This window comes from Cupressus sempervirens, chromosome 4, assembly GCF_028749045.1.
Source record: "Cupressus sempervirens isolate cs-2001-9-10 chromosome 4, ASM2874904v1, whole genome shotgun sequence".
Classification (NCBI taxonomy): Eukaryota; Viridiplantae; Streptophyta; class Pinopsida; order Cupressales; family Cupressaceae; genus Cupressus; species Cupressus sempervirens.
The window spans coordinates 660,600,293-660,672,381 of record NC_143121.1 but is presented as its reverse complement, the minus strand read 5'-3'; the positions used below and the strand labels follow the sequence as shown (position 1 = coordinate 660,672,381).

Genomic DNA, 72,089 nt, shown 5'->3' with positions numbered 1-72,089 from the left:
TTCGACAACACACTAGATAATAATAAGAAATTTTTTGTTGGATGTCTTGCCATTTCCTTTGGAAATTTGGCTTTAATCTCCTTTAGTCTTCTGGCCTCAGTCTTCCTTTTCCCTTAGTGGAAGTTGGCATTGTTAAATGGGATCAGAATAAATAGAATGGCTTAAACAATGAAATCTCATTTCACTATTGTTCATCAAAATCATTCTCTCTCACTTTCACCCTAATCTCTACTTGTTTGATTGGATTGAATTAGAGCTTTTAATGACTAAGTTGTTCTCTTTACTTATGATGTGGTTTATATGTAGTGATGTTAATAAAAAAATGTAAAAGCTTCTCAGTTTATATATTTTAATTATTTTTCCTTGCTGTGTGGAATGAATTGGAAATGGAGAACAAGTTCTTCACAAACTATAAAGAAAAGAGAGGAGGAACTCCAAGACAAGATCTAAAGCAATTGTTCAATGATGTAACATCTACATTTAACAAACTTTCCTTCTCTCTAATATGGTTATCTATTATGAATAATTTTTACTGTTATGTAGTTCGTTATACATGTTAACTATATTTTATGGGCAATTAACAAGCAAATATTCATCCACATATGACGCAAGGAGTTTCTTATTTGCAAAATTTTGCAATATAAATAGGACAATCTCAAAGAGAGCCAAATCATTGTACAATTAATTCACTTGTATAACATTGGTGCCTGCCACTATCTCACACTCCTCCCACAAGGATAATCCCCCTGCTTTCTATTTTACCTTGTACATGTGTCATCACCATCTCCATGTTGGACAAATAGAAAGTCCTCTTATGACATTCATGCACTTTACCATATTCTGTGATGTCAATCATCAAGATGTCGTGAACTCTTCCGATGAACATTCCCTGGCATAAGATTGTTAGATTGTCCGAACAATCCAACCAATTCTTCCCAAGGAGTAGCCTATCGGTTGATTAGTTGTGAAAGTTACATTGTTGGCTAAAGTTTTAGCTATTTATTAGTTTGAAATATAATCTAGTTCATTTATTTAATTATTATTTAATTTAAAATCTAATTTATTTTAAACTGTGCTATTATAATGATTTGGTTAATTGTTGAAATAAGATTATTTTATATCAATTGTAAATGTTAAACATATAATTTAATCAAAGGCTAGATTAAATTTAAAAGTATATGATATTAATTTAGATTGAATTAATAATTTATTTTAAATTGAATTATATGTAACTTGATTAGTTTCTAATTAATTATAATTAGTGTAAATTATAAATGGGCTTATATATTGAGACATTTCTCTATTTTGAAGTTTTATGGTTTTTAATATTTCATTTTAAGAAGCATTATTTATTTCTAAAATATGTATAAAATTATGTTTAAACACATCCGTATGGTCAAACTAAACTTTTGAAAACAAACGAATTTAACCATGTGCTTGAAAACCAATGTTGTTCTTTGTAATTTTATTTGAAGTCTTATGGTGTTCTTTTCATATCAATTTTCCGTGTAAGTTGCTTAGGTGACCAACTAAGACATACACCAAAGGCTTTTGTGTTTTCTTTTATTATGTGTATATGATTGGATGTCACAATGTGCCTTGTGATTCAAATTGAAAAGTGTTTTTATGAGATTTACTTGGTTGAGCATTTATGTTTACTTGGGTTTGGAGAACCAACTTATCTTTCAGGTTGCCTGTTAAGGAACCAAATTCGATCATTATGGGTGTTGTGGTATGGGGCACAACTATTTTTTATGCTTAGGAGAGGTCAAATAGGTGCATGGCTTTGGGAGTGGCTTGCAATAGGGGTTTGGGGCCCAAAGTGGCCTGTACCAAGGTAACCTATTGTAAGTTGTGTAACAAATGATAACATAGTAATTAATATATCTTGCCTAGCCCTTTCCTTGAGATATACTAAAAAGATAAGTTAGAGATATTTTCCTCACTCATGTCTTGAGTGCTTGTATAGCCTAAGGATAGGAATGGGATGATACAAAGTAAGAGGTATGTCTGGTTTTCCTCATTTTCATGAGAGGATATTTTAATTATGCATGTGTCACGTTGAGGCTTTGGGGTCCAGAGTGACCAGTCCAAGGTAACTCATCGCTTGAGGGTCTTAGATCTAATGAGAGACCAGTCCAGGGTAACTCAAGTAGTTTGACCATGTGATAACATTCCCTAGTATGTAGCCTAAGTCTCCTCCATAAATTTTGTATTTTTCTCTGGTGGTGTAATTATTAGTGTACTTATTGTTGGTGTTTACTTTCATTGACGGTGATTGGTGATTTGTGGTTGTACTTTGGCATGTGGCTTTTGACTCGAGGTGGATATCTTTTGTTGACTTTATCTCATAATTTTTGGTATTCGATTTATACTTGGTATATGGATGTTATTTTGTTGTGTGGTGTTGGTATTGGATTGAGTGTTCATTTGATTATGATTATATTTTCATCTTGAGTAGTTTGTGTTACCCTTGAGGTAGATTTGGTTATCAAGATTCCTTTCCTAGGAATGTTTTATGGTTTGATTAGCCGTATGTGGATTGTTTATTATCTTCCTTGCATGGTGGGAGTGGAAGCCTGACTAGGTAACCACATGGTCGGGAGGTAGTGACTTCTTACAATTTGGGTCCCCCTCAGTTTGATAAATGTTGGATGTTCATTGATGCAATTGTACCATTATCATTCTTATCTTATCTTGGACACTTCTATTCAATTGATGTATATATGTTATCATGTATCTTGTATTTTTATGTACTTTTATCTATTCTCACATACCATGCGACATGTCCAGTGGATGTTATTCATTAAATGTCTTGTTTTAGTTGTATTCATGTACTTTCTTATGAAACAAGGTATCTGCCATTTTTTTATGATCAGGAACATTGTACTTGAGACTTAAACTAATTAATATAATTTCTTAATCGTGATTCAACATGAAGGAACCCTTGAGGAATGGAAACTATATTTTTAATTTCTTATGTGTACTTGATGTGTTTGTGTATATTATTTCTGCATTTATACTTTGATGTTGTTAAAATTTTAAAAAAATTATCACTAAAACATTGTAATATTGTAGGTTAATTTCTCTTGGGTTCCCAAGCAAGGCGTTATGAGATGTCATGGCTTCCCCTTACCAAGGGATTCAAAAGAAACTTAGACAACAAGTTAAGGAAGATATTTTGGCAAGGCACTTAAGAGAAGAAGAAAAAAGCATTGGTCAAATGGGAAAATATATGCATACTTAAAGAATACAAAGGTCTAGACATAAAGAATCAGAGTTGGCAAAATAAAGGTCTAGGAGCGAAACTAATTTCGAGAATGTATCAAGATCATGATAGCAAATGGGAAAAAAAATTATTTCATAAATATTTGAATAGTTCAAATACTTTATCTTTGTTTCGCCTAAAGGATCAAGAACCTATAATTTCATGTTGCATTGTCGTCCCCTTATAACTAAATTATCTTGCTTGGGACATTGGGCAAGGTGAGGATGCTCTATTTTTGGAAGATTCATGAGATGGGTTTCCTCCAACCGATATCCTTTACTTGCCTACTAATATATAAAATACTCTAAATTAAATCTATGGGGATATCATGTTAGCGACTACAAGCAAAATATCAATGATGACCAACATGGAGGTTGGATATGTGCAAGAAACAAATCTATCAACTCAGGAAAAACAAATTTATGAACAATTTCTTAAAAATAGATAATCAATCTAGGAGGGATATATTAATACGGGGTGCCTCAAAGAGAGGGAAATATAGAGTCAAAAAAGGATAAGAGACGATAACTAACTCTCATTAATGGCTAGGCAAGCAATGGTAATTTGTGAGCCTCTCATGTGGGAGGTCTTGGGTTCGAATTCACTTAACAGATAAAAATAATTAATTACAATAAATAATAATAATTAATCTAGGCTTCAGTCATTTACCAATCAAAAAAAAAAAATCTCATCAATGGGAAAAGATAGATATTCCCCTCAATCTCTATTGGGATGTAGTGTGCCTTCCCAAGGCATGAATCTTTCTTTGGGCTGATTTGCAAAAGGGAATCCTTACTGCTAATAGGTTTACTAAGATGGGCATTGAAGGGGCCTGTAATGCCCTGCCAAGGGATCCAAAAGAATTAACCTAAAGTTTTAACTAAGTTTGCCAAAAAAAAAAATTTTAAAGAAAGAATAACATAGACATCAAACATAAAGTAGCAGAAGCAATAACATACAATCTTACATAAGCAAACATAACAGATTACATTCCTAAGTATCCCAAGACGTTGAGTCACATTTAAATCTAATTATACTAAGTCTAACAATTACCACATCCATATGAAAGAATAATTAAAAGTCCAAAGTCCATTTAAATAATATATATTTGTTCTAAATGCCACTTGGCAATAAAATTTGGAATGCTCAATCATCCACTGTACATGTCACAGGTTATGAAGGCTAAAAGAATATACATTTATAAAAATAGATTACATCATCCTTTTCGGATCCATGAAACAAAGTACAATACAATAAGTGAATCCATCCATCATAAGATATAACCATCCATCATAATACACAAGAATAGAATGAAAGGGAATGCAGACAAAGAAACTCCAGCCATGACATCAACAGATGGATCTCAATGGTAAGAGTAAAAAGCACTACCACCCGACCACATGGTAACCCAAAAAGACCCACTCCCACCATGCTAAGGAGATAGTCTCAAGTCTCAAACATGATATCAATCCAAATATCAAAAGTACTCTTTAAGTCCAGGAAACCCTAAAAGTAATGTAACTCAAAGGTTCCAAAATAAATTGACATCTAGACCCAGAGGCAAACACAGACACATAAGAAACCTACTATGTAAGCAGGCAAGTGTCATCCCATGAATCAACGCTAGAGTTACCTTGGTAGTCTCTCAAGACCTTGCCCCCTAGTGACACTATGTGGCACTAGTATCCTCTCATACTGACAAGGCATGCTAACGATGCATGGTCGCAACTAAGTATTCTCTCTACTCCCATCCTAGTTTGTACTAGCACTTGAGGCATGGGCAAGAACATGCAAAGACTTTTATTAGGCTCATTTTACTCTCATTTAGTGTAGTGTTTTCACTTATTAAACAACTTACAATGGGTTACCCTAGCAATCGCTTAGGGCCCCGACCTCCATTGCAAGCCACTTCCCGACATTACATATAGACAACCTACCCTAGGCTCATAAAATCACAAATCAAAGAATCATATAAAATCACCTCAATCCTATTCAAGTGACTGGAAAGCATCAAAAGATAATTCACAATAACACATCAGTTCTCTATGAGCAATTGGAAAGCATCCCAAAAATATTGATCGAAGACTCAAAATGGTTAAGTCAATTATGTCATAACATTCACCTCAGCTTCACACAAGAACACTAGAAAGCAATAATGAATAATAAATTAAAACTCATCATAGAGCATACCAAACACATTACCATGGTTGGGTTTAAAAGATCAAGATCAATTCAACATAATACCACAATCACAAAACTCCCAAGTCTCTAGTAGATGTCCTAGAATTAGTCAACACTCTAGTCAACCCAAACGCAAAACATAGACAACATACAGATAACATAATGTAGGTTTCATAGTTCGGTATGATTTTGAAAACATATTGTTGAGTTAAATGTAAGGTTTCAGTTTTCGTTTCCATGTATGTTTCAAGTAAATGAGATTCACAGTTTACCTTACAAATTAACCCATTCATTTATATTCGAATAAAATATAGAATTACCCCCATTATATTTAAAGTCAATTTCCTAAAAATAATCTAAGAGTAATTATTTATTTATTTATTTATTTAAATTATTAAAATAATTCTCATTGATTTAAAATAAAATAATTTGCAATTTCATTAAAATCAAAATTATTAATAATTAAGTAAATGCACAACCCTATTAACTAAATTCCAATATTAAATAAATAAATTATATTATATTTAATTAAATTAATTAATAATTATACATATATAAAATAACTATATTTTAATTAATTATTAAAATTAAAACAATAAATAAAATTTATTTCATAAATAATATTTAAAATTAATAACAAATAACAATTAAAACTTTAAATGCCAATAGTGACATGTTGTGATGGTTACGTTGTTGCGTTGTTATCCTTGCCATCAAGGTTGAAATCTCATGGGGATGAGGTCCCTCGTTTGTGGCCTCACTGGTTAATAGCTCCAGGTCAAAGTGTTTACCCCTCTTTAAAATTAACAATTAAAACTTTAAATAAAATTAAAAAATTTATTAAACCCAATGTTTATTTTTATAAGGCCCATCAGCCTTCCAAAAATGGCACCCTACTGCCGCAAGGCCTACGGCAGTAGTGATACTCTATACCATTGTTGTTGCAGTACCTACGACAACAGTCTATGGGTGATGTTGGAAGACATAAAGGAGGAGGGGTGTGAGGTTTCCCCACCCCTTCCAATGTTATTTAAAATATATATATATACTTTTTAAAATTCATTTTTTTTTAATAAAAAAATTGTTTTATAAAATTTGAAGAATAAATTTTTTATAGAAAACAAATTCCTCTCTCTCTCTCTCTCTCTCTCTCTCTCTCTCTCTCTCTCTCTCTCTCTCTCTCTCTCTCTATATATATATATATATATATAATAACAATTTCAGCATTAATCTAATAGGGAAAATACGACCAACCAGTCAAATTTTCTCTTTAAATTTCAAAACCTTTCCCAATTTAATATCTAATTTACAAAATTATTGGACAAGGATTCTAAGATATTTCAATCTCTACGTACATAGAAGAATTAACATGCATACTAGAAATTTACAATATTAAAACACTCGTCACAAGGAATTATTCAAATAATCATTTCACAGACACAAAGAAGACAGGAAAAGAAATAGCGTAATTAACTGTTCAAATTAATCACAAGAATCTACTTGGATTTTGATGCTAACAACCCAACGCCCAAAAAGATTTGTGAGAGAAATTTCTCCTCTCAAAACCTTCTCTCTTCCAAAAATTCTTCTTCCAAAATTCGTTGTCCCTCGAAAATGAACCCCCAATCGTTGATAAGGAGTTCTCTCCTAAATTCGGGGCACTAATTGTGCGATCACCCGAGAAGACTCCTTGCTTACTCGTCTTTAACTCTTTATTATATTTTCTTTATCTTTTTCATGCACGTTTATTGAAATATAAAATATTTTTATTTAATTTCACTTGACTTCTCTTTTTCAATTAATTTATTAAATTTTAATCTCATGCACACTTTATGCAATCTTAAAACTTTTAATAAATTAATATATTTTTCACTTTTTAATTTATTTTTGAAATGTTAATTGATAAAATATTTATTAACTTAAATAATAATAGTATTTAGCATTTATTTAAAAATGAACTCTAAATATATTATTATTAAATTAAATAAATATTATCACGTTCTAAAATTAGACTTATAACTTTTATCTTTAAATTAATTCTTTTTATTTAGTTAATTCTCCAAATTAATTAAATATTAACATATCATAATAATTTTCCATTAAATTAAATCATTAATTGGAAAAAGGGGTAAAAAATTATTCAATCAAAGCCAAATTACAGAAGACCTCAGGGCCAGACAACCAACACACAAATCCAATAGTAATTAAATTATGTCCTTTTCCACTAATTGCTCAAAAGTCCCAATATAATTAGCAAGAAGATTATCCCTTTCTGAAATATCCCAACCAGCTCCTTTCTCTGATGCCCATTTTGCCAAGATATTAGCCACTCCATTCCATTCCCAAGGAATATGACAAAAGGAGATCCAATCCAAAAAGTTACTCAAGTGAAGAATCTCTCTAACAATAGATGCAATTTGCCAATTAGAGTCATTCACACTCTGGTTATTTATCATATCCACAACAATCTGGGAATCTGACTCACACACCATTTTCCTCCAACCTAGAGAGCATCCCCGCTTCATAGCCACCTTAATGGCCAAGGCCTTCATCACGTTATTGGACTGAACTCCTTTTGAACAGAGAACATGAAAATAACATTGCCATCTGAATCTCTCCCAATCCCCCCCACACCAGCCTGTCCAAGGTTCCGACGAGAAGAACCATCTGTGTTAACTTTAAGGATATCTGTCGGTGGAGGTCTCCATCTCCCCACCCTACAAACCTTTCTCTTAAGCGATTGACGTCTCTTACTGCTTGTGCATCCCAATCCTTTGTCCATCAATCCCAAATTCCTGACTATATTGAATTCACCAGGATCCACAGGTTCTGTCATATCACACTTAGCATAGATAGTTTCCTGAAATCTACTTAAAATCAACCACCATATTTTAGTGACTCCCAAACTGGAGTTACAAAAAATCCTATGATTACACTCTAGCCAAATATTCCAAAGAATAAAGGTAGGTCCAACAGCCCAAGCCACCTGGAGGAACATAGTTTTTGTCGGGGTCTGCCAAGGCTATCCCAAAATTCAATAAGAGATTCAACATAAATACACCCATGACACCACACCTCCCACCACTTATGCCAGATTTCTTTAGAGAGAGGACATAAGAAAAATAAGTGAGACACATTCTCTCCATTCAACATGCAGAGGGGAGAGAGAGGACCCTAAAACCCTCTTCTCTAAAGATTATCCCAAGTAAGACATTTCTTTTGAGCAACCAGCCATAGAAAAAAATTGCATTTTGGCCAAGAGAATTTATTCCAAGCCTTCTTCCACCAGGGAACTTCATGAATTCCATGGCATTGATTATCCAACCAAGCATATCCTTGGGCCACACTGAACTTGCCTTTAGGACAAGGACCCCAAGCAAGGATGTCTTTGTCCTTAGAGGAACTGCACAGCCTGGCAGAGAGAAGATTAGGCAGCTCAGCCCAAATCTCCGAGGAACCCCCCAGAGGCCATTCATGTGGATCCTTCCAACCAGCCACATCCATCAATCCACATTGCTTAATAGTCTTGAAGTGAGCTACCTTGGTCCATCCTGCAGTAGAAAAAATTTGACACAGAGACTGGAGATGGGGGTAGTTGGAGAGAATGGGAGGATGGCCATCCCAAGAGTCTTGCCAGAATAACACACTCGATCCCTCATTACATATCCAGAAAAGGCCTTCCTTGATAAGAGAAGCTCCCCTTTCAAGAGTATCCCAAATAAAAGAACTATTACCATCAAGAACAAGCCTCAGAATATCCTAATATTCTACTCTCGGAAAATACTTTTGGGCCAAAATCTTAGCCCAATCCTGATCCTGATTCTTGCACCACCTCCAGCATAACTTAGCAACTAGAGCCTTGACGCCAAGAGCCATACAATTAAGGCCTAGACTGCCAAAAAAATTAGGCAAGCAAACTGTGTCCCAGTTGACTAGGCTCCATTTAGAAGAAAGTAGATTGCCTGACCAAAGGAATTGTCATGACAAAGCATCAAATTCTTTCATAATTCCAATGGGAGGAGTTCGCACCAGACACCTATAAATGGGAAGAGCCTGAACCACAATCTTGAGGAGGATAACTCTCCCAGCTGAAGAGAGCCACCTATGAGTCCAGTGACTCACCCTGCTACAAAATTTGTCCAATATTCTTTTAGCTAGGTCCCTAGAGTTAAGGGAACTCCAAGATAGATCAAAGGAAGAGAACTAATTTGAAACCTGAGAATCCTAGCAATCCTGAGCTGGATTGACTGTGGAGTATTAAAGAAATAAATTGATGATTTACCTTCATTAATTTGTTGTCCAAAAGCTTTTAAATAAGTATCCAAAATCATTCTGAAGTTTCTTGCCTCATTAATAGTAGCCAAGCCCATCAGTCCAGTATCATCCACAAATTGGAGGTGTGTGTATGCTAGAATATTATTATGCCACTTCCACCCTTGGACAAGCCCCTGCTCTGCTTGAAATTTTATAAATCTGCTTAAGCCCTCTGCCATAATGATAAAGAGATATGGAGAGATAGGATCCCCCTGTCAAAGTCCCCGAGAAGCAGAGAATAGCTCAGAGGGTTCTCCATTAATAAGAACCGAAAACGATGGGGAAGTCACACAACTGAGAATCCAATCAACCCATTCCATATCAAATTCGAAAGCGCAGAGTATGTAATGATCCCATCTTTTAGCTTCACGTTCTCCAAAGTTTAAGTGGAGGATAAGAAGAAATTAAATTAATTTCTTATAAATTCATTCAATTAAAATTAAAAGGTGACTTTGTATCTAATTAATTTAATTATTAATTACAAGGGAGTAGCTTCTAGGGTATGTATTAATTATTGGAAGGACGGAAGCCTCCCGTGATTTAATTAATGATTGCTAGGGAGGAATTTCTAGAGAACACATTAATTATTGCAAGGAGGAAGCTTCTAGCTCTTGCAATTAATTAATATTTTAGTTCCTTCCAGAAGGATGAAGAAAAGGATAAATAGGGCTGAAAGTCTCATTGTTGATCATCGAATTATTGTATCAGATGATTATGACTTGCATTTGATAAGAGCTTAGATGTGTGAATCACACTCCCTTCTTTTGGCAATAGAGGACATTCATTCTCTGTTGTAACATTCTAGACGTCATTCCCTTAGGGTTTGGCCTTTGGAATACAACTCTTTGTAATTGATTGCAGCATTCTCAGCATTAACATAATTTCACCCTTGGTTCATCTTTTGGGCATTCTTGGGTGTCCATTACAGTGGTATTTGTAGGGTATCCATTACAGTGGTATCAGAGCTATAAGTCCTGCCATCCTGTGGAGATCTTCAACATTTATGTTTGAGCATGCGACAAGGGCTTTATAATTTTCGCAATACCAAAGCAAGACAAAGTAGGAGTTCAGACTCGCTTAATGAACGGGATAGTTCGTTTGTGCAGAGGGACATACAATCCAGTCATACAAACACAAAGGAGACATTCTTTGAACAAGATAGCAGCATGGGTGACCGAGATGATAGAAATACCAGTTTTGACCAAGAAAATACCACTATAATGAAAATACCATCCCCCGGGGGCATCTCAACTGGTATGCCTCCCTCCTATGCCAAATTATCCAGAACATTAAACCTGTTAAAGGTGTCATCACTTTGTCTATCCACCCAAGTTATCTTCTACCCCTTTCCTTTATTACGTGTCTTAACTAGGATAAAACCCTCCTTGTCCCCAGAAGAATCTTCTGGCATAGGGGCCTTACCCTTGTCATCCTTAGGGGTCGGCACAGTGGAGGTCAATGATTGAGAAAATTTATTCCGAGGGCATTTACGTTGCAAGTGCCCATACTCACGGCATATCCTGCATCTAAAGGGTAAAGTCTCATAGTCCAGCTGTTGAATCCATAAAGTAGAGCCCAAGCAAATCTCCATAGAGTTAGGCAACAGATTATTAAGATCAACCTCTACACAAATTTGTGCATATGAAATTACCTTTTGGTCTTGGGTTTGTGTGGCCGACCCAATTGGATTCCCAAGAAAAAGTGAGATTAAATGAAGAATATCCTCTCTCTCCAAAATTTCAAAGGAAATCAAGGAAGACAAACCCATACTGAGACCCGAGACAGGATCTCCTCAACAGAGTTAAACTCGATGTGCCAGGGTTTGATAAAAAGCCCTACCTAGTTAAAGAAATATGGGCCCCCTTCAAATACCTTGTTCTTGTCTATCAAATTTGAAAAAATAACCATAAAATAGTTGTTGGCCGCCAAAAGAATCTCCATATCTCCTTCTGGGTTCCAAATTCGATGCACCCATAATTCCAACATAGGAAGAGAAAGCCGAAGCCCCAAAAAATTACAAATGAGTGCATGCTTGCCCCAGTACTCCACATCCTCTAAAATCTTCTCTGGTTGAATAACCAACACTGGTCGATCATCAGATCACTCCAAACACCCATTCATCTTCTTAATACAAACAAAACCCTTTCGATGATGAAGTGTTCACCCCAGATGGGATATTGTCAGTTTGGCCCTTAGCCACTCCCCCCCCCCCTCGTGCATCAAAATAGAGGAATCAACCATTACTAAATCATCGAATAATATCTGAGATGCAGGGATCTCTGATTGCCCCATGTCCAAATCCAAAGACCCTGTCTCCAAGCCGAAACCCTTTATAAATACACACCAGCACCCTGTTATGCACCCCACACTGCCACAGGTTGAAGACCCCACTCCCTACGTCCATTCCTAGTCAGCCCCAACCCCAAACAACTGACCAAAACCCCACCTCAGCCCCACACACACTCCTACGTTGTCTACAAAACCAAGCGCTCGGCCAACCACAGGAACAGCGACCTTGAGTGCAGCAACCAACGCTTGTAACTGGCAGGCTTAGGGCACGCAGGCCCTAGCCATGCAAAATGCCATTCCACACACCAGAGCCATCGTCGTTCAGTCCATTAAATCATTAATTTAATCATTTAATTTGACTTAATAGAAAAATCACCAAAGACTAATAGGACAAAATACAAGAACCCATCATAGAAAAACACATACAAGATCAAACTAAAAGGTTATAATCATGAATTAACGTCATACGACACATTCAGAAGGTAAACAACTCATATACTTGTCCTAATTTTCTAGGACAAATGGGTTCAAAGGTTAGTATTTGGACTTTTATCTCCCCTCTCTTACCATTGAGATAATGTGATAGGGTACATTCATCCTAGCAATTTAGGGAAGTCGATACTCGATACCTACAATCCGCATAAAATCCACACATGTACAAACACATATATACTAAGCTAAACAGAAAATGGCAGGAAGTGGTGCATCGTATAGATCCTAACTAGCAGGTGACTACGACTCCCTTCCTTAACCACATTAGAAATGCCATACATAAAGAAAACATACATGCACACCATACACATGCAGTATGGGGTAAGTATCCATAAGAAAACACATATGATAATCCATCTAACTAATCATCATGAATAACTGCAATCATTGTAATAATCATCATGCATACATGAATTATAGAGTACCAAGTAATCTCATCATATAATTAACTAAATGTGAAACAATATCCAATAATCTCAACATAATGCTACTAATCATCAAGCATAAAATTGGCCTAAAAGAGTTAGGCAAATAACAAAATGTAAACTAGGGGCAGGCACCACAGGGCCTCAAGATGTTCTTTATGTAAAAATGAATATGAGACGGTTGAGCATTTATTATTATGTTTCCCTTTTGCTATAAAATGTTTGGAATGGTGATGTCAAAAGCTTAACTAGTCAACAACCTTTCCTATCAACTTTAGGAATTTTCCTAATAGTTGGCCCAAGCATGAGAATTCCAAGGTTTATGGTAATTTATGGAAAATTTCTCCATCCACACTTATATGGGAAATATGGAAGGAGAGGAATAGAAGAATTTTTGCAAACAAAAGTCTAGATTTAAGTGGATTGCAAATGGGAACCACCTTCAATAGTTTGGGCAAAAACTTAATTTTGATGAAGCTTCAAAAGGCAAAAAAGAAATACTCCTAATTGGATATCAAATTCTAATATTGAATATTCGTTAAAGATAGTCAATCAATTCAAAGAAATCAGTATTAAACATATATATTGAGAAAGAAATAAAGAAGCAAATATATTAGTCAACAAAGGAGCAAATGGTGAGGATTCTCTCCTACAAAATAACTAGCGATCGCACCATAATGTGCAGTGGGTACGCTGTAGATGTATAGAAGTTCAACTATGTATGTCATATTTTTAATTTCTCCCTCGTTTCCTCTCTATATCTCCTTGTCTCTTTACCATTCTATCTCATAATCTATATTTCTTTATATACCTTCCTCTCTATCTATCCTTACGTATCTCCCTACATCTATGTCTATATTTACCTCTTGATTTATATCTATCTATCTATCTATTTCTCTCCCATCCTCTCACTCTATATTCAACTCTATCTATATTTTCCTCCTCCCCCTCCATATCTTGGAAAAATATCTATCTCTCTTCATCACCCCCTTTCATACACTTTTTGAGTTTCAAAATATTTGTATTCCTCCCACCATATCTCTCTCTATCTAAATCTCTATTTTTATCTTTGTCTTCTACTCTTTTTCTTTCCTCGTCCTCAAACATATTTGTATGTATGTATTTATCCATGTTTTATGTCTCTCTATCTATCCATTTATCTATGGCTCCCTCATCTCCCTATATATCTTCTTATCTGTTTGTCTCTCTATTAATCCATCTCACCATCTATATATCTTTATTTATCTCTCTTCCTTCTTATCTTTTAATTTTTTCTTCTCTCCCACACCCCCCTGTTTATCTGTGTAGCTCTATTCATCTTTATCTATCCATGTACCATTCTCTATCTCTCTATCTCCATTTTTCTCCTCCCCCCCCAACTCTATTTCATTTCTCTATCTCTAAATACACATCCCTCTACATTCATCCATATGTCTCTCTCATTGTTTCCCAGTCTCTCTACTCACTTTGTATATATGCCTTTATCTTTCTATCTCTTCCCCTATTAAATGTAATTTAAAGAAGTATTGATTGATAATTTTGATTTTTTTTCCAATATTTGGCAAATGTTTTTTAGAACAATTTTGTTTTTTTCAAAAAATTTATGTCATATTTGGAAGGAAGAATAACATCTGCTAACTATTAATTTAATACGGCAAGTTTAATAGACATAATTGAATTAAACCTAGCTACTCTACTATTGAAATTTTATATCCCAATTGGTCACCCTATTAAAAAAGAAATTCCAATATTTTGCAACCAAATTCGACATATTTATTTATCAAAACTAAATCATCCTTTATCATTATTCTATTCAAAGCATTCTAATTTTTACATAACAATAACAATTGGTCACCTATTTCGAGAATAAAAATCAACAACTTGAGATCACCAATGTCTCCTATCTCAGTTGGATCTTGCTTGATTTTCTCCTTCAATTTAGAGTCATGGACATCGTTAGATAACCATTCCATTGTGTTCATCTAGTGAATCTACATTCTTTGGATAACCAAAAGGTAATCTATTTTGATTGGGGTGTAATTATACCATTTGAATTACACTTATGGGCTATGTCATCCAAGCACTAGTGGGACTCTACAAATTTCTTATAGAAAATAGGAATGTGGATGGCATTGCATCTAGTTGCCTAGATTGAAGAGTTTAGTTGATCCACTCCCCTTTTTGTAGCTTTTGGTTGTCCAAAAATACATTAACTCCTACATTTTCTAGTGAATCATTAAGGTGAACCAAAAATATTCTTTTGAGGGGATTCTCACAAAAGCATTGGAAAAAATCATGCTTCATTAATGCATAGGACAAAATTGTGTGTGGAAGATTATATGTTTTCAGTTACATAATGTTTCTTCCAAATTACATATTGTTTTTTAGTTTGTCTCATTTCTCTCATTTGATTTTGTTAAAAGGAAATATAAATACTATTGCCTAATACATATTGGTATACTGAGATCTTATTATTTATTTGGACACATGAATGTAATACAAGTGGTATAGTGGAAGTGTAATCTTCTCAAGGTTAGGATATTTCTTCTGATCATAAAGTGCAATCTAGATGTTTGAAAGTATTGGCCTTTACACTTGGCAAGGTAGGGACGATTCCTTCAAACATAAGTGTTGAGCATGTAGTACGAGAGACTTTTACTCTTTAAAAGTTTACTTACAAGTATGTCTCTAAGATAAAAATGTGGGCTTTAGCTTGGTAAGTCGTGATGGTTTCTCTAGCAATCAGTTATCTTAGGATAAAGACGTTTATGACTTATACTCTTTGCAAAAGGTTGTACCCTAAATCTCAGAGCTAGAGATTGTTGGATTTCTACTATTTTCATGACTAGGGTTTTCTTCCTAGCATTAATGGAATCTATGTGTTTAAGACTAGAAAGTTTTACAACATGCAATTCTATGATGAATCCTACTCCTTTTAGTGGTTCTATGTTATTTCTAGTTTGAATGTCATTCTATGATTATATCATTATAATCTTTAACACTTCTATAAGGCATGTATTTAATAAATGGGCCATTACTCTTCCAAACATGGGCGATTCTTCAAACTTAATAAATACAATACTATTGTGTAGGCGAAATATCTCTATTACTCACCAGTAGAGCTCCCATCATAGGTCATGAATCTATTAACAATGGTATTAAAATGATGGGAGGATATAGATATGATGAAAATTCTAGGCCAATGTTTTGATTCTTCTAGGGTATGGATATGATTAAAATTGAAGGATTGCTAAAGAAGTGAACTTCTATTGAGGAATAGATGCATTAGAAGTTGTGAGGTTGTCCATCTCTTTCAGGCATCCTTTTTAAGATAGAAGAGAAATACTTGAATGTAAGCGACTATTTTTTTGCATGATAGATTATTTTATATGAAGGAACAATAGAGGAGCGTAGTAAATTGAATAGGCATATGTGTTGTAATAGGTGTTGAGGAAGACTTTGAAGGCCAAAGAGATGTCGGAGGAGGTGGGAAGAAAGGAGACTTTGAAGGGAAGGGATACTCAAATCTCTTATAACTCAACATGTGGTCATATATATTTATATAAATATCTACAACAATGTTGCAAAGATCTAGTGATTTTTTAAAATTTAATTTAATTTTACATATGTATTTATAGTGTGTAGTGGGTTAGTTGAGCCTGTTGTGCCCAAAAATTCTTAAAAGTTGCACTAACTAAAAAATTAAAAATAATTTCTCATTTATTAGTCGTATATTTTGTATCACTATCTACAATGTGAGGTTGGATGGAGTGACCACCTAATGCTAAAATATCTCATCCCACAATAAATAAATAAAAGATTATTAGAATAATATGAAATAAATAAACAAAAAAAATATTATAAAAGAATTTTTTCTCTCAAATAACAATGCTTCCTTAAATACTTTAATTACTTTATCTTTATTTAATAAATGATCTTTGATAAATAAATTAAATCTAAAATATTTAACCAATATTTTTTTTTAATATTATTTATTGACAAAATGAAAAATAATAAAGCATTGAAAAACCATACAATCCTTATCTCTAGCATTTCAAGTAAGTCATGTTTTTGTTGTCGGATAGGAAGGGGTTTTCCTCAATAATTTTGTACTATTTCTTGAAACTCGGGTCATTTGTTCCATGGATTAATACCTGGAAGTCCATTGGGCTTTGTCTTGCTTGGAACAAGTACATCCTCGCTTACCACATTGAATAGGCTCACCTTCATATTTTTGTGACAGAATCAAGCAAAAGATAGACTTCTTGGTTAAGATCTGTATCAGAAGATTGGAAACATAAATAAATATGGAATTTGTTTAGCATGTTCTGTTGGTTACATAGACTATTGTGGTCTCGTGGACGTCATTAAAATCACATTCATTCATTCATTTGAATGGGCTTCATCTATTGAACTCCAAGAATGATGTCAAGTTGTAAACAGGGGTGAACTATTGTCTTTTGGGTCTATGGATGGGTAATATTGCTTGTGTTGGATGTGAAGTCCAACTGTCATGTCTATTCATTTCATATTCCTCTCATTCGTCTCTTTGTCTTCTCGTGGATATTGTTGTATAAATATAAGGGCAATGCGCTATGTATGTACGCTGCAAGTTGCAATGACTCAATAAAAGATAGGCTATGTTCCTTAGTCTAGACATAGCCACATTTGTGGTGAACTAGGATAAATTATGTGTCTCTTTCTCTGTTTTGTGGTTTGCAATTTATCTTTTAGATTTAACAATTGGTATCAAAGCCGAGGTAAGGCTAGAGTAGACATGGAAGAAGATGAGATTGATTCTATCATTGATGGATTTATAAAATTATGATTCTATCATAGATGGATTTATTAATAATTTAAGAGATGTGTATCTGAAAGTTGTAAAGAAATATCGTGTACGCTGGTGGGATAGGTGGAAAAGTGAGGAGGATTCACATGAAGGAGAAGAAGATTCATCTAAAGAAGAGGATGGTAGGTTTATTCCTTTCCCTAGTATCGATGCAGCTATTACATATACTCTCAATAAGAAGAGACGACCTCGTGGGATGGGTTTCAGAGTTATCGTCCCATGCAAAGGGCGGAGATGACTTCTTTGAAGAACAAAGAAGGTTCATATAATGTGTTTGCTATGGAGTTTTCGTCCCCAGTTGAGGGAGATGAAATTTGCAAACAGGAGCAAGGAACAGAGAATTGGTAGTGGATGAAGATGAACTTGTAAATAAAGCATGTGATGCCAAGGATTAGGCACATGAAAAAGAGGTTGCCTCACCAAGTTTGGTTGTCAGTTTGCAAGCCAAAAATCCAAATGTTAGAACTGTGTCCTTGCCAACCAAGGAATTTGAGGATTCTTCGGTGGAAAGCCATTGCCTGCAAAGGACATGTCAAAGAAAGCCTCAAGAAAAAGAGGTGATTAAACAGTCATTCGAGAAATCAAATGGCAGAAATAATGTAATCAGTTTTGAAAGTGTAATGGCGAACGATGATGAGTTGTCTGGTAGCGGCGTTGTGGAGGCTCTAGTGATGGTAAATTATTCTCCATCATACTTGAATCACAATGAGGTGTTTGGGCTTCCAGTATGTTCTTCTTTTGACAAAGAGACGGTAAAGTGTTCTGAGGAGGATTCGAAACGCCAAGGGCCAGAACAAGGCTTTTTTGAGTCACACGGTGATGCAGACACTAGTAAGGCAAGCTACTGTGGTCAAAAATTTGTTGACTGGCATTACAACCCCGCGTATTGGTTTTGTTCTAAGACAGCAAACTCGGAGCAGAAATTTGACTCATTCGCCAAGTATTAATGCCCAATACTCTCCACTTATCACTGCCAATGAAATGGCGCATGAGATAGCCAATTTCGGAAAAGATTACATTTTGGTTTGTCCGGAGGAGAATTCATTAGCAGTTAAGGGAGAAGTTTCGTTCAATGATAGAAGTACGAAATATATGAGTCACATTAATGCAATGGATGCAACTTGCCTTTCTCTCAATCCTTTTTCAAGTGCAATTGATCCAGGCTGGGCAAGTGGAACCACAACAAGGGCAATGCAAGGATTTATGCATGTTGCGAGTCTCTCTGTGGATAACGGTGTAGAAAATGGTAATGTCAACCATAGTGTTATGGCTGAGTTTGCTCTTATTAAAATTGAAGGAGAAGATATTTTTTATTCTCATCTGTTTTGGAGATGGAGTTTTCTTATGGCCTCATTCTTCTCTGAAATTTGTAATGGGAAATAGGGAATGTTACTGTGCATGGCTGTGCTGGTTGGACTTCACAGGGGAGATTGTTGGATTATGAAGCCCAACGATCATGATTGTTTCTCCTCCCTCTTGTCTGTTCATATTCGATAAGCTTTCTATAAAAGACTTGTGTAGTCATGTATTGTATTGTATTAGATATTTTATTAATATCACGAGGGAGTGTCATTAAAATGTTTCATTAAGCATTCGATCAACAATTAATAAGTAATGCCTTTTGGATTGGTCAGGGGAGGAATTTGAAGAGAGAAATGGATATTAAGGTCGCGACGACATCAAGAGGAGGAACTATGAGGAGAGGTGTCCGGAAAAGCGAGGAGAGTTTGATTGTGTCGTTAAGGTTAAGAGAAATTTATTTAGTTTAGATTAATTAGTGGAAGTTCTGATGAAATTGAGTGTATTGCAGGCTTTCTATGCGGCTTTGGCGTATCAGAGCTTGGGAGTAGTGCACGGGGATTCAATCACATCACCTCTGTATGTTTATAAAAGCACTTTTTCTAGTAATTTGATGCTTCTGGAGGAGGGAAATGCGGACTTTTAGCCTTACGTTGTACTCCGGCAATTTCAGCCCCAGCATTAATGCAATCCACAATTTTGATGGGCAGGACAACAGTGTAAATGGCCATGTCATAGTCTGTAAACAGTGGACAAAATATCCAACGACCAAACATATTTCTATTGTCGGTCCAACGATTTTAAAGGATTGTAAACCGTTGATATACAAAAACAACTCCGTCCATCTCATATTGGAAACGCCTTCGGCGTAATTAAGTTATTCTAAATTTATAATCTTAAAATAATAATCAAAGATACAATTAGTAATCAATTAAAAAATCTAATAGAATACATTCCATAGCAGCAACTTCTAAATGAGGCACCAAATTAAGATATTAATCAAGGACAACAAAAATGTTCTAATAAGGATATAACAAAGATTATAGTTGTAGTCAATTTTTTAATCTTAAATATTACATGATGTTGATTTCTTGTTAAAATACTTTCCTTGATAATCAAAAGGTGACCTTATACAATTAAATCGTTCAATTGATTAATCTAACAACAATCTTGATCAAGAAGTAATGTTTGCATGTCATTTAAGCAGAGACAACATATTTTGCAGCAATAAAGGGAAGTCATAATCATAAAAAGCTTATACCAAAGTTACAAAAGCCAATATCAAATCAAGAATACAATCTGGAAACTCTTAATGATGCAAATAGGAAAATGCCCCTAAATTATTAATGAGCTATGTAAATGGATTAAGCAATCCCTGATTAATTAATCAGAAGAACCAGGTAATTAATTAATTAAAGATTTTGACTCGAACCTTTTACCAATCAAAAAATACTAAAAAGATAATTATTTACAATTAAAATTGTAAATAAACTTAAAATTAAAAATTAAAAATTAATTTATAATTATTAGTTTGTCTAATCCAACTTGTAATAGTTGTCAACATTAACTTATGAAAAAAGAATTTTATATAATAAATAATAATATTCATAGTTTTTAAAAATTAATAATTTAGTTATATAATTTACACACCGTATTATTAAAAAAATTAAAATTAAAACCAGAATATACATTCACAAAAATAGCATGTAAACAACATAGATGACAATAAAACGCATACAATCTGTGCTCAAAGATCTTTAAAAAAATTGCCTTTTTGGGAGCGAGGGGGGGATTTTTTTCTCTCTATTATATCTAGAGTGATCCAATAAGATTAAAGAAAAATAAGATTTAAATAATCAAATAAAATAGAAAATAGACAATAGACAATAGAAATTATATTTAATTTTATTAAATTCTGTAATGTGATTGATATGATATGATATGATAGATTTTAATGATGTCCACGAGACTAAAGTAGTCTATGGGACCCATGCAATCACCCTCCCGAGTCAAGAGCGGAACTAGTCAGTTGCAAAGTTTTGGTTAACTTGTCTCTCCTTCTTTGAAGTTTGGTAATCAAATCCGCTGCTCTCTTCACTTGATCTTTCTCGAATAAATAGTTGAAGTCCTTATTCTGCAATATTTTTGTATAACCAAATCTGATGTCATTGTAAGCCAAGCAGTCTTTGACAAAGTGTTGCTCTGTCTCAACTATTCCCATATTACAAAATAAACATGTTCTGTCTGCCCACTTTTCCTTTGGAACTTGCCACCGACCAGTTTCACATCGCAACTAATGTGAACTAGTTCGAAGTTGTGCCATCAACATTTTTGCTTTCCAGTTAATAGGTGCTCTTATATAGGCCTTTTCATCATGACTAGAAGTGGGATTAAATTCTTTAATGTAATAAGATTTTTTCCGCCCTATGCGTCTTGTCCACAGAATATTGCGAAATTTTTCATTGACAAACTTTTTTATTTCTATAATGTTATCCGGGCAAGTTTGGATGTTGATATCCCATTTTCGCATCCATTTGTCATTTTGCTTCATCCATGTGTTTTTCAGCCTCACAAGTTTTTCCTCTATGATCAACTTGGGCCAACGATGTGTTTCCAGCCCTTGAGTTTTCTTTAAGTAGCTTATCATCCGGCCCAAAGCAATGGCTTCTAATGGAAAGGAACCCACCTCTACCAAAAGAATCTCATACGGAACTGTGGTCTTGACTTTAAGATTGCATGTGATGAAGTGTTTTTGAATTCTTTTAACCGAAGTGACCAGCAAACCAAAAAGAGTTTTCATGGTCGTCCAATCCCATAATTCTGTGTTCCTACACTTGTTTTGTAAAGAGTATAACGCCTTCCAACCCCCTTGGATCCTTTTTGATCTGCAAGTATTCCAATTGAGTTTGTTATGAAAATCGATGCCCAAGTATTTGTACTCTTCCACAATCTCAAGTGGTCTATTTTCAAATAAAAACTCGTCTTGTATGCTCCTATTCTTCTTCAGCGAGAAGATCATAATTTTGGTTTTGCTAGTGTTAACTTGCATTCCTACTTCATGACAAAAAATTTCTAGTGTTGTCAAGAGCTCTTTCAAACCTTTAGCTATTCTAGCAAGAATTATGAGATCATCTGCATATAAGAGCAATCTTATCACGAAGTGGGCCAGCTGCACCCCCTCACCATTGGTCTTGTTTATCCACTCTTCTAACTTGTCAATATAGAGCCCGAACAATGTTGGAAATAGCAGACACCCTTGCTTAACCCCGATGTTGCTGACAAAATTTTCTAATAGCCCTTCTGTCGTTCTGATTTTAGCTTTGACCTGCTCATATAATCTGTAAACCGCTGACCTAAGTTCTTTAGGAACTTCCAACTCTTCCATTCTATCCCATAATTTATTACGTGGCACTGTGTCGAAAGCTTTTTTAAAGTCCATCAAACAACAAAAAGCCTCGTTCCCCGGAGTGTCCCAAACTTTCTCAATCAAGTGTCTAATAGTGATGCCATGATCTATAGTAGAGTGTTTTGGTCTAAAGTCTGCTTGCCCTATTGCACGTTTGCCTTCCGTTTCAGCCCAGTTGCTGATTTTTTGTTCTACCAAGCTGCCAAATAACTTGCCAAAAAGTGAATTGATCATGATGGTTCGGTAATTAGAAGGATTATTTATATCTCCACTTTTGTGGAGTGGGATCACCACACTTGTTGTCCATTTTATAGGGAAACCTTCTCTATTGACACTGTTAAAAATTTTAGTGATGTGTGGTGTGAGGGTTTCAGCACCCCATTTTAAGTATTCAGCTTGAAGCCCATCTATATCTTGCACTTTACCGGCAACTAACCTCCTTATGCCTTGGATAATATCCTTTTCGCTGAATAACTCCCCTGTAGTCTCTGTTTCCATAGTTCTACGTTCTCCTAGATCACACTCGTAGAGAGTCTTGGCATATTCCAGCCATTTGGTTCCTGTTATGTTCTCTATCTGAGTTTTTCTCTGCTGAAGTTCTCTATTGATTAATCTAATTGGAAAAATGATTTGAATGGATCCAATAGATGGCACGAACTAATAAATCTCAACAAAAGTTTTAACGAGTTTCCCCGCTCCACTACTGCCTTTCAAAAGTGCCACTAATAAAAATTCTTAGTTTCTAAGAGTGTTAGCTGCTGAGAACCTTTCGTGTCATGCCGATCACTATTACAGTATTACTGTATGCAAAATGCTCTTAATTTGCATCTTTAAATCTTCAGCTTTATCTGTACAGGATCCAATTTTGTTCTGTCAAATGCATGTGTAATATTCCACGTTGGGACTTTACTAAATTTATCTTAAATCTCTGCATACTATTGTTTTCTGCATTCCCTAATAAAATAAGTTGTGACTTGTCATTGCCAAAATATTGATTTCTCTTCCAATGTTCTCCTATACTAAACCAATCTTTCATTTGTTTGCATAGTCCTGGTCCACCTGATTCGTACCAATATCTATCCATTAACATTTCCTGAATGTGATTGTCGATGATAAAGATTACCTTCTAGTCTGTTTCATGCTTGTTTGCAGTTGCACAAGTCTTTACGTGTTGTCGATAATCACATATATTGTAAGGATCGAAGATACCTCAATATCAGTTGCTTGTCGTAGTTCTCATTCTATCAGGTCTATAACACATGTTCTCCTCTTTCTTCTATTCGTAGTGCTTCTCTTCCGTTTTTGGTATCCCTATAGGATGGGCTTGTCGCTGGAGTATATTGCTGTGTGTTTTTGTCAGTCCAAGCTCGAGGGTTTGTGGAGTGTCTATCTTTAGAAATTCTGACTTCGTTTCTCACCGGAATCCTTCTATTACCGCTGACTGCCTATTCCCCCTCACATCATCACTGTCAAAAGATATAGTATCTACCTACGGAGTAGTCCCTTCAGAATATTTTGATCTCTTGTTTTATTTGAGACTCGTTATAATTTTCCCCATCACTTTTTCCCCAAAGGCAGGAACATGCTCTAATACCACTTGTTAATTTAATTATATAAATCATATTTTAACCAGATATCACAGCATGGTTTTTGACATGTTTTAACCTAAAACTCATTTCTTGTGAACCATCATTAAATGAACTTTTAGGCATCCAATCTTCAATAAAGAACCCCAATAAGCCAAATGTCTTCTGTAGACAACTTTTGAACTAGTACCTAATAATATCAAAATATGAATTTAGAACGCACAAACTTACATTATCACAGCATAGCCATTTAAAAACTAACACGTCCTGCAATTAATAAGGTGTATGTTATGCACACGATCCATTTAAAGCAAGCAACTAATGTTTTACTGTTAAATAGTATTTAGAACCCTTTCAAGGTCTCCAAATAGTCGATAGCATAAATTGAACCCAAGGGGTTGAAGTCTAGTTGGTGAGAAATTCCTGTTGAGTGCAGGTGAGTCTGGCTTCCGAAATAAATTACCCCCAATATGACCCCATATAAATGAGGTAAGGTAAAAAAAAATAGCCATCCCAAACCAAAAAAATTGATGAACGGTATAAGTATAGCAGCAGAGAAAAGAAAGAACAACAAAAAATACAGAGGAATAAAATGATAATCATCATAATGCTGTGGACAAAATTCTTTGTATGAAATCCATAAAGAAGAAACCACACCTTATATTGTATTGCCCAAGATGCCACGAGTCTTGGATGCTTTTTGCATTAACAGAACATGGTAATTCTAACAAACATAAAGCCCTTCGAAAGAAGTAACAAAAATCAGTACATAGTTTGCTTGTAACAAAGGCTAATTCGTCACATTAGTAATGAAGATGATAACAGATTGCAAGAGCTTCAAAGAAAACAAGGGGTAAAATTAAATTGCTATTACACTCTGTTAATGATTTACATCAATAGTTAAATCATAAATGGTCAAGAAACCCTTACAGGTCTCGTGTTCAGCCAAAACAGTATGCAGTCACAACTTTATTCCAGGTTACAGATGGCAATTTGGTAGCAGATAAGGTTATTGTTGCATGAAGTGACAATAATGGAAGAAAATAGAATCATAACAGGTAAAGCTCATCTACTTGATTAAATTGATTTCATCTACAGATTGCAAGAGCTTCAAAGAAAATAGAATCTTAAGGTTATTCTTTGTATGAAATCCATAAAGAAGGAACCACACCTAATATTGTATTGCCGAAAATGCCACAAGTCTTGGATGCTTTTTGCATTAACAAAACATGGTATTTCTAACAAACATAAAGCCCTTCGAAAGAAGTAGCAAAAATCAGTACATAGTTTGCTTGTAACAAAAGCTAATTCTTCACATTAGTAATGAAGATGATAACAGATTGCAAGAGCTTCAAAGAAAACAAGGGGTAAAATTAAATTGCTATTACACTCTGTTAATGATTTACGTCAATAGTTAAATAGTAAATGGTCGAGTCCATTACAGGTCTCATGTTCAGCCAAAACAGTATGCAGTCACAACTTTATTCCAGGTCACAGATGACAATTTGGTAGCAGATAAGGTTATTGTTGCATGACGTGACAATAACGGAAGAAAATAGCATCATAACAGGTAAAGCTCATCTACTTGATTAAATTGATTTCTCCTGATAATCTTTTTGAAACCCATTACCGATTAGTTGGCAGATGCTTTTGCATCCCCCTTTTCTGCATGTAACTTGACTTCCCCTAAGAAAGCCTTAATAAGATAAGCCATGAAAATTATTTTCATTCTACTGTATCCCACAGAGAATAAACTGAATGTGAACCAATATAGCATCATTATAAATGCCTACTTTAGCTAATGTTACAATCTTCGTAGTTTTTTATAGCCCTCTTCAATCCACCATCCCATCAATAAAAGGCTCAAAATTTGGTTAAGCGCACGTTTCCAGGAGTTCAGAACTATTGTGCACGATTTCTCCTAGAGAGAAGGAAATCACTTTAAGTGTTTTAACATAGATGTTGACCTGCGTACATGTGATTGTCTCTCTTGTAGAAATTGCTTGGCATTCTGAACGCGTTCTGATGGGAACAAATCCTTCAAAACTACCACTTGAACCCTGCAAAAAAAGAAACAAAGTGTGCTTACTTTTTTAAGAAGGAAGCTTCATGTAAGTTCCATGTGACTAATGCTTAAAGTCCTCTTGGCTATTTGCATCAAATTAAATATGATAAAATTGTGTAGTTCACCAATCCAGTATCATAGCAGTAGACAAGGACAGCCAAAGGAAGCTTCATGTAAGTTCCATGTGACTAATGCTTAAAGTCCTCTTGGCTATTTGCATCAAATTAAATATGATAAAATTGTGTAGTTCACCAATCCAGTATCATAGCAGTAGACAAGGACAGCCAAAGGAAGGAGCAACAAATTCACTCACCTGCCTGTCCCATTGCCGTTCTGTTTTATCCTAATTTTCTTCTTCTTAGGTTTTAATGTGGATGCAACACGGTTATCATCTGTTCCAGCAGAGCTTAATTGCAAATGCCTGTAGACAAGAATATTTGAAATGAATTAGGCCAAGAAATTAATGTTTGACTAATCAAGGACTTAATTTGGCAACATGAAAGTGATAATAGAGCAATTTTTTAGTTGGGAAAAGGTAAAGAATATATTACAACTAGGAATAATTTACACGAGGCCCAACCTAAGGATGATATTCCCTAGGTCTGGTATGTTACTCTTCACATTGGATCATTACATTTTGAAGCATGTTCACAATGTAATAACCCAAATTCATTCCAAATATGGTATGCGCCATCAAGGAAAATATAATTCATGATACAGGATTATAAAATTAAGTTAAAAAAGGCTCTACCATGTCACTAGCAGCAATTTATCCAATAGTCTGCTATGACATTAATATCAACTATTAATTTGCTTCTAGAAATGCACATGAACTGACAAATGTAATGTACTCAGGAAAATCTGTTGTCATAGTCTAGAAAAATAAGCCCCTATAACATTCAAGAGATGAGCAAAAGGAATTTAAGATAACTCATGTACAAAATAGGCAAGAGACAATGAGAAGATACCATTAAAAACTACTTGAATAATGGTTATGGAACCTAATAGGATGGAAGCTGTGGAAGTCACCAAGATCAATAAGGGTTCCTATAAATTCTTCGTAAAATGAACAGAAAAAGGAAATTGGCAAAATGACCAACTCCTGAGAAAGAAAGATCAACTATATAAGATGCTATATGAAAGCTTTTCTGCAAGACTTTGGTAAAAAACTCAATCTTTGAAAATAAAATAAGCATTGGGCTTTTTAGTATAAATCAAGCCATGCAAAAAATTGTGTTTCTTCAAAAAATTACAATTAGATCTGGATTCCCTCGTATTGTTGTGTTCTTAGACACAACATAGTTTTTTATCATTATGTTCTGTCATTGAGTTGTTTTTTTATAAAACGCTAAGACTTCATTTTGAGAAATAGACTCGAAAATTCCTGCAAACATAAATAAAAAGTTGTGTCAAATAGTAAAAGAGAAACAAATATAGCTGGGGCCGAGCTTAAAAATCAAATTGCTAGTGCACAAAAAGTGATATTATATGCATCAACCTACAATCTAAAGCAAGTATTTGCAAATAGCTGAGAGAATGACAGTTCTAGGAATATTTATTAGAAATTAGCTGGTGGGATACAGATTGTTTCTCAAATTAAATTTGCCTTTACAATTACTCATTATACATTTGTGGTTCTTTTGCAGATAGATACACTCAATCTAGTTTGAATGAGATAAATAGACAAGAAATCAGATGGCAGGATCTCTTCTGTAAAGACAATCAAGCAGCATATTGCTTGACCAATCATTGAATTGATTTGGTGAGAACTTTCAAAACTTTGTAAGAATCAGAATCCAGGTTGACTCAACCTTAAATGATTATTCTTGAGTATGCTTAGACTTTTTGATGGATCCCCACTGTGTAGAAGATTCTCCTGTCATGTTGCATACTGCAAGACATAATTGAATAGAGTTTTATTTACCACAAGCAAAGTATTCAAATATTATCATTTCAAATGAATGTCCCATTATAAGCACTATTAAAGCTTTACTTTTATTTGTATGGCATTCCATTAAGACTTGACAAATACTTTCAATGTCTTCAATTTAATTGCTTTGGCTTTTCCGCAGGCAATGCTTGGCAAAAGATCTTTTTGAGAAAAGCATACTCAAGATGAGCTGCAGGAATATTTCTCATGCACTAGAAATGTTTGATAAAAAAATTTGTTCTGTTCGCTTTGATTTGTCCTGTTCTTTTCAAGAAACATGATGTTAGATTGTGCCTTCTCTGCTGCATTGGTCACTACAATGCCAATCCCCTGCTCAAGGCAGGAAAAATTGCATCCAAAGTTGAGAAGGAAGTTTGGATTAAATCTGCCCATAAGCTCTCTGCATTTATCAGTAAAACTAAGCCTTTAGTGACTTAGTCTCTTCTCGTGCAGAGGTGTCCAAACCTTCCTATTCCTCCTGCTCTAGCTCCCCGGGAATTTAAGGTTAATCTTTAAGAAGCTATTTTTCAATAGAAACATGGGCACCAAAAAGAACTTGAGGAGCTTCTCTAACTTTTGCTCCTGATGGAGAGAGCTTCGGCACAAGATCATGGGAAGGGTCAAGTGCTGGCCTAGACATCACCCTAACTTCTGTTTCAGATACTGGTCAACAATCTTGTTCCTTGGCATGGCAATTGGGTGGGGCCACAGATAGCCTTGGCCTCTGTAGGTTTCCAAAAACTGACATTTGTTGTTATTTAAGTGCTCAGTTGTTTGACTTGAAGGCAGAGCTTATTTGTATTATGCCCAGCCCAATTACTAGTAGTTAGTTTTATAGCTTACTAATCTTAGGATGTTAGTTTTAGTTCATAGTTAGCCATTTAATAAATGGTTGGTAGTTGATGCATTTCAGGAATATTATGGTTCACACCAGCCCTTTATCTGGGTACCTTCAAAAGGATAATGTAGATCTTTCTGCATATCATGGGTGAAGGACCCACACAACATCCGTTAATGCACAGAAATTGGCTGGATGATAATCGATTATCGAAAAATATAAGTGAAGAAAAGCATTCCTGATATAGAATAATTTTTATATAATCTGAAGGGTGTGAATTAAACTAGAACTCCTTTTGCGGCATTGCTATCAGGATTCAACTGTGTAGCTTTTGAGTCAAACTCATTCACCATGCTTGAATCATGGGTCAATGAGTTTGACTCAAAAACTACACAGTTGAATCCTACTAGTAATATCACTTTGACTTGCTTTGGATAACATTCCTACTTATAAAATTCTTTTTTCCCCAAAGAATTCAACTTTGTTATATATTAGTCGGTTTGATAATTTAAATAGATGCTTTGAACAAAATGCTTTAGGCCAGGTTTCCTAATATTTAGGGCAGAGAATGCTGGATGAAATATGAGCCAGCCATAGTGGATCTAGTCAACATTCAACCAACTATAGTCTACACAGCAACAGGACCCAACCCAATATATATTAAGGAAAGCAAATCTAGGGCACCGGATAGATGGTATAACATGACAGATATGGTGAAGGAGCAAACACTCCTCTGCCAATGGACCGCATTTATATATATGGAAACAGTGTTACCCCAAGTTCACGGGAGGGGGATGGCAGGGGACGAGGGGACGAGATTCTGGGACAGCAAATTTTTTAACCAAATTTGGGGATGACAAGGAGACAGCTATACAAATATAGCAAAAATATAAAATATAAGTCTGCATATATACATTGCATTCAAATAAAAACATGGATAAATCATGCCATTTAAACATCATAAAATCTTTAACATATAATATTTCAATTGTCAAACTCAATGTTATATGCATTCATAATTTAGAATTATTGTCAATGTGCATGTAATATAAAATAATAACATAAAAATTTGAAATAAATCCAAGAAAATAATTCAGAATTCATTGTCAGTAGCAACAAGAATAATGAGTTAATAACACACCTTCGAAATTGAAACACACTACTCTCATTTAATTCTGAAACTAAACCTCCAACTCATTGTAAGTGGATTGATATTAATACAAAAAGGTCTGCTATACAGTTCCAATCATGATAAAGGTTTGTTACAGTATTATGGTACCTTGATGCAACCTCCAATATTCAGCATATCTTACACAAAGAACCCAAATCAACCCAAGAGCAACCCAGCACTGATGTATTGCCACAAAATGACATCAAAATGAATGTTTTAGGTCTGTAATGCACTTTTCAGACTTTTCCAACACCTTGCAAATAGTCTGCTATATGATTCTTAGTGTGTAGCATGGTTGTAACTATTATTAGATAGTTTCTATTTACTCTCTCTTCCGCCTTTTCTAATGGTCACTCTTTTTGTAATGTTTCCATAAACTCCTCCTATTCATTATAGAAACTTTCTCTTTCTCTCTTCAGAATGTTTCTATTTCTCTCTCTTTGTTCATTATAGAAATATTCTTGTGTATACTTGTATATATAGATCATCTATGATCTCTATTTAATAACACGTTCATTATTTTACCATAACATGGTAAAAGAGCAAATTCCTGTCCTCTCCGAAAAAATTGAAATTATTAGTTCAAAATTTTAGAAATATTTGCCTGAGTGTTCAAAATTTGCATTTTTTTCCCTCCAAACCTGACTAGGGATTCGGCATCCAAATTTTTTTTCAAATTTTCTTTGTGCAAAATCGCAGGTCATTAAGATTCCATTTTCTCCTCAAGATCGTGGGCATCTTCCTCCTATTCCAAACGCGTCTCTAAGTCTAGTCACGTTTTTCTTGTTTCTTATCAATGGCTTAGACATTTTGTAGTCTTTTTTATCACCCACAGTCTCTTTTTCTACAACATGCGTGAGTTTTGTCGTCATTTTTAGTGTTTTTCTGCTACATTTTTGCTCAAAGGCGATGCTTCTCTAACCTTTCTCATGATTTCTGCCTCCATCTTTTGCATTCTTCAGCTAACACGACCCCTTGCATGGATTAAAATCTGCCTTCTTTTCAAATCTGCCCTCTATTCATGAACTCTGTAAAAAATTTCAAGTTTTTAATCCGACTAAGGTTTTTTTGAAAACCCTCGATTCCCATGTCAAATTAACAATTTTTTCGCATATTCCTAATGGGTTTTTACAGATTTCAATTGGGTTAGTCCCACTTTTTTCTGGGTGCATCATTTCTTGTGCCTCAATTTTCGAGCCACTGGAATCAAAATATGACAGTAGATTCTATCTAACTTTTTTGAGCTCTTATCCAAGTATCTCTTCAAGTTTTCTAGGTCTTTTGTCAAATTGCCTCAAAGTTCATGTCATTTCTGATATTCATGTTTTTTGCATTGAATAAATGTATCATAGCATCTCTTGACAATCTTCTCTTGGAAGGTAGTCAACAATTCAACGGAAAGAACTGCACACCTAGAAGCGGAGAACAATGACGATCTTAGAGTACCGCCAACTTGAAGTGCTTGTTCTGGGTACCGAGATTCGTCCTACCACAGTTGATGCTACTCAAGAGAAGTTTGATGAGTGTAATCATGAAGTCGTTATGCTTATTAAGCTTTCAGTTATTGATGATCAATTGCCTTAAGTGCCATCTAGTAAGACAATTGCAAAGATCTGGACAACACTGAAGGATCTCCACAAGACATCAAATAAAAGCAGAGCCTTCTTTCTAAAGAATCAGTTATTCTCTATTATTATGGATGAGCACATGTCCTTACAGGAACATCTTCTAAAGATTAAAGACATCATAGATCAGCTTGAGGCCATCGGCCATACAATGGAGGAAGAGGATATGATGGTTATTACTCTAAAAAGTCTACCATCATCCTATGAGCACTTTATTGAGACACTCAACATTAGTGCCTCTAATGTTGAGCTCAAATTTCTAGATTTGTGCACCAAACTTCTGCAGCAGGACCATTGGAAACAACAGTTTGGCAACAGTTCTCCTTCATCCTCCTCTGAACAAGCTTTTTCAGCCCAATCCTTTAACAAGGATAAAGGCCCATCTCAATCATCTGCTCAGTCTCAAAATAGCTCCAAGAAGAAGCGAATCCGATGCAACTATTGCCACAAATTTGGTCATGCGATCCAAGAATGCAGAACACGCATTGTTTTTGACCAGCAAAAGCAGGGAGGGTCTTAGCCACAGGCCAACATTGCAGAACATGCAAATCTCTCTAAACACCTTGAGGCTGCCTCTTACGCTTTTTGAGGACATGCAAATTTCTATTTTTTGAAGATAGATTGACCATTGAGGGAAGCTATAATTAGATAGTTTATATTTACTCTCTCTTCCATCTTTTTCTAATGGTCACTCTTTTGGTAATGTTTCCATAAACTCCTATTTGTTAAGGAAACTCTCTCTCTCTCTTAATAATGTTTTCTGTTTCTCTCTCTTTGTTCGTTATAGAAACATTTTTGTGTATACTTGTATATATAGATCATTTATGATCTTTGTTTAATAACACATTCATTATTTTACCATAATAGTAACCACGTTCTTAATTTCACCATTCTTAATGTGATGTTGTCAAATACTAATTAGAGGACCCCAAGTAGCAAGAATTAACTACCAAACAATAATAAGCATGTTAGGGTGAACTTGGACATAGGGGTCACTTTAATATAAAAAAGAATAGTTTTATAAAAGATTAAAAAAAATTCAAGTGTTGTCATTGCCCATCTAATCAAGGACGCCCATATGTTCCAAGGACTTCCAAGAAGTCCCCAAAGCTACCCCAACCATCTGCAGGACATAGGGATGTCCCCAAATTTTTCCCTAAGTCCCCAAGTATCCTGTGAGTTTTCAAAAAAAGGGAATAGGGTGGGGGCATCCCCAAGTCTCCAGAACATGCAATACGGAGATTGGGGTTTTTAGGGCAGGGACATGTCCTCAAGTAACACTAGCAAACAGACTTTGGCAAAATACACCTTTGATATGGCACATGATTGTAACCAAAAAAAAAAGGGTCTTTTAAAAACCTCAAGTGTGATATTATTCAAGTTTCAAAGATTTAAAATTTAAAATCACCTAACATTGTGGTCTTCGAGATCTGTTTTTCCCGCTATAAATGAAGTATTACCTTACCTTATCTTCTTTAAGATTCAACTTTGCCCCCACAAATGTAGTTTTACAATCCCTTGTATAAACTGAAAAATCTTGTTCATCAAACCCTATCTTTGAAATTTGCTATCCCCATTATTGATGGAATTCAATATTCATTTGATCAAAGAAACTTAAAAGTCAGACAGTTATATTTATACAGATGGCACATGATTCAAAAACCATATGTAGCAACTACAATCAAAATCGTGCTATTAACCACCACAAAGAGTCTTACAGCCTTTTTACACACCTGCAGGAATACCATGTTAGAATCCAGGCAATAAATCACAAATATATAGTGCAAGCATATAAGTTATATGATAAAAAGTTCAGTTCCAAGTGCGTGCTGCTGGCACAAATGCTTGGAAATGTTGTCTCTTGACCTTTTTTCATAGAAAGTTAGAAAACTACATCAATTTCATGCCCTGAGGAGGTAGCACAATGAACATATAGCACGGGTTTTGAAGTTAATATGAGAACAATAAAAACTCCTGAGTTTACTAATACATTAGTTTTCTTTTTATAGCTCAGGCTTCAAATTAAGTTGAATAGATTATTGGCACCTGTTTTTGAGATAACTAGCATGGCTCTGAAAAAAAAATAAAGGAGAAAAAAATGGTCTTCATTCTCAACTCTCCAGCATGAACTCTGAGGTGTTTTATTTCTCAGCCTTTTATAATTCTCTCAAATAAGATGAGAGACTCTTTATAACTATTGGGAGAAAGTTGTAGTTAAGGGAATACAACGCAAAATCAATCAATCACGGAACCGATTATACCTACTAAATACTTCAGAGTTCAGAATACTAACAGCAACATTATACCTCTCAGTCCTTTTCCTTCAGATCTCAAAAATAGGGCTACATTTTCTTGCAGGCAATAGAGATTTTAATTCATGTGATCCTAAAGAAAGCAGAACACCCCGATCCCTTCTGAATGTATCTAATACACATAAATTTTATGCAATTACTAATTTTAGCTCGTAACCGATGGACATTGGCTCTTGAACATCAGCACAAACTTATCTAGATTCTAATATTTTCATTCATGGAAACGGCAAACAGATCAAATAATATTTGATCAAACCAAAAGTTATGGGGTGAAATAACTACTTTTTCTCCAACCACTTATATACTAACAAAAAAACTAGTCTTAATGCACAAGATTGCAGTGCCGACCTGTACACATAAGGAACATGTATAGTAATTATATTTATAAAAACAACAACAATATTTTTCATGAAAATGAGCACCACACTTTCTCGTGCAACCATTTGACTGACTTATGCACACCTTACAATTACCAGATTAGTATAACCACATTGACCAAAATTCTGGTTAAATTTGTAAAACCATTGATAAGCAAAACAAGTTAAGAAGACTAGCCTTAAACATCATCTCAACAATATTCTCATCTTAACCCTCGTGTCTTCAGCATTAAACTATCTTGTTGAAACATTCTCATCTCAGCTCCTACATCTTTGACATAATAACATATGACATTGTGTTCTTCCTTCCTGACCTTTGAACCCTTGTGGTTATTCACCTTAGAATTTAGCTTTGGCAGTATGCTGCACCCCTGCCACAGCTAGCCACCTGTCAGGAACCCTTTAATGAAACTAAATGCTTTATTGAAAAAATTATTGTCATATATATCTGTATGTGTGTGTGTGTGTGTGTGTGTGTGTATATGATATTTTTGTCTGTATATGTGCATCTACGTATGCATTGATATAGGTATACTAAAAGCATCTTCAAATGAAGACCATATTGTTGGAAGGTTTCCCATTGGGCTTAAGTAGCATAATGATAACATCTGAACAATTTTATTCAATTTAGTGTTGTAGCAAATGTTTCTTGCTTTTATGTACAACCAAAAGAATGGGCTAATATTCAGAGAACTGGACCTGCTTCTGACATTTATCAATCACTTGTAACTATCGAACGCATGTAGGATGACAGTTGAAAACATGATGTTTTTGCATGTGGCAAAGGACATCATCAAGTGAGAAGAAATCACTAGCCAAACCAAGCAAAATATGAGGCCTGGAATTTCAAGTGCAACCGCAGGCATTGCACTCTGGAGAAATCACTCAACCCCATTCTCAACCATTTTGTATGCACAGTTTGAAACTTCCACAACAACACTACAGGAAACAAATGCAGCCATGTCTGCAGACCAAGAATTCCCAAGTTACCAAAATCTGCAGGTTTTGAAGAGGTTTTAACAAAATTAAACAAAAAATGTATCCTGTGAATCACCCAGGGCCCATTTTTTAGTGGACATACCTGGGCAATTCTGGGGTTAAAGAACTCGGTACCCAATGGAATCAACATAGGTACCCTTTCTGGTTTCAAATCCAGGCAATTTCATTCCTAATTGCGGTAAAACAGAAAAAACACTAAATTTTTAATTTATTATCAATAGTTCATTTTAATAAACTTTAATATTCAACAATCTTTTATACTAATATTCACCATCCAGTGTGGTGTTCCAAATCTTTTCCTGACATGCTAAGAATACTCTGGAAAAATGATTTGATTAGATTGGATGTTGAAAAGTGATTAATTATACCATACCAGTACACAATTCCTTGTCCATGTCAGTAATGATGAGAAGCAAGGAAAATCTAAAGAATCATGTCAAAAATTGGATTTCTTTCAAAAACTTGGTTCAGTGAAGTGAACAATATATAGAGCAACAAATACATAAGCATGATAAGTATGCGTTCCATATAACACATCTCTAATCCACATTAATCCTAATTATAAAAAGAAAATGTTCCATAAATGAAAATAATAATCAAATAGGAACATAAAACAAATAGTAAGGTTGCATTAAAAAGTTGAGTCCACTCCTTCAATAGCTTCTATTATTCAATAAATCATAATATATCAACAGATCAAAAATGTGCGCATAGCTGGTACATACTTCTCACGGCCTGCAAGGAAGTTCACAATGCTATCTGGAAGCATTCCATCTTTCTTTGCACTTCCAAAACTCAACTGATCTTCAGCAGACATGGGATCAGAACTCTCTTTGGACCTAGATTTGTCTTGGCTATCTATCTCCTGCTGATGTTCTTCATTTAATCCTGCAGGTTTGTCAGTTGCCTTCAGCTGCAGTTGAAGTTCTTCTTTCTTTGCTGCCTTCTGTTTGCGTCTTTTCTTTGCTTCTACAGCTACTCTGAAGCAACGAAAAGCCAAAAAGTAAGAGAGCAATCCTGAAAATGCTCAGTCTTTCAGCAATATACAGCAGGAACAAAATCAAATTTACTCAAAAATTTATTAGAGTAATTCACATATGCCTAGTTATGGCATCAAACCTAGGTGGCAACTACTGAAATACGTCAGCTATGGAAAAACCAACAAAAGGTCAATTGCATGATTAACCTAACCATGAACCTGCTATCCATGTTACAGGGTACCATGCATAGATGTCCATGCATTTTTTACTTTCAAATTTGCTGCAAACTTGACTTGAGAAGACACAGTCAGAGATAACATTAGATCCATAGGTGGGCTGATCAGATAATTTTTGATTAAAGAGTCAACTTATTATTCTACATAAGTGATCTTGAAGTTTGGGAATAACAAATATACCAAAGAAAGTTAAGCCTGGTCTATTCCCTATATAAAACACATACATAGGGATACCTTATTCGATTTTCCCTCTCAGTTTTTCGTAGGTTACTTGCCTCTTCTTTACCCTGCAGCACGAAAGTGAACATTCAGATACATGCAAGTTAAAAATGTCATTATAATTTGTTTATTATATATCAAAGCAAGAAGCTCTGTCTTGCCAAACAATATATGATAAAATTCCAGCTATCATTTAAAGATAGGCTTGTCTTCAAAGTGAAGACTTGCATATTTAGTTGGATGCCAGAGCCCCATAAAAACATTTCTCAGCATCCAAAAGGGAAAGGTGTTCCTGGTTGGCTGAAGCTGTATTTTACTATTTAACAATAAATGTAATACTGAGAAACATTTAGTATCTAATCCTACCATAGTATAAATGTGATGCCCGAGCCCCACATCTCAACATAAACAAGAAAGGAATGGTGGCATTAGCATTAAGCCACAGTGCTTCTTACGAAAACAAGAGTTATGCACATTGTATTATTATCATTCTGTAAGACAATATATTGCAAATATCCCAACAAGAAAGTTTAACTCATTTCAGCCTTACCCATAGAATGATAGCAATAGCCTAATGGGTAATGCCATGACCCGTGATAACAAGCTAGAACTCATTGGTGAATCATAATAACATTTTGAGATTATGTGATTGTACTGAAGACAAAAATATTTGTTCCATCAAATGTTACTGTCATACTGTGGATCCAACAATGTTACCATAACTCATATCATGGTTATCTTGATGTCAGTGCATATATAGTTTATTCCACAATTTTTTTGCCCAAACCACACATATTATCATCAGCATTTGACAGTTGGAACAAATGTTTATTTTGAAAGATTAATTTCACAGACCCACAATCGAACAAACAATAATACCACTATTATAAAATGGGATGAAGTGATGTAAAATGATTGAGAGGCCATAGGAATTGCCTCCATTTATACACTCACAATAAGTTACGTAAGTGTAGCATGACACATTACAGATCTAACCTGCAATACATACAAGAGTGAGTCACACCTACATGGAGACATTTACACATGCAAGCTACAATAACCAAATGGTATTCCACATTGATAACTCAAAGGGTCCTGAAAAAATGGGTATCAAGTTGGTTCATATGTTCTTTTTATTGCTGTAACCATTTCTATTTTATTTTATCCATGTTATTCTCAAGGGACACCAATCTTTTGTTCAGACTTTCAAGGTTTCTCCATTTTCACCTCTTTACTCTGCCTTCAAGCGGACTATCTGGAATCTGGATTGCAAGGCAGTAGCTTGTTATCTTTTTGTGATCTAATAACTGTCCAACAAAAACTAACTTCCACAAATTGCTGAAAGATAAAAAATGCTCTGATACCAAAATAGTCCATAGACTCTCAACTTGTAGAAGAATTAAACAATCAAAAATTGATTTACTATTGTTCTACTTAATTTATCAAATGGTAACTTTTAGAAGAGATAAACGTTGCTGCAAAATAGGAACAAATAACATAGTGGAAATTAAAGAATTCAACTCAATAGACTCATATTTCTTATACCATGGAAACCCTCAATAAGGGAAAAACCAGCTTTAATAGTGGTTAATGCACTTATACCATAATAATATTAAAAGATTATTAGGCAAATAGTTGCTAAAGCCCTCTACTCCAATAGATGCATATTGCATACTGATACAATTGCAAAGCCTCCAATTACAACAATGAGCTAGCGAAATCTTCCTCTATTTCAATCAATACACACTATTTTTCCTCCCCTTCTTAGAATCATAATTAACCTCTATATATATTTATGTTCATACTACAGCAGAAGCTGACAGTGGAAATGTCATCTCATCATTTCAAATTCCTTTGTACACAGTCGAGGGTCAATCCTGAAGAGCACACAGAAAATACTGAGGGGGGGTGCCAGGGTACTTCTAAAAACATGTAACCAGGTGAAATGTAGAAAGAGCAAACTTCAAGAAGCAAACACAGAATTTCACACGAAAAAACCTTTTAGATAAAAAACAACACCACACAATATCTTTCATTAACAAAGTGGGCACCAACCCATATTCTTTATTCCTGAGGTTTAATATCTGGGTGGAAGTGTATTTCTGTTGGGAGCACATTTGGATGAGTTTCAGGACAAAGGTTGCACCTGATTCAGGAACTGCATTGTTGTAGCAGCCTATAGCAGGCTTGTAACAGGTATCTTAGTTATTACTCTTAAATTCAGTCTTTTAGTACTTCAATCTCAATCTCCTCACTCAGCTATTGTAAAGTTAATGTGAATCTATACATAATCTGTGATTCTGTAATGTTTATCTCTGTTTTGAATGGAATATATCCAAAACCTTGCCATTGCAGCCTTGTTATTGAACAGTGTTCTAAAAAAACTGACAGCAGTATTATAAAAAATACATTATCTTTGTAATGAGTTACAGTGCAAAAAAATTCAAAAAAAAGCAGGGTTGTATGTTACAATATTCTCCTCATTCTTATTTGTTGGTACCTGGAACACAAATCAATCTTACAGAAATATTGCACCATGGAGTACATCAGTTAATCCATAAACCGTAGGGATGGGATAGTGATTCTTAATAGTTTTTATATTAAGTGTCCTGTAATCCAGACACATCTGCATAGTACCATCTTTCCTTTTTACCAATACGACCGAAGAACCAAAAGGGCTAGAACTAGACTGCATATGCCCCTTACAAATCAATACCTTAATTGTTGACTCAATCTCTTCCTTCTATCTCTTTGAGTGGTGATAAGATGAGGTAATGATAGGTTTCACTACTTCTTCTGGTTCGATGGTGTGTGCTGTGTTCAAAACCCCTCTTGCAAGGTAATCCAAGTGGAATATTGTTGACAACCCTACTATGTTTGTCTAGCATAAATTGCATATCAATAAACGGTCTTCCCTTCTTTAGGAATAAATTTATCAATGATCGTGCAATATGTTTCCCATTCTACTTGTTGACGTCTAAATGCTACATCCATCCTTCTGGAAGTCACAACCCTTGGACATCCATCTGATACACCTTTTAAAATTACTTCCTTCCCATTGTGTTGGAAACATAGTAACGAGATTCGAGAATTTTGATAATATCTACATAAAGAATGTAAACATTGAAAGCCCAAAACCAGATTCACATCACCCATCCTACCACATAGAATTCTTCGCTTATTTGATGTCTCCACAAAGTGATGTCTAGCTGTTAAATTATTTGTTTACAAGGGACAGTGAGTATGTCCTCCATAACTACCTTGAAACCCTCAAAGTTTAAAGCCTTAGATTTCATCCTCGTCACTATTCATTTATCAATGAAGTTATGTGTAACAATGCTATCAACTAAGACAATCACCTTATTACCTTGTAAAATGCTACAAATTCTAAAAGTCTGATACTTGAGTGCCGCTAAAAAAAGTTCACTTGTGAACTGAACTTCTTGTTTCCTCTTCTTCCATTTAGGTTCAAGATCTTTCTCCTCTGATTCTTCATCTGCCATTGCTTCTATGTTGCATACTCATCCCTTCTTGAAACAACTAATAACCCAGTCCCATGATTCCCCATGATTAAAACACAACTTCTTCCTTTGAAGTTCATTCTTATGATCTTCCACCTTGTTGAATTGAGGAGGTAACGACTTTGGTTGGAAACTATCATTGTAAAAGGGTTGCTTATGCGACCTTAATAGAATATTTTTATGACAGTCTAATGTCCTCAACTAGAACTATACTTGATTTACCCTAAAATTCCCAACTAAGTTTTGGATTGCATTTGGAAATGACTATTTGTAACATTCCCTACTAGGAGGCCCAATTCCCAATGATTAACATACAGCACTATGCATTTAAATCAGGTTAAATTAAGAAACAATCACTCATTCATAATATAGAATACTTTAGCCCCAATTCTTACTTCTCTCCTAAACATCAACCCTGAGGATGGGAATTTATTTGTCCATAGGCCACTTGTTCACCAATACAAGAAGGCTCCCTTAAAAGCATTGGGAATGCACGTTCATACCCATCTTGGGACTTTTTCCCTCAAAGCATAGGAAATACATGTCCTTACCCATTTTGGGATTCTCCTCCTACCCTGACACAACCATCCTATCCTCTTAATGGTATTAGTGAGTGATTAAGGGATAGGCTATGTATTTATTATTATGTATTACAAATATACATATACATATAACAAAACTATTATATAATTCTGATCTCACTATTATCAACAGATATATATAATATACATATTAGACCATATAAGGGCTTCTTATTCAAATATATATTCTGTAAACCAGTATGCAACTCATAGATAAGTTCAGCACATAGATTTGTTGTCACACAATGCTTGCCAGCAATATAATATATATTTTCAAAACACCATGTCCAAGATGATCCTCATGGACACTCTCATTAGGCCTACTATTCTCTAGGGTTCTATTGTTTGGGGACCCTCACTTTCAGAGTCAGATTGGGCCTCTGTGGAAAGGATTCAGGTTCTTCTCTGACGCATCATCAGATGCAAGGAGACAATTCCACATCACATCATCCTTGAAAACTAAGAATCATTTCATTTTTCATTGTTGTATTTACAATGAGATTAGGGGGAGATTTTGCTGCCTCTTTCGGGAGTCTCGATATCTCTCTACCTTTTTCGGATACACAAACCAGTGGTGCCTTGCCCTATACATCCAAGAGGCTACCAGACTTTGGCACCATTCATTTTAGCTTCGTGGCCACACTCACACTCTAGTCGGCTTATTACCACCTTCACGGGTCTCCATTTGGATTAGGAAACCAAGTACCAACTTGGCCCCCCCCTCATACTTTTCCAGATCAGTTTAGACCCCGCAAAGGCTCCTTTCTCAACATTGGCATACTCCGTCCATCAAGACTCCTCAGAGATGGTGGTCCCTCTTGACACCTCGGAGACATTCCAAGGACACTCGTCCTACCCTCCAGTCCACAAGTTCTTTCATGGAGCTTCAAGCTCCTAAGTGTGGGGATTTTTTTAACTCACATTTTCCATTTTTTTCTATCATGGGACGCAGACTTCCAGCATTTCAGACACAATTTTGGTGGGTTTTGAAAACACTGTGATTGTCTTTGCAACCAAAAACAACTGTGTTGTCAGTATTTGTTTGTTGTTTTTTCCTTCTTTTTGGCTGCAATTTAATCCCAACAAAACCCTAATCCGAAAAAAACGGGCTTCTGGTTATAGGTTTCTACATATTTTTTAGCAGTTGAGTTTTGTAACCCTAAACTCGACTAGGGTTTCTCAAAAAACAAGGAACATTTTATTCTGATAGTTTTTTTAATTTTTGCAGCTCATTTACAGTCTATTTTTCATTTTAAATTTGTTTTTCCAGCGTGGTCCATTTTGCAAGTTGTGCAGCATCTGCCTCAAATTTTGTGCCTTCATACGGTTCGCCAACAACCTCTGTTTCAGTGATGGCATCTTTAACCAACATTATGTTGGAAAGTAGCCAACGGTTTAATGGTTGCAATTACAACACCTAGAAGCAACGCATGATAATGATATTTGAATATTGTTGTCTTGAAAAAATCTTATTGGGTAAAGAAATTTTTCCTACTCAAGTTCAAACAGATTAGGATAAATGGGATGAAATCATGAACGTAATCGGAAAGTTGTCACGTTGATCAAACTCTCAATTACATTTGATCAACTCCCTCAAGTGCCTTCCAGTAAAATAGCTAAAGAAATCTAGGACATCTTGAAGGATCTTTATGAGACATCCAACAAGAGTCATGATTTTTTTTCTGAAGAATTTGTTGTTTTTGATGGATGAGAAGAAAAATCTCCAATGTATTTGCTAAAAATCAAAGATCTAAATGACCAATTAGAGGCTATTGGCTGCAAGATGCAAGCAACAGTTCGGAAGCCATGACAGTTCTCTCAACAGAAAGGATCAAGTGAATCTTCAACATCTTCAAAGAAGAAGAGTGTTCAGTGCAATTATTGTCACAAGCTTAGTCACATGAAGAAAGATTGCAGGAAACGGTTGGCAGCCACAGTTTTCTCAGTATGGGTCTCAGCAAAAGGCCCTAGTTGTTTCATATTCAAATGAGAAGAAGGTTGTCTCTTATGCATTCTGATCAGCTCATATTATAGGTGGGTTTTCATAATTTTTTCTCTTAAAAAATTTCAGTTGTGTTTTTCTATTTTTCTTCAAAAATGGACATCTGTATACTCTGATCCATATTCTTTGAATTGTATCTCTGCTTTGTTTGGTTTTAGTCGATTTGTGTCTAGTATCTGCAATATGTGAAGTTCACATGGGATGTTCCTTCAAGGTTTTTGTTAATTTTATAGGATCCCTGATAGAAATAATAACAGATTTATATCAGACTTTTACTTACTTGAGTATCTCAAATGTGACAAGTAGACACGTTCAAATATGTTTCTAATATGCTGTGACTGGAATGCCGAATGCTGACAGGAATGCATTTTGTAATCTGCAATGTTTCTTTATTAACCCTGGGACTGCAAGTGTGTTATGTCTTTCATATTGCCTTGTCCACCGATGAGAACAATTTTATATATATATATATATATATATATATATAATTGTGAATAGTTGTGACCCCATAGGGGCATGACTCTACGCGGGGTCATGACCCTACATGGTCATAAACTAATGTTTTGCTAAGCATAAACATACAATGGTTTAATCATGCCTAAAGATATGTTCGATAATGATCTTAATACTTATCGAAGGCAATACAAGTAAGACCCGATCCCTGATCGGAGATGATAGATAATTCTAAAAGTAATCCAATGCAGTCGAAATGACAGAACCTGATGTGAATCGGTAACAGCAGTAATATGCTTGATCTAAACCATATCTGTCTAAACTATATGTATACATATCTGCACATATATAGGTATGCATATTATCATATGTATATATATATATATATATATAAGACAGAGATAACACATTCAGATGCTCAATATTATTCGACTGAAGCTAAACTTTCAACACTCCCTCTCTAGCAAGGGAGAAGTAATAAAGAATCCAGATATTAGAATATCCACACATGATACATTATTTGACACTACCACTCTAAGAAATAGAAACTCTTCAAATAACATAAATCACAATGCTATGAACACTATCATAACATAAATTATGATCTCTAATTGTCCGAAACAATATCTAGAGTAATCATAATGAATTTGTTATTCATGACTTCCGAACTATCCGGACCAACAGTCATAATAACAGGCCTATCATTTGTAAGATTGTCACCTTACAAAGATTAACTTCTAAATATATATGTCCGTGAAAGATCGTCACCTTTCATTACATTTCTGAAGCAACAATTATAGAAGCATAAACACATATGAATTGAAATTAAATTCAATGTTCAAAATTACAATTTAATCATACCAAATTTTTCTCTGAAGTATACCAACTTCACTTTAGCAAGAGCCTTGGTAAAAATATCAGTTGTCTGTTCATTATTACTGATGTACTCAAGTTTAATGATATCTCGATCTACCATATCTCTGATGTAGTGATAGGGAATTTCAATATGCTTTGACCAATTGTGAAACACTGGATTAGCTGATAGTTTAATACAACTCTTGTTATCACAATGAATGATGGTAGGCTTCGAGGCTTCTCTGAACAGATCAAATAAGAGCTTTCGTAGCCATACAGTTTCTCTAGCTCCAAAGGAGGTGACTGTGTATTCTGCTTCTGTAGAGCTTAGTGCAACTAAGGACTGTTTCTTGCTGAACTAGGAAATCATCCCAGACCCAAAACTGAAGCAACATCCTGAAGTACTTTTATGCTTAGTAGAACTACTTGCCCAATCTGAATTTGAAAAACCATGAAGATTTATCTCGACTTGATCATATTTGATTCCCATGCCAATAGTTCCTCTTAGATATCTTAGAATATGTTTAGCTGCCATCAAGTGAATCTTCTTTGGTGTAACCATGAATTGACTCAAGGTGTTAGTAGCATAGCATATGTCAGGACGAGCATTTACTAAATACATCAATGAGCCAATGATTTGTTTGTAGAGAGTAGGATTAGCAAGTTCAGATTTATTCATGTCATCCTTCAATTTATGTAGATTAAGTTCCATAGGGGTAGAAGTTGGTCTGCAGTCCATCATTCCAAACTTAGTTAGAATATCAATAGTATATTTTCCTTGGTTTAGAAAGATGTAGTTCCCCTTTTGCCAAACTTCTAGTCCTACGAAGTAGTGAAGAAGACTTGAGTCTTTCATGTCAAATTCAGCTGTCAATTCTTGTTTGCATTTTCTTATTAAATGTTCTTCACCTGTAATTAATAAGTCATCAACATATAACACCAGAATAATCATATCTACTTTGAAATATAGATTAGGATCAACTTCATTTTTAGAATACCCTAGCTTTGTAGGATAGCCGCCTATTCTTTCACACCACGCTCTTGGAGCTTGTTTGAGCCCATATAGTGCTTTCTTTAACTTGCATACATGAGTATCTTGTTGTGAGCAATAAACCCTTCAGGTTGTTCAATATACACTTCTTCAATTTCACCATTTAGAAAAATTGTCTTAACATCCATTTAATGGACTTTCCATCCTTTAGATGTTGCAATGGCTAAGATGGTTCTAACTAATGTATACCTAGCAACTAGAGCAAAAGTTTCCTCATAATCGATACCTTCCTTCTATGAGAAACCTCGTGCTACAAATCTAGCTTTGAACTCAATGCTGCCATCAGGTGCATACTTGAGTTTGTATAGCCATTTGGAAGATATTACTGATTTGTTTTTAGGTCTAAGTACAATGTTCCATACATCATTTTTTAATATTGAAATGTATTCTTCAATCATGGTTTCCTTCCAAGGTTGACTTGATAAGGCTTCTTTAGTGTTAGAAGTTTCCAATTTGATAAATTTTGTTACTAATGCAAAGTAACCTTATTGAGTTCTTGTTTTATTGCTTACTTTTAATACTTCATCAGATTCAACATGATTTTCTTCTATGAATTTTCTGGCCCAAAGTGGTCTCTTTTTATTGTTGTTATTTTCAACATCATCAGAAGTAGGTCTAGGAGATGAAGTGTCGTTCTCCCTCTCATTCTCTATCGGATGATCTTCATTTGTCTCAGTGGTAGGTTCTGTGAATATCTCGTCATTATTTTTAGAAAGGTAGAAGGCAACATCTTCTTCAAATTTAACATCCCTGCTGATTTCAATTGTTCTTTGACCTGGGATATGTATTACAATAATAGATAAGTCGTCTATTATTAGTTAATGGTTATCTTGTAAACATCTTAAACTTTAGTTTGCTTTCGTTTTTACTTTCTCTAGAATAGAATGTTTCTATTCTTTATGATCATTCTTTTGTATAAATTGACCTCTCGGTCTCTGTTAATAACAAGCAAGTATTTACCAATTACATTCTCCACACTTAGCAGTCACCTTCAGTTCACATCAGTGCACCATCACTGATCGGGCGACTAAGTCTATTGTTGCAGTAGATCTTGAGAGAATTCCTTTCTTTCCAGATGGTTCTAGCTTTGTTCTATTTTCTTTAGGAATGTGTACATAGATTGGACACCCAAATATCCTTAAGTGACTTAGATTTGGTTTGATGCCTATAAATACTTCTTCTGGAGTGGTATTGCCTAAAACTGAGTGCAAACATCAATTTTGAATGTAAACAGCACTGTTAGATGCTTCAACCCAGAACGAAGTATGAAGGTTTTGATCATGCATCATAGTTTTAGTTGATTCAACAATTGATCTATTCTCGCGTTCTACAACTCCATTTTGTTGAGGATTATAAGGTACAAAAAACTCCCTCTTAATCCCAATAGTAATGCAGAAATCTTTAAAAATTTCAGAGGTGTACTCTCCTCCATTATCTGATATTAAAGTTTTGATTTTCTTTCCTGACTGATTTTCTACTAGAGCTTTGAATTCTTTGAATTTAGAGAGTACTTCACTAGATTCATTTTGTTTTAGGAAATATATAAGTTCTTCTAGAATAATCATCAATAAAGATTACATAATAGACGCACCCATTTAGAGAGGGTACAAACATATGGGACCACATAGGTCAGAGTGAATGAGTTCAAGAATTGCTTTAGATTTATGAACACTATTGAGAAAAGTTTTCTTGATATTTTTACCTAGGGCACAACCTTTGCAGACACCTAAATGATCTGATTTTAGATTAGGTAATCCTTTGACAATTTTTTCTATTGTTGATAATGCTTGAAAATGTAGGTAACCTAGTCTCCTATGCCATATTTCCGTAGACTCTAAGATTTCATGACTTAGTGCAAAATTTTGTTGATTACAGAGTTTATATAAACTCCCGTCTCTAAAACCAATAGTGATAGCTTTCTTGATATTAGTATTTTTAGGCCAAGATAGAACTCTGTCTTTTTGAAAAGCAATTATGTATCCTTGATCAGAAAGGCCAGATATAGAGACTAGATTTATTTTAATTCCAAGTACATATAAAACATCGTTGAGTTGAAGAGTAATGCTAGAATCTAGTTGAATAGAGCAAAACCCAATAACTTTAATTGGATGTGTGGAGTTATCCCCGATGGTTACTTCTTCTAAGTGGCATTTTGAAAAGTTTTCGATTTTGTCTCTAAAACCTATTATGCGTCGAGATGCTCCATCGTCTATGATCCAAGTGTTTTTGTTTGAGTTTAACTCACTGGAGAGTGCTAGATAAAATGCATGATTTTCTTCTACTTCCTCTTTTTCTTCTTTTATTTCTACTAGAGCAACTTGAATTCTTTTACATTCAAGGCAAACATTATGAGAGTGACCAATTTTGTCACATTTAAAACATCTCACTTTTGACCAATCTCTTTTCTTATAAGGTTTGTTGGATTCTCTCTTATTTCGATTGAATTTCCCTTTCCTATTGAAACTTGCTTTAATGTCTCCCTCTTGATTTAGGTTTATCCCCCTTGAGACTAATCTTGATTCCTCTTGAGTGCATTCATTCTTGAGTAATTCAAATTTTGGAACCTCAGGTCGAGAGCTTAGTCCTCGAATAAAAGTCCCCTTAAGGCAATCATGTTAAGTTCTTTATCATCAACTTGACTTCCAATTGTAGCAAGCTGATCTTTTAGTTAAGAGATTCTTAGAAAATAGGAAATAATAGTTTCCGCACTATTTATTTTTATGTATATTAAATCTTGTTTTAATGTCAGCGACCTACTAGTATTATTAATTTCAAATGTTGTAGAAAGGCTAGAAATAGAGGGGAGAATATGATCTTTAACAGAGTTTATAATTATTTTCATGGCTTTATTGTTGTGCCTTTTCCACATTTTTCTCTGGATCATTTTCTGGAATAGTTTTATTTGTTTCTGTATATTCTTCTAATTCCATTTCTCTTAGGATTATCATGACACGAATCTTCCATGAAGAAAAGTTTGAAGCCCCCTCCAATCTATCCTCTAACCTTAAGTGGTTAACCATTTTTGAAGAATTTAAAAAATGGTGAAGTCTGAATAAAATATAAATTTTATATAAGTTATGAATAAAATTTCTTATCAGTATGGCTCTGATACCATGTTAATTTTATAGGATCCTTAACAGAAATAATAACAGATTTATATCACTTTTACTTACTTTAGTATCTTGAACGTGACAGGTAGATTACCTTCAAATATGTTTATGCTATGTTGTGACTGGAATGTCAAATGCTGACAGGAGTGTATTTTGTAATATTTAATGTTTCTTTATTAATCTTGGGACTGCAAGTATGTTATGTCTTTCATATTGCCTTGTCCACCGATGAGAACAATTATATATATATATATATATATATATATATATAATTGTGAAGAGTTGTGACCTTGTAGGGACATGACTCTACATGGCCAAAGGCCACATAGGGTCATGACCCTACATGGTCATAAACTAATTTTTTGTTAACCATAAACATACAATGGTTTAATCATGCCCGAAGATATGTTCGATAATGATCTTAATACGTATCGAAGGCAATACAAGTAAGACCCGATCCCTAATCGGAGATGATGGATAATTCTGAAAGTAATCCAATGCAGTCAAAATGATAGAACCCGATGTGAATCGGTAACAGCAGTAATATGCTTGATCTAAACCATATCTGTCTAAACTATATGTATACATATCTGTACATATATACGTATGCATATTATCATATATATACCAAAGTTGCATGTATACGGATACGGATAGAAATACAGATACAGTCTTGGGTATGGATACGGCCATTTTTTAAGATCCTTAATATGGATACAGTTGGATATGACATCAATAAATATCACATACACATATTTAACACAATTTTCTAAGTTATTAGACGAGTTTTTCATTAGCTCAGAAACAATAAGGACATAGAAATGCTACATAAATATTTATAAGTTATTTTTACACTTTACAATATGCAGAAATAGTAGAGTTGCATTAGAAGATAACCCAACAAAACGGGTTGCTGAATAGAACAACATTTTAGTTGTCTTTCTCATTTGGTGTGGGTTTTGTTTATACCATTTTTTAAAACAATTGTATTATTATTATTTTTACATTAAATTTGGGAGGATTTATGCCTAATCTTAAAAAACATCAAATTATGTAGTATTTGGCACGGTTGGAAATCAACTTTTTTTAGGCTGACATGGGTGCAATATTCAACGTGTATCCAAGGAGTATTGGATACGTTTTCAAATTGGATACAAGGATACGTGTTCCCAAGGAGGGACAAAGGACTTTCCGGCAACTCTGATATATATATATATATATATATATATATATAACATATTCATATGCTCAATATTATTCGACTGAAGCTAAACTTTCAATAGTTTTTACCGTTTTTCTCCAAAAAGTGATGCTTTGAAATCTTCAAAACATTACATCTTGCAATATGTTTTGGGGCATCATGCTCATTTACAAAGTTTGGAGGGTTTGCCAATTTTTGTTCACAATCATGCTGATTGTTCTCAAAGTTACAATCTTTGTGATCATTTTAATCACCAATTTTGCAGAATCTGGGATGGTCAGTGGAAGAGTCTGCAACAGGCTGTACTCTCTTGTTGCAAATCATTCTGATGAAGCAAACCACCTTCTCCGTTTTCTAGGTACACTTGGTCATTAACATTTTGCAAATCCAGGGAAGGTCTCAGTAGCAGCAGAATGTTCTAAAGTTTTTGTGATTACAAGACATGCACTGTTTTCTACTAGTTAATATAATGACCATTAAGGGAAGGAGTTAGATTTTTTACATTTTTAGTATCTCACCATATTTAGCTAATTCTAGTCTAAATTGAACAACCAAAGTAATCAAGTCCAAAGAGGATCCAAAAGTTGTGTGCAAATTGAAGAAAGCATTTTATAAATTGAAGCAGGCTCCTAGGGCCTAGTGTGGCAGATTGGATAGGCATCTAATTGGGCAAGGATTCCAATAAGGGTTCATTGACAGTAATTTGTATTACAGAGTTTTATTCAGATCAAAACTTAATTGTTTTCGTTTATGTTGACGACATAATTTTTGGAGGAAAAGATGACTTGTGCAAAAAGTTTGCAGAAAGGATTCATACAGAATTTGAGGTGTCTATGATTGGTGAGTTGAATTTCTTTCTTGGATTGCAGGATTGCAGGTAAATCAAAACAGTAAAGTAATTTTCATTTCTCGGTCCAAGTATGTCAAAGAATTGTTGAAGAAGTTTGGTTTGGAGAATTCTAAACCATACTGTACTCTTATTGTTACAAATGTAAGTCGACTTAGGAACCAAAAACTGATGCAAATAAGTACAGATCAATGATTGGAAGAGTTGTATTTGACTGCTACTAGACCAGATATCATGTATGTTGTACGCTTAAAAATCGGATTTCAGCAAGAATCAAAAGAGTTACATGTTATGGTAGTGAAAAGGATTTTCTGATATTTGAAGGGTACAAAAGATTTTTGATTATGGTATACAAAAGGTTCAGATTTCACGCTAACAGTTTATACTGATTCTGATTGAGCTGGATGTCTTGATAACTGGTGGAGTACTGGTGGTGGAGCTTATTCCTGCGGCTCCTGGTTGGTTTCTTAGTCAAGTAAAAAGCAAGATTATGTAACATTATCAATTGTTGAATCAGAATACATCGCAACATCCTCCTATTGCACTCAAGTATTATGGATGAAACAGACTTTGAAGGATATAAATATAACTTTGGATGGGTCGATCTCAGTTATGTGTGATAATACCAATGTTGTAAAAATTCAATGAATCCGATACAACATTCCAATATAAAATATATAAATCAAGTATCATTTCTTGAAAGAGAAGCTATCGAAAAAGGAGGTCAAACTTGACTATGTACCCACAAAGGAGCAAATTGTAGATATCTTTACAAAACATTTGTGTAAAGATACTTTTGAGTATCTCAAGGAGAAGTTGGGCATTCCGCCCCTTCCTAGTGTTCAATAAGTGCACTAGTGTGTGCATTGGTCCATCGCATTGCATGCTTATTTTTTTATGGATCAATGCTTGGTGGCTTCCTCACAGAGGAGCAGAGTGAGTTAGTGAGGGGGAGTTTTGGCCCTTTGTCATTGTTGGCAAAGGGGGAGAATGAATTGTTTACTTTATTATTGATGCTAATATCTTTTGACAATGAATTGTTTACTTTATTTTTGATGAATGATGTCATCAATGACAAAGGGGGAGATTGTTAGAATGTGAGGTTGAGGTTATCATTGTTGTTGTCATCATAGTTTGCAAACAAAAATCGAAGAATACTCAGAAAGCCCAAAAATTTCAACTCGGCAAAAACTTGGAGAAAACTTGGAGAAAGCTCGGCAGCTTGGAAAGAATTAAAAATTAAAATCTCTTAAAGAAACATGTTTGTTTTATAAAACCCAACTGCGAATTGTATTAAATTAAAAATTAACATCTTGAAAGAGAAAAAGCATGGTTTTATAGCAAAAAGTTAAAACATGCGAAAAATGCATTTTAACTAACATTTTATATGCATCGACATATTTACCCATGGCTTTTTTTGTCTATAGAAACACGAGACTTAAACTTGCGATTACTCGTCTAGTAGAAAAAATAAAGTACTGAGCAACTTGAGGAGTACTCATAGAGTTTGCAAATAATGGTTGTCCTTAATAGTTGTCATTGATGTCAACATACCCTATGCATAGATGTGGATTGGATGTTTTGGTGTTTCAGTAGAAGTGTGCTCCAAATGATGTGTCGTAAAAATTTATCCTTGGTTGTGTCAATACTGGTCCCATTTATCTTGCAACATATTGTGCTTTATTTGTTTGGGTTCAATCCTACCTAGAAAGTGGTTGTTGTGTTTTGATCCAAGTATTTGCATTGTAACATATAGATCCTATCCGTTAGTTACGAAGATCTCAATGATGGTGTACCATGTTGTTATGTGCAAAGCATGTTGTATTGAGTGAGGTGGTCCACGTTTCATTCCTTACCACAGCAGGAATACTTCAATGTGACCTATATGAAATTGGATTGGATTGACCTAGTTGTTGACATGAGATGGTATAAGAAAGCGATGATTCTATTTGTTGATGCATGCTTGTGTGCGAGTAATATGCAAAATGCATGTGAATCTAACACGGGAAGATTTGTGTATTGATTTACGTGCAAGTTGGTACCACCAGTAGCAGACTGTTATGTCATTTTTGTGTTGCAAAGTATCAGCGACAGTGACTTCATTGTTGGATCAATTTTCATTTCTTATAATTTGGCAATGGGCACTATTTGTACCAACAAATATCCTTTCTTATTTCTGGGTAGTTAGTCCAATCAGTCGTAAGTGAGCCGTTTGCTTATTTCTGGGTCATTAGTCCAATCGGCAGTGAGCCAACCGGCGGAAAGTCCTTTGTAAGAAGGACCTTAATCGATGTTAATTTCATGAGAATTAGCTTCTCTGCAGTTTTTTCCATCTTAGGTTTCCATGTAAAATCTGGTGTTCATGGTGTTGCTGTTTTGTGCTTTTCATGTTCATATCTGTGAAGGGTATCAATCAGTATTCATGATCAGATCTGGAAGGCATTAGAACTAGAGTTTCTTGATTGTTCAAACCCAATTTTTGTGAGAAGTCGTCAAGCCTAAAGGTTGCAAGTTATAGGTATCTGTCAAAATTTGTAAAATCTGATGCTGATCCTGCTTTTAGGAAGTCAAAATATTTCAGATCTGGATGAAAGCTCAGAATTTTCATTGCAATCAGGTCAAGTATAGATGAAAAGGAGGCCTTTTCAGTGCATTTTGGAAATTGGAAATAAATTTGATAGATTATATGATTAATTCAAGCCATCAGTCAGCCTGCAAACAAGTAGATGTTATCAGATTTTGATCATAGGTTTTAACTTCTTGATATTAACTCTCTTGAAGTGCTATGGATAATGTGTGATACAAAAATCTAACAAGTGACGTTTTGCAAGGTGGTTATGGGGAGAGGATGTTCGAGGATGAGGGAAAGCTGTTATAACTTCAAAGACACAGGAAGGAAGGAACTCAAAAGAAAGATGGAAGGAGGATAACAAAGGTCAAGACTTCTGCAATACATGTACGAACATTTGTGCAATATCAAAAGCTGAAGGGGGCGGATGGGGGCCTATCAATGGAATCATTGGTGATACATCATCAAAGTTAAGCAGAAGTTCTAGCAAGAGAAAATCAAAGCAAAATCAATTATCAAAATGAAGTGCTATGAAACACTTTGATATTCTCATTGGTTGGAAAAAGCTTTTTATAATTTTCTTATTGCCCACGATGTGGTGCTCTCCTCTAACCGGCTGTAAAATTTGGCAACTCTAATTAGGGTTTGTAGGGATGAATCTCAGCCCTTGATCTTCAATCAATCTTGGCCCTTCATTGTATTTGAGCATCTATAAAAGGCCAAGGCCTTGTCATTTGTAAGGGGATAGATTCATTAGAGCTAGTAGATTGTTGGATTAGAAACATAGAAGTAGATTAGAGTAGGCTAGCTAAAGGAGAGACTTCATCAAATTGTTCTCATGATGCTATTAAAATAATGGATAATTCATTGTTGGTTCTTCAAAGTGGATTACTTAATATTGCTTTGGAGTGTCGCATGGTTTCCTCAATCATTCACTTGGATTAGATTTCTTTTCATGTTCAAGTAGTTAGTTGGATGAAAGTTGCTATAGATGTTTACTTGCTTGACTCCAACAAATCCGAGCCACTAACCTCTTGTTGATGGTAGGATTGCCTTGTGTGGTAAGCCGATGATTAGAGTCATTTCATGATCTTACACTAAAAGTTTAGCATGAGAGATGACCTTATATTAAGAGAGGATTGAGTAGTTGATGTTTCATCTTGAAACATCGGATATTTGATTATGCATGTTGTAATGAAACAAAGCTCACATCAACACCTACCGAAAGGATTTTTTAGTTCTCTGTAGATCTTGTACCAAGAGTTCAAAGCTCCCTACAGAATGACAATTGTGGAGCTCATGGAGTTGAAAGCACAATGCCAAGAGTTGTTAACAGGTTGATCTAATCTAGTGTATCACCATGGGGATTACTTGTCATATTTGTCAAGAAGGATGGAACCCTTAGCTTATGTATAGATTACAGAATGCTAAACAAAATAACAATAAGGAATAAATATCCTTGCCATGTATTGACAATCTGTTTGATCAAATGAGAGGGGCTACAATGTTTTCTAAAACAGATTTGAGGTCAGGGTATCATTAGTAGTGGCTTAGAGATGAGGATAGTCATAAAACAACATTCAGAACTCATTACGGGCATTACGAGTTCACTGTACTATCATTTGGAATTACTAATATTGTAATTATTTCATGGGCCCATTTATTGATGCACCTTATCTAATGCTTTATTTTGTTATTGGCCTAGAAGGCAATGTAACTTTTGAATTGGCCCACATGGTGGTGCTTAGTTATAACTGGTTGGGCATTTAATAATTGTTGTTGGAGGTTATCAAACCCTAATTACAATTGTATTGGATAAATCTTGGCCCTTCATTGGACTTGGAGCAGCTATAAAAGGCCAGTGCCTTCTCATTTGTAACTCATTAGCTCTTCTCATTCACCCACCAAATACTGTAATTATTTCATTGGCTCATTTATTGGTACACCTTATTCAATGCTTCTACATAATCTAATTTCTTATTGGCCTAGAAATGCGATGTAATTTTCTAATTAGCCCACATGGCAGTGCTGAATTGTAATTGGATAGGAAGTTAATAACCATTACTAGAGGTTATGAAACCCTAACTAGAGTTTTGTTGGATTAATCTTGGCACTTGATTTCAAATCAATCTCGGCCCTTCATTGTAGTTGGAGCAGCTATAAAAGGACAAGGCCTTCCCATTTATAACTCAATAGAGATTATTTGTAGAGTAGAACAAGAGGAGACTTCTTGAAATTGTTTCCATAATGCTATCAAAGTAATTGTTCATTCATTGTTACTCTTCATGGTGGATTATTTGTGTTGTTTTGGTGTATTGCATTGTTTCTCCCTCACTTAGATTAGGATTCCATTTCATATTGAGTAGAAGTAGATGGATGGAAGATATTGTTAAACGATGATCAATGGTAGAGCTAGTGTTCATAACTTTTAGTGCTTGTTGATTTTAAGTAACAATGCAAAGTTAGTCTGGGACTAAATTGCAAGTATTTAACTTCTATTGGAAATGTTCATTTACTTTACACCCTAATAGGGCATTTGAATATGTATTAACAATGTGAAAACCTAGGATGTTGGATCAAGTTCAGGTATGAAGGACCGATACGTCGGTATGGCAAAATTTGAAAAGGGGTTTGGGTTTGTTTGGGTATCATTTGTACAAACACATATAAAAAAATTATAAATATATATACACATACATATTTATGAAGCCTAAAAGCATGAATTAAGATTAGAATGTCATACTATCATAAAAACATTTAAACACCATAAGTTTGTAATTATAACATCATGAATCATGATCATAGCATCATATTGACATATACTCAAGTTCAACATTAAAGATTTAAAACATTAAAATGTCAAGTGATAAATCATAACATCAAGTTCAAGTATCGTTGTTTGAAGTTCAACTTATGGATTAAAAATTTATTAATATTCTTCTTCTTCATCTTTTTCTTCTACATTGGCATCAATTGACTCACAAACTAAGCTAAGGCCAATGACATCAATTGAAACAATAACACTATTGGTGCAAAATTTTCAAATTCATCAAGTGCAAGTTGAGAAGTGGAAGCCAACATAAGCCTCTAGAATCCACTTTTTAGGGTTATAGATGTTATGCAGAGCCTAATCAGATTCAGAGGTTAATTTTTCCCCACTTTTATTGGCGCAATTTCCCCCCAGTTTTTCAATGAGGGTTTGGGGATCGTGCCCCCAAGATGGTTTCAACGGGCAACGCCCCTTGCAAGGTCAAGGAGCAACATCCAAAGAAGCCAAAACAACTTTTATTATTGCACAAAGGCATCGGGAGTTGTTTTTCTATTTGTCAACATGTTCTAACCCTAAAGTGGATGTCAAAAAATAATTAAATTTGCAAAACAAAACCAACTTGGTCGTTGACTTTGATTGTCTAAGGGGCCAAGTTGATTAGTGGTTCCATGTTTTCCACTTGGGTCCGAACTGGGTGTGGTCTGGTTTGAACCACCCTGCGTGGGTCGGACCCACAAGGGGACCAGACCAAATTGTACCCGTGGCTAGTCTGGGGGCCCTTAGGGGCAAACTAGGCATCCTAGGTGAAAACCATTCCCACATTCATAGAAGATAGCACCCTCCTATGCATAGTTGACATGACGAAGCAAGGATTGGTTAGAGGCTCACCCCATCATCAACATTGTCTTACATTCTTAGAGTCAAATAGTATTTGTAAACCCTTATCTCTTTGAAAGTTATTCAAAAGGAAGCAATTGAAGAAGTTAAAGTTAAGTTAATATCCATTAAATGAGCAGTATAATATCACATCATAAAACTCAATGAAAGTCCACAACAAGAAGGAACCTTAAGGTCGTCTCACTTGATCACACAATTCATCTACATTGTTTAGCATACAACCATTCTTATTCAAGAGAGAGTTGGGAGATTTAGTGTTTCATCCTAGAATGCTAACTATTTGATTTTGCATGTAGTGGAACAAAACTCAGATCAACACCTATCATCTGGAAATAGATGGCTAACTAGAACTGGTCAGTCAGATTCTAGAAGATCTTCTAAGAATGTACTGCATGGATCAGCAATATAAGTGGGAGGACCATTTGCCTCTAGTCAAGTTAGCATACAACAATACATATCAATCGTCCATAAAGATGGTAGGTACCATTTGAAGCATTATATAGAAGGAGGTGCAGAACACCTATCAACTCGGATAAGTTAGAAGATAAGATAATCCTCAGTCCAAAAATGCTTTTAGAAATGGACCAGACATTTTGAGGTGGGAGAGAAAGTACTTATGCGAGTTAAACCCCATAAAAGTGTCATCAAATTTGGGAAATCCTCCAAACTAGAACCCAAAATATGTAGGACCTTTTGAGGTTTCGGAAGTGATCAACCCAGTTGCCTATAAGATTGCTCTACCTCCATCTTTTGCTCAATTCATGATGTATTTCATATTTCATTCCTTAGAAAGTATGCATCAAACTTTAGATACATGATAGATTGGAATTCCTTGCAGTTACAAGACCTAGGGATGGTCATGATCGAGCCCATCGTAGTGCTTACAACAGGAGATCCACTGGTTAGAGCTCTCACCCTATTTTCAAGCTCTTCGCCTAAAGAAGTTTTCCTCTCCCATTTTTTTTCTATCCATTCATCAAGGTGATCCTAATTTGAATCAAGACTTTGATCGCCCAAGTTTGCTATTTTGGCAAAAAAAGAGATACTTGGCAGAGCTGTGAAAGAAATTTTTTGATGGCCATCACTGAGACAAACATTAAAGAAATGTTCAGCAACTTGGCCCCTCACAGGGCCACGCAGAATATAATCTCCTATACTCACGTATCGAAGGGAGTCATTAAACCAATTAGAATCAAACAATATTAATGGCCAACTTTTGATTAGAAAAGGTGATATTGTTTCTTTGTCAACGTGCAATACACCAATAGTTTCCTTATTTGTTTAATGCTTTCAATAATTGGATTGTTTCTTAACATTGGATAAAGAATACTTTTACTATTGTAAATATTACAAAATTTCAATCATCGAGGATGATGATTCACAAGGGTAAGGATATCTCACATCCATCCTATTTCCCATTATTATGGTTTTGGTTTGATACTATAGATGTTTATATTCCATGTATTTCATCAAAATAGTGTTTATGTTTTGGTTAGTTACCATAGATGCTCATATTTCATATACTTTATCAAAATAATGGTTCAAATTAAATAAATGAAATGGTATTATGCTATGTTCTTAATCTTGAGTTATTGCACATGTATTATGATCAAGATGATGATTAAGGACTAACTATACATTTCTTGACTGAGTGGTTGTAAGAGATGATCGTCCTCCGACGAGGGAGGGAAAGTATCACCAAGTATGGGATGCAAACATGATTATGAGCTTTGAGCTATTTAAGTCTCTAAACTAGTATGCATTGGCTAGGCCGAGGTTGATGCAAGCCTAGGAAGCAAAGGATTTGGACTGATTTCCTAGTTTGGTTACTTCGTCAACTATAGCACTTAGGATGCTACGTCTTGGATCTAGACCTTTGATTAACCTTGATCCGTAATAAGATTTAAGGCATTAATTTATCAATAATATCATTTAATGATTTTAAACATATATTCCTACATATACATATATATATATATATATATATATATAGAGAGAGAGAGAGAGAGAGAGACGAGGTGTAGTATACATAATATGTATATATTTATGAATTTAGGTGTGGACCGCAATAATATGGTACACAACTATATATATACTAAGTTTATTACATATAGATAATTAAAACTTTATTATAAACCTTGTGGCATCAACTAAATATATATTCCTTAATCTTTTTATGGAATTCGACTTACTTTGAGCGTGTGTGTGTGCATTTAATTTGAGTAATGAAATTGTAATGTGAGAGAGATCTTTTCCGCAGCCACATCTTGGAATTGGGTGGCTAGACACCTTTGGAATACCTCATTTGAGTATATCTTCAAACTAGCATAATGCAATAAATGTTGAGTCAATAGAGAAGAACCACCTCTGGCTGAAATGAAACGTGCTGAAGTTTGTAGCTGTGATAGAGATCATCTCTGATTTTTATGAGATAGAATATGTTTCTTATGACCGTTATGGTCATCTTCAGCTGCAAGAGATATTTGTGATTATATTTAAGTTAATATTATGCAAAAATATGTGCCATATGTCATGCGAAGGGGCATGCGTATAGAAATTTGAAGTGTTGCATATGTGGAAATACAAAGGATCTTATTTTTGGGACTCAAAGAGACCTTCGTGTGAAAGATGAAGAGTCTTATGCAACCTATTTATATGATTGCTTGGTAGATTGTAAGTCAATCAAGTGGAAAGCCATGTACTTGAATATTTTATGATCAACAAAAGACATTTTTTGTGGTGTGGCTGGGTTTTTCCCTTTCAATGAAATGGTTTTTCCAAGATAAATGTATTGAGTGTTTTGCGTATTGTCTATTTTTTTTATTGCTGTTTATCTGTATTTCTGAGCTAAAACATTAACAAAACGTACTCAAAATTGATATGAAATGTAATTTAGTAACAGCAGTTTTTAAAATGAAATTTGATTCTTAGTTTTGGTGATATACGAATACAAACAAAATCGAAAGCCCTTGCTTGGTACATTGAAAAAGTACAACCCTTTTTGTGAAACAGCTTATAGCTTTTCCTGTCACTACTGAAAATGGCTCTCTGGGCTACCAATTCTATAAAGGGAGGGAGGAATAGACATATTTTATCGTAAAAAGGAAATACGGCAATAGAAGAGATTTAAATGGGAAGCTGCTCAGTCTTGAACACACTCTTCTAGGCATGTATTATTCTTATTATGCTCTATCCCTCTTCAGCTGAATATGTATAGTTTATGGAAATTGAGAAATGTTAAAAAGAGATCATGCTTAAGTAACTTTGTAATATTTTTGTGTACATCCTTAACTTTGTAATATCTTTGTGTACATCCTAATGTTTTGGTATTTATCATATTAAAATCTTGAAACTATATTATTTCACAGAGTTTGGAAACTCTCTATATTTTCATGTGCATAGGCTTCCTTAATGTCATTCCATCACAGACTTTATATTACTACATTTGAACTTTAGTAAGTTTTGTGGTTTCTCAAAAAACATAATGATTGTAAATGGAAGGCCAAGAAAAGTGGATTCTAAAAATTTTAATTCAAAAAATAATAATGGGAGACATTCTAGAACCGATTCAAGGGGTTCAAGTTTGAATTTTTCAACTATAAAAGAATTTCCATGAATATGACAGCAATAGTTCGTTGTCCAAGTTTTAAAAAGACCTGAAGGTACACAAAGAAAAGAAGACAATCTTTCTTCTTAATAGGGAGTTGTGGCGGGTTCTTAACTGACACCATTTTCAATCATACTTAAAGCTGGGTAGATAAAAATTGAAATTTATAGAGTAATGTAAATATTGTTTATAACTGTTCAAACACAGCAGTATGCTGGTAGAGCCTTGTTGTATAGAGAGTTATCGAAGGAATACAGAGGTTTATTCTATCTCCAACCATTACTCCTGTATGCATGAACAATGAAGAACATAACACAATATGAAACTAGTGGTGTTTTGCAACCATGCCTCAATAAAGAATGTTAAACATACTAGGAATGCTAATAGTTGATAAATTGTTAAAACTACAGTTGAACCAAGATCAGTTTAGATAAGAAACTACTAAAACTAGAATCTGGTTTGTTTCTATGTCCAGAGTTTGTGCAATTTACCTAAGAGACAACTTGGTTAGTCAATGTAACTAACTCCTAATTTGTACCCAGAGGAGGGGGTGAAGAAATTGATTACACGTCCTATACATGCTTGCATCTAGAAACCTTATCCAAGGTACTCTAAGTTATGCAATGTTAATCAGTTCGACTGCTCCAGATACACCACCTAGTCAAAGCTCATACTAGATAGGAGTGGCTATAGTGAGTTACCAACTATAATTGTTTAGGTACAACCACCAGATTCTAACGACTTACCTCATCACCATGTTTACACCATAGTTCAAAATCTCGCCGACTTATCGCCGATAAGTCTACTTCTCACGAGAAGTTTTGCGGTGAGAAAACTCAAGTTTTTATCGCCACTTTAGGGCACCGAGAAGTTGAACTTCTCACGGCGAGAAATTGGCGAGAAAACGGCGATACATTGCCAACTTATCATGATAACTAACTATCTTCTCGCGGGCGGCGTCCAATATATACCCGTGCTTGTAAAAACGCAATTTCATTGTTTCTTTTGCTGCATTTGGCATCTTGGGTGGAGGAGAAGGGTTTTGGAGCACCACTTAGGTGTTTGGAAATGATTTGTAGCGATTTCCAGCGGATTAGGAGCAGATTCGAAGCTCTTTTCAAGCAAATCCGGATCCACGAGTAAGTTTCTCAAATTTTTTATTTTTGAGTTAAACTTTTTTTTGTCTTCCCATACTTGCATATCTTGCATCATACTTGCATATCTTGCATCATACTTGCATATCTTGCATTTGTAATGTTCTCTAATACATTTTACGGTTTTAGAGTGAATGAGTCATGACAAAGAGTCAAAGAACTAACACCATCTTTTTGCAATTTTCCCAAAAACAATCAAGTTTTTCTCAATAATTTCAAAACTTTAAGGCTAATACATTTTTTGTTTTATTCTCTAATTTTCCAGCAAATATGGCTTCCTCTGCATCTACGGTAGCAGCATCTTCCAATGGTCCTGTAGCATGTCCATCTGGATTCATAGGCACATGCCCTAAAGGGGCTAGATATTTTGCATGGAAATATGCCTTTGAAGGAACAGAGTATAATAGTGTCATATGCATAAAATGTGAAAGACAAATCCGTGGAGGCATATCTCGTTTGAAGTACCACCTTGCTAGTATAGAAAAGCGTGACACAAGGATTTGTGATGTGACTACGGAGGAAATAAAAAGGGAGATGATTGCTTTGCTTAGTGCCCAAGAAGAGAAGAAGTTGAAAAGGGAAACGGCAAAATTGGCCATGAGGGCAGCCATTTACGAATCACAAGGTATGTTTCCTTTTAACAATCATTTATTATTTTCTAATCACGACTAATGCTTGTGCTAAAACAATTATCAATTTATCATGATTCATAATGAGATGATGTGGGCTGTGTCATGTGACTAGGTATCCCAACCACCCTTGATGAAGAAGAAGAAGATAGTGGACTCTTTTCATGGCCCAAGGATCCACATACGAAACACACCTACTCGTGGCAGGTCCTCGGGCTCAACTTCCATATCTGCTAGGTCTAGTAGACCGCAAAACTCTTCTATTGATGGTTATTTTGTGCATAGAAACACACCTGGAGCACAACCATCATTGGAGGGTACTGGATGGAACCATGATGTGCATGCGCAACTTGACATTCAATGTGCTGATTTTTGGTTTTTTAACAAGCTCTCCTTCAATGTTGCAGCAAGTCAATATTTTCTGAATGTTGTGACTAGTTGTACGGTAGCAGGAAAGGGCTACAAACCACCTACTCCTGCAGCCTTGAGTGGGAGGTAATTCACTTGTTTCAAACTTTAATGCTTTACAGTTTTACAATTTATTTGTTTTTGTTGAAAGTAATTTTTCTTAATCAAACTCGTGTACTTAAAGTGAATTTCATTTTTTATTTTGTGCTTGTAGATTGTTGAAAGATGTTGTTTGTAGGGTAAAGAAGTGGTTGAAGAGCAAAGGTTAGAATGGAAACAGTATGGCTGCATCAGACTTTTAGATGGATGGACGGATGGAAGAAATTGTACCATCATCAACTTTTTAGTTTCTTGCAAGGATCAAGTGATCTTTCTTAAATCCTTGGATGCCTCGGACAAGATAAAGACGGTTGAGACTTTGGCTTGAATGCTAGAGAATATTGTGATAGAGGTTGGGGTTGAAAATGTGGTGCAAATCATAAACGACAATGCAGTGCCATATGTGGCAGTGGGTAGGATCTTACAAGAAAAGCATAACACACTCTTTTGGTCTCCTTGTGCAGCGCATGTTATTGACCTTCTTTTGGAGGATATAGGGAAATTGGATTGGGTGAAACCAGTTGTAGAGGAAGCAAGGACGATAACAAAATATATCTACAATCACCCTTGGGTCCTTCACTTGATGAGAGACTACACCAAAGACGAGGAGTTGGTTAGACCTGCGGTCACAAGATTTGCAAAGATTTTTTTTAAGTTGCAAAATGTTCTTAAACATATGAATCCTTTGAGGCAGATGTTTGTGTGTCCAAAATGGCTACAGTCAAGTTATTCAAAGAAGGTCGAGGGGCAGAGTGTTGCACTCATTGTGTTTGACATCCAATTTTTTGAGTGAGCTTCAGAAATTGTGGATGTGAGTTGGAAACTTCAAAATTTGATTTTTTTTTGTACTTATTAATCAAGTCTTTCATTATTATTTTATAACCCTACTCTCTGATTAATAATTGTTTTCTACTTTTCAATTGTAGGTCGTGAAGCCCTTGGTTAGAGTTCTCTGCTTGGTAGATGGGGAACAAACCCCAATAGGGTCCCTTTATGAGGCCATGGATAGGGCGAAAGAGGCTGTAAGAAATAAGTACAGGGGAGAGAGCCTAAAATTTCAGCCCTTATGGAATATTATTGATAGGAGATGGAACAATCAGCTCCACCAACCCATTCATGTAGCAGGGTATTTCCTCAACCCTTGTTACCGCTCCTCTCCATCATATGCGGATCCCAATGGAGAGGTCATGGAGGGCTTTAGTGAATGCATGCAGAGGATGGTACTCGACATTGCGGTGAGAGACCTCATTGTGGTCGAGATGGAAGTGTATCAAAATGCAACGGGCAAACTATTCTCCTCAGCCTTGGCAAAGAGAGGCAGACAGACTCCGACACCAGGTACAATATTTGGAATTTCGAGTCTCTCAAATGCATGTTAAGTAGATAAATAAGCTACAAAAACTTGTCCTCATCTTTCTTTCTAACTCTTTAATATTTATCTTGCAGATGCTTGGTGGTGAAATTGGGGTGGTAATGTCCCAAATCTGCAAAAGCTTGCTCTTCGCATCTTATGTTAGCCTTGTAGCTCATCTAGTTATGAGCGTAATTGGAGCTTATTTGAATCTATTCACACAAAGAAGAGGAACATGTTGGCACAAAAACGCCTAAATGACCTTGTCTTTGTGCATTATAACAATGGCAGCAGCAACTGAGCCACTTGATCTAGATGACATAGATCCTTTTGGCAATTGGACAGCAGAGGAGCAGCCTTCACTATTCACTGAGGATGAAATATATGAGTTGGAGAGGGAGGCTATGGAGGACGATGGTTTTGCAATGAGACTAGACGACATTCAAGAGGAGGGCAGTGAGAATGAGGAGTCTGAGGACAGTGACAGTGAGCACAGTGATAGTGAGGATGAGGATGATGAGGAGTCCTTGCCAGGGCCAACACCAGCACCACCACAGACGACTGCTACGTCTAGAGCTGCTAGACCCTGTCCCTCTCCCATAGTTTTTACTAGAACTACTGGGATGGGGAAGAGGAAGATGTAGACTAGTTTCATATTGAACTTGACATTTGTATTTGCTTATATTTTGACAAAGACAATTCAGTATTTACTATTTGAAGCTTGTTTCAGAGGTCAAAGTCTGTAGACTGTGACTACATCGGCATTCCACATGAGGATGCGATTTTGTTACTTATTGCATTTATATATATCTAGATCAGCTTGTTTGGTTTCTTTACTCATTTACTGACTCAATACATGCATCTACTTATTGAATTTTGTCAAAAAATTGCATTTCTAATTAAATTAAAGTCATTTTTTAAATTCCCGATATTTTCTAGAGAAGTTGCCAATTTCTCTCCAATATTTGCCAAGAAAAAAATTTCTGGCCTCGCCGAGAAGTGGCCGAGAAGAAGAAGTTGAACTATGGTTTACACCATTGCGAAGGGTCGGGCCACTTCGAGTAGGAAGTTGTGCAAGGGGATTCAGTAGCTTTGAGGTTGGGTGGTAAAAACACCCTACTAATGTTTTCCCTCCATGTTACATTGAGACAATCAAGAAAGACATAATGAAATAAAATATGGTTAGTTTCTGTACTTTGTTTATCACATTAAGTTAATTGACAAAGATGATGAATGTTATCTTTCCTTTTAGCAGTTTATTGTACCAGTTTACTATTACGTTTAGATGCAATTGTTATATTTATGTTTTAGAAAAAATATATAATGTTAGCTTGCACTTAATTTACAGTTTTGTATTTTATACTGGTTTAAAGTTCTTTCTATTTGAGCAGTTAGCTAGTTATTTCTGCTGCAGCAGTTCACATGTTACATATGATCTGCCTCACAATTGCCCATATCAGTATTCCCTCTACCTTTAATTTGGTAGTGTTTGTTGTAATTTTGCCTCTAGTTTTTTCATTTCTCTTTTCAAGGTCCTTTGATCTTTCGACTCAACTACATTAAATAATTTTTTAGGTCCACAGGCTGGTAGGACTGCTGTTCTGATACCAATTGTAATGTCCCTTTCTAAAACATCTTTACCCTAAAATAATAATCCCTACTCCAAATGATAATATCTTTGTCTAATATTATGAATTTATTATGATATCAGATTGATAATTTATGACATAATTATGAATATAAATTGTATACTGATTTTCTACCGTAATTCTCCTTCAAAATCTGATGATTTCCTCTTGTTTGTTTACTTCGAGAATGCTTTCAGTTTCATACCTAACTCAGCAAAGGCAAATTAAGGGATTTTTCCCTTAACCTGCTAAGAGAATTGAAGGGGTTTCATCCTTAAAACTCCTACTGTACCTTGAATGGTTAATGTCCTCTTTGACTGTAATTCACCGGTAAAGCGTTTATTTCAAACTTGATGATCCTTGCAATGAAATGATTTGTCTTTTATATACATTTCTTGAGGAAGTAGCACCCTTCATCGCTGCCTTCGAAAATAATAATTCATTTTTTCCTTAAGATAATGTGCCAGCGTTATTTCATACTGCTAACGCCACTTCCTAATTTAATTGATTGCATATGCCGTGGGTGCTGTCTTTAAATCTCCTAGTTGCTGCAATCTGTTGGCCTTTTTGACGAGAGCAGTGGTGGCATTTTATAACCGAGTGAGTTAGCTTATAACCTTCTTATGCAAAAAGTGTTTTCACAGCCTTCCCCGTAACAATTACACCATAAACCCGCGTACATGTCTACTAGACTTGTAGTCATCGGTAGTCGGGTTCAAAACTGGTCAGCTATCCTACTGTACTCGAAGAAAATATTGTTTCCCGCTACGGAATGTCTTCCTAAAAAAATGATAAAACATTTAATACCACCCGTTTGGATCACAGGAGACGCTCTGACCAAGTAGTAAAGGGGTTTGATACATTAAATTTCCTCAATACTGAAATATAGCCTAGCTCTTTCCTGGATTACTCTTATTGACCACACAGCCTACAAGTATAGATTTAAGCCGAAATACCCAAAGGAAGAATATACATTAGCTTTGTTTGCAGTTCCTTGGCTAACCCTGATAATTATGGACTAATTATTAATCCAAAATACAAAGGAAAAATTGCACGCCCAGGACAAATGCATGAGCTGATAGATTGCGTTGTAAAAGCTTGGAGGTTAATAGCGATAAAATACCTTGACTAGCGTAACTTCTTCGGGCGTATCCATATCGTCCTCCATTGTTATATTGCACAGATTCGGCCCAAATGTCTTCAGTCTTCGAAACCTCGAGCTACAGTAGAAGCGAGGGCTTGAATGGAAGGCACTTTCCACATCAGTCGACGAGAAAGGTATACTAATTGTATATATTACATGTAATATATAAGGGCAGCACATAGAGAGCGCGCATCTTTTTGGGGATGAATTTCACGTTCGCTATTTGAAATGTCTTTGTGTACAAGGCTCTCCAAGGGGAAGAGCCTTGGATAGCAACTAGAGAGCTCCCTCTCTAGTTCAAGGAAAGCAAAGTAAGAAGTATTGAAAGAAGTATTAAATTGGCACTTACATCTTTGAAGGTGCAAGGGTTAGGTCGATTTTCATATATATTCTTGAGAATTTGTTTGAGAATATTTTTTTGTACTAGTTTTAATACAATTGTATAGTTTGAACAAGTTGGTTTATTAAACATTATCTTTTTCATTTCTCTTCACATTCAAAGTACAAACATTTTGTTTGAAGAGTCATTTGATCTAAGCGATCCTCCTCCTTTTTTTGTATAATTGTATACTAGTTACTTTAATTTTGGAGTATCTTTCAAAAGTGAAAGTAGGTCAAATGTGAAGACTATCCATTATTTTTACTCTAGATATAGTTGTAAAAGTGAGGCCTTGTCTTTCAACCGCACCAATATCTATTGTTGTTTTTTGTAGCATGAGTCCCTGAGATTTGTGTATTGTGATAGCCCACGACATAGTGATTGGTAGTTGTCTTTGGTTACCTAATGTGATAGGCACTATTGGCACACATTTAGGATCTTCTTAGTTCCATGGTGGTCCATTGTAATTTTTGAAACGCATGACAACATACATGGGCACGTCTGGTGGCTTAGCACCTGGTCTGTAGATGATATCAATAATCTCACCAATAGCTTCATTAATAAGTCTTGCTTCTATATAAATGTTTGTTGTAAGCATTACATGTTGTCTTATACATAGCAACACATGTTTCTCTAATTGTTCATCATACACCTCGCTCCTATCATTGCATCCAAAATTTATTGTTGTGTGTATTGCAACTGGACGATTTTAATGATTTTAGCATCTTTTTATTATGTATTTTCACTACGTCATTTGTAGCAAATAAATGTATAAACCTATCAAATTCTTCATTATCATTTGTGGTTAAGTGAATGTCTATACAACTCATGATTAAAAGCTCCCAACCATGTTGTGTAGGGTTTGCATCTCGTATATTGTATAAAAGTTGACAAAATTCTACTTGTGTGCTAGTCTCGCCCTGTTGCCAAAAAATTATTTGTAATGTAACAACCGTAGTGAACTGCTCCCAAAGTAATTTGGCATTTGAATGTGATGTATAAATTGGCTTATCCATAACAGGGGGCAGTTGTGCAAGGTCATCAAATAAAATAATTGATACTCCACCAAAGTATACATGTTGTCAATTAGGAAAAGCCTCTCATAGTCGACTATCCATTTTAAGTAAGAGCTTTGGACCTATGAAGCTCATCTCATCAATAATAATGTACTTGATATATTTTAATTCTTTGTGGAATGTTATTAATGCTTGGCATTGTAAAGGTTGCATGTCCTTGATAGGAATTATGAGCTTTAAATGTATCATTGTCACACGTATGTTGAATGTAGCAATGCCTATGGGAGATAGTAGTAGTAATTTTCCCTTTTGTTGGTGTCACTTCTTATTAAACACCTCTTTTATGGATGCAATTAAATAGGATTTTCATATTCTCGTTGTGCCTCGCACAATCCTGTGTAGTGGTTCATGTGATTGATGTTGGTCACACTCCATAATTATTTGAAGTGCTAGCCTTTGCTCGAGAGATAATGTGTCATGGGGAGGGTTGGAAGACATAGGTATGGTGCTATACAACCACTAGTTTTGTTGTCATATATAAATTGTGTAGCATTTGCATGCAGATGTGGTGGAACAACAATATAGTCCCACTTGTTGTTTATGTCAAATTCATGCCTTCCAAGAATATCTAACTCATTTAGTATTGTAGTACATAATAGTCTCATTTGTGAGAAGAGTCCCCATTCACATGTACCTAGCATGTCATCGTTATCTTGATTAGTTGCATTTTCTTCTTCATTATCATCTTCTTCCTCAAAGTTGTTCTTCTTACCATTGGTGCGACTGACATGCCACACATTGTAACCCATAGTATTCATTTGATGTCAATTATTGATTATTTGTTCTTTTCTGAGCTCTATCTCTACTTCTATATCATGAAAATGTTTATATAATAGTAACTCACTCCAACAATGTAATGGACACCCAGGAATGCCCAAAAGCTTAACCAAGGCTGAAATTATATTAATTCTAAAAATGTTGCAATCAAGTATAAAGAGATGTATTCCAAAGGCCAAACCCTAAGGGAATGACGTCTAGAATGTTACAAGAGAGGATGAACGTCCTCTAATGCCAAGAAAGATATGTGATTCACACATCCAAACTCTTATCAAATGCAATTCACAATCATCCGATACAATAATCCCATGCTAAACAATGAGACTCTCACCCCTATTTATCCTATTCCTTCACCCTTCTAGAAAGAACTAAAACATTAATTAATTGCAAGTGCTAGAAGCTTCCCCCTTCCAATAATTAATGCACTCTCTAGAAACTCCTCTCTTGCAATAATTAATTGTGCTTCTAGAGGCTTCCACCTTTCCAATAATTAGTACACACTCTAGACGCATCTCCTTTGTAATACAATAATTAATTGAATTAATTAAATATAAAGCCACCTTTTAATTTTAATTTATTTAATGACTTTATAAGAAATTAATTTATTTTTTTCTTATCCTCCACTTAGACTTTGGAGAACGTGAAGGCCAAAAGATGGGATCATTACAAATCCGCCCTCCTTGAAATTGCTTGTCCTCGAGCAATTAAGTAACATAATGGACTCCAACCTCCACCTGGATCCCAATATGTGATATCCATATGGAAGTTAAACCAACTGCAAACCCGCATCATCAGGACCAACCCCTGTAGCCTAGCATTCAAAACTTGTGCTGATGAAGTCAGAATGTCAGCTTTTGGGCATTCCTGGGTGTCCATTACAGTGGCATCAGAGCTATTTGTAGGGTATCCATTACAAACAAAATGTCTTGAAATGTTTTGATTCAATATCTGGGATTTTGTAAAATTTTGGATAAACATTGACAATATTTGCCTTTTTCTAGTTCTTTTGGTTTACATCCTTTATGATTTGCAGCATATGAGTAAGGTCTTGCAGATTCAATTAGACTCATTGTCTCAAGTTTGGGAGGGTGATGCAGGTAAGAATGTAGGTAACTGCATTGAATCTGAGTGTTTCCTAGCTTTCTTATTATTTGATGTAGCACTTTTCATCCAACATTTAATAATACAAAATCTCAATTGCAAACAACAAATGGAAGTTTTTGTAACATATGACATGTTTCTTGTGCTCCTATATCATGTTCAACAATAACTTCAGACAGGAATTTACAATATGCAGACATGGTTGGGCCATCTGACTTTTGTGTTATACATATTCATTTTAGCATTCAGTACATGCCTTAGATCATTTTTTGCTTTTGTTGCATATTTTACAATGTATTTTAAGACAAGTGTTAGTGAGAGAATAGGTTGGTAATCGATGTTCGCCCTCCAAATCAAAAGCATCATTACATTACGTATATTTAACCTATCATCATTTATTACAGGTTCATACTATACGTTTCCAATACTATTGCATAATGATGCAGATACATCATGTTCTTTCCAAGGGGCTTTATATTTGCATGTTAACCTATTTCCTTTCTTATGTAGACATGTATGCTTAATGTATTTTATGTGTCTTTGAACTCGGATCACCAACACTTCGTAATCATGAGAAATATTTGTAGTGAAGATCTCTGTTGTATTCAAAAGGCAAGGATCATATGAGGGAGAACAATATACTACATTACTGCGGTCATATGTATCACAAGGATTCCATGTAGTAACACACATATTGAAGAATTTTCTAGCATATTTAATTGCAATGTTGTTTTTCCAATCCAATGTATCCATATTTGGTGCATTTGGCATCCAGATGAATCTATGTAAATGTCCAGTTCCTTGATGTTGTCATTTAGTTCTATACCACCAATCTATTGCACCAAGGAGCTTTTTTAGTCACTTCCTCCCAAAATATCACAAACCTTTGATGGAGATATAGTGCAACAATGTGTGGATTATTAATGACATTATTTGATTGTTGTTTATTTGTTTGCATGCCCATATCCATATTGTCTTCTAATAATAGTTATAAATCTGGTTTTTTCATATTTGCAACACTTAATGTAAAGAAAAGGGTAGGTGGTCCAAGTTGATTGATCATATTTGCCAAATTAGCACAACACTTTTTCCATTATGGCCTTTTACTTCGCATTGTAAATCCAAAATGCATAAGTTCTTTTGCTAACTACGAATCTGGGAGTTATTTTAGATGTGTAGAAAGATCTTCAATAGTCATTGGTATATTTTCTTAAGCATTCTTTTTCAAAATATTTGTTGTTAGGCTTTGGCTACAATGGTGCATCATCATATTGTAAATTAAATATCGAAACCTTGGGTGTCTTCCAAATCTTTGGTCTTGGTATTTTATTAAATGGATTGCATATTCATGCATGTATACTCTTTGTATTCACGACAACATTAGCAAGGAAACTTCCTGAGGGAATAGAGTTGGAAATGCTAAATCTAGCAGTCCTTTAAAGTATTATACTCATTTGTAGGAGATGGATCTATGTTAGGACAATATATGGTATCTTCTGCAATATCTCATAGATCAAGCTCTCTTTTGATAGTATCCAATTCTTGTTGCTTGTTTGGCAACCTGGGCATGACTGAGGAGGTATGGATTGCGATTAGCTCATCTTGAATATCACCCAAGTCTAATTGATCGCTTGTTGTGGTCATCTCATTCTCTATGTCAATCATGTGTAGCAAACCCAAGATATCAATATTTTCTTTAGGAATTGGGACAAAATTTCTGCACTTACAATGACATCATGGTAGTATGGATCATTTTTTTAGTGTAGTGCATCTTTAACATGGATTCTTCTCACATAACAATCATAAGCATGCCCTTTTGTGTGTTCTCTGTATACTATTAAAATATCTAGCTCTTCTAGCCTTCACGAAATATCTTTGTAATGGTTTGTATATCTTGTGGAAAGTTGATTGTATGTCCACTGTATTTATATTGACCACCAATAATATGTTTTACTTGTAATATTGGAGCTACCCTAGTGATCAACATTTCTTCTTCTTGGGTTAATCTTTTAAGTACA

At 35.0% G+C, this 72,089-nt stretch overlaps 1 protein-coding gene across 1 annotated transcript; it reads right to left on the bottom strand.

Annotated features, from left to right (window-relative positions):
* Positions 1-25,459: 25,459 nt before the first annotated feature.
* On the bottom strand, positions 25,460-66,876 carry LOC149562985 (UDP-N-acetylmuramoyl-L-alanyl-D-glutamate-2, 6-diaminopimelate ligase). The gene is made up of 5 exons (XM_089826426.1): positions 66,718-66,876; positions 36,877-36,929; positions 36,152-36,406; positions 26,488-26,595; positions 25,460-26,169 (listed from the first exon to the last, which is right to left on the bottom strand). Exons 1-5 carry the CDS (start codon positions 66,760-66,762, stop codon positions 26,046-26,048), a joined length of 585 nt encoding a protein of 194 aa, XP_089682552.1. The 5' UTR covers positions 66,763-66,876; the 3' UTR covers positions 25,460-26,045.
* Positions 66,877-72,089: the final 5,213 nt, after the last annotated feature.

Coding starts and splice junctions, on each gene's coding strand:
- LOC149562985 (XM_089826426.1), bottom strand. CDS start 66,762: ATGGAGGACGATATGGATACGCCCGAAGAAGTTACGCTAGTCAAG. Junction 36,930..66,717: donor AAGAAGTTACGCTAGTCAAG/GTATTTTATCGC, acceptor TTCGTGCTGCAG/GGTAAAGAAGAGGCAAGTAA. Junction 26,596..36,151: donor TTCCTTGCAGGCCGTGAGAA/GTATGTACCAGC, acceptor TCTTGTCTACAG/GCATTTGCAATTAAGCTCTG.